Source organism: Mesoplodon mirus (genome assembly GCF_964341445.2).
Source record: "Mesoplodon mirus genome assembly, chromosome: 1".
Classification (NCBI taxonomy): domain Eukaryota; kingdom Metazoa; phylum Chordata; class Mammalia; order Artiodactyla; family Ziphiidae; genus Mesoplodon; species Mesoplodon mirus.
In genome coordinates this window covers 56,981,135-57,053,223 of record NC_138976.1, presented here as the reverse complement: position 1 = coordinate 57,053,223, position 72,089 = coordinate 56,981,135, and the positions used below count along the sequence as shown (strand labels likewise).

At 42.9% G+C, this 72,089-nt stretch overlaps 1 protein-coding gene and 2 long non-coding RNA genes across 6 annotated transcripts; all 3 read right to left on the bottom strand.

The window, feature by feature from the left end:
* Positions 1-22,743: 22,743 nt before the first annotated feature.
* LOC309804382 lies at positions 22,744-36,778 on the bottom strand. Of its 2 annotated transcripts, none has more exons than XR_014294119.1 (3): positions 36,542-36,778; positions 29,751-29,795; positions 22,744-28,338 (listed from the first exon to the last, which is right to left on the bottom strand). It is a non-coding gene; the product is annotated as an uncharacterized lncRNA (long non-coding RNA). The 2 variants fall into 2 exon arrangements; XR_014294120.1 differs by having other exon boundaries at positions 36,546-36,778.
* A 445-nt stretch (positions 36,779-37,223) lies between these two features.
* On the bottom strand, positions 37,224-44,487 carry KLHL9 (kelch like family member 9). The gene is made up of 3 exons (XM_082621725.1): positions 41,995-44,487; positions 38,834-38,937; positions 37,224-37,505 (listed from the first exon to the last, which is right to left on the bottom strand). Exon 1 carries the CDS (start codon positions 43,948-43,950, stop codon positions 42,097-42,099), a length of 1,854 nt encoding a protein of 617 aa, XP_082477851.1. The 5' UTR covers positions 43,951-44,487; the 3' UTR covers positions 37,224-37,505; positions 38,834-38,937; positions 41,995-42,096.
* A 549-nt stretch (positions 44,488-45,036) lies between these two features.
* Positions 45,037-62,852, bottom strand: LOC309802715. Of its 3 annotated transcripts, none has more exons than XR_014293858.1 (5): positions 62,666-62,852; positions 61,469-61,614; positions 53,678-53,754; positions 48,983-49,088; positions 45,037-46,112 (listed from the first exon to the last, which is right to left on the bottom strand). It is a non-coding gene; the product is annotated as an uncharacterized lncRNA (long non-coding RNA). The 3 variants fall into 3 exon arrangements; XR_014293859.1 differs by having other exon boundaries at positions 53,606-53,754; positions 61,529-61,614; XR_014293860.1 differs by lacking the exon at positions 45,037-46,112 and having other exon boundaries at positions 49,005-49,088; positions 61,529-61,614.
* Positions 62,853-72,089: the final 9,237 nt, after the last annotated feature.

Here is a 72,089-nt window from a genome sequence, read left to right as displayed (position 1 = left end):
GCTGCATGTGAAGACATAGGGACAGCTAATCCAGAGAACGTTGAAGAAGTTTGGGTGTGAAGAGAATAACAGAAGCAAAATAATACTAACAAGTGGTCATAGGGCTGAGGAATACTTATGTTTAGGATAAAATGAAAATTAAGCACATTTAATGTTGATCAAAACTAGCCAGTAGGGCTTCCCTGGTGGCGCAGTGGTTGAGAGTCCGCCTGCCAATGCAGGGGACACAGGTTCGTGCCCCGGTCTGGGAGGATCTCACGTGCCGCGGAGCGGCTGGGCCCATGAGCCATGGCCGCTGGGCCTGCGCGTCCGGAGCCTGTGCTCCGCAACGGGAGAGGCCGCAACGCTGAGAAGCCCGTGTACCGCAAAAACAAACAAACAAACAAAAAAAACTAGCCAGTAAAAAGAAAGATGTTGATACAGGAGAGAGAGGATGTAACTGATAAAGCATAAACATCTTATTAAAGTCCCCTCTGCTTTTCTATCAAAGGAATCATTCTGAAGAACGAAGCCTTCTGGAATTGTCCCTCTGGTGTCACAGAGGTTTTGCACCCTGAGGCAGTGCGCCAGGCTGAGGCTTGGAATGGGTAAGAAGGACTTTATCTTACAAAGTGATGTAAAGTCTAAATGTGAGAATGGCGATGGGCCAAACTTCCATCTCTCTTCTCTGGCTGATCAGTTTCATCAAGGATGTTTATCGATGCTGAGGATGTAAAAAATGTGTTCTTAAAATCTATGTGCTTGCATGCCCCTGGATGATAATCATGTACCCTCAGGGATACCAATATCTAGGTTTGGACACTGACATATATATATATGTATATATTTTAATATTTGTTTATTTCTTTTGGCTGCACTGGGTCTTAATTTTGGCATGTGGGATCTTTTAGTTGCTGCATGCAGACTTCTTAGTAATGGCATATGGATTCTTAGTTGTGGCATACATGCAGGATCTAGCTCCCCGACCAGGGATCAAACCCAAGCCCCCTGCATTGGGAGCACAGAGTCCTACCCACTGGACCACCAGGGAAGTCCCTGAACACTGATATATTAATGGATACCAGTATTCAGTGGCTTCACTGGTCTTTACTTACTTACCTGGAATCTCTTTCCTTTGGAGCACAAACAAATAGAATCAAATTTGTGCTATTGCAAGAAATTGAGACCTTGTTTCCCTTCTAGAGGTCAGTCCAAAATAGTTTGCTAAAACAATTTTTATTCTTTATTTTTTTAAATATTTATATATATATTTATTTATTTTGGCTGCACAGGGTCTTAGTTGTAGCATGTGGGATCTTTTAGTTGCTCCATGTGGACTTCTTAGTTGCAGCATGGCATGCGGGATCTAGTTCCCTTACCAGGGATCGAACCCCGGCCCCCTGCATTGGAGGTGTGGAGTCTTACCCACTGGACCACCAAGGAAGTCCCACTTATTCTTTATGTTTTAAAAAAAATTTGAAGGCCATTGAACCAGTGGTACCCTAAGCATGGACTGGTCTAAGTATTTGCATCAACAATTCCTTTAATCAATAACCAGTCTTAAGGAGGGCATTGAAAATAACCACTTGCTGAACTTTGTGACCAGTGAAAGTCTGTGAAGTTCTGTATCTCAAGAGCCAAAATATTTTTCCTTAATCCCTGAGTTTTCCTGTTAACCTGTTAATGAAGAAAAAGACCCCACTTGATTCAAAGGTCTAAGTTATATATTATTTATTTTCTGGTTATCCTTGAAAAGGTCAGAAGGAAGATATTTCTTTTAAATGTAATCTGCTCGGACTTCCCTGGTGGCGCAGTGGCTAAGAGTGATGCTCAGAGTGATAGCACTTCTCGTGTGATGGCTCGGTCAGCAAGGCAGAAGCAGCATTACCTTTTATGACCAAGCCTCAGAAATCACAGTATCATTTTTACATATTGTAGATGTCACAGACCCATTCAGATTCAAGGAGAGAGGAAGTAGACAATATATCTCTTATTGGAGGATTTTCAACATTCTAGAAAAATATGTGAAATGAGGGAAATGTTGTTGCTGCCGTCTTTTAAAAATACCATCTGCTACAGTCCACAAAACGTCACATCCTTTCACATGTAAAATACATTCATCACTTCTCAAAACCTTCCAAAGTCTCATGTTATTATGGCAAAAATCCAGGTCCAGAGTTTCACCATCTCCATCAGATCAAGGTGTGGATGGGGTTCCTCAGGCACAGTTCCTCCAGCACTGCTCCTTGAGTGCCATTCTTCTCCATGTGAAGCCCTGTAATCTAAATAGAAAGGTTATTTGTTCCTTTACTCCCAACATACAATGGTGAGGCAGGCATAAGATATTATAATAGTCCCATTCAAATGGGGTAAAGCAGAAAGCACATAGCAGTCACCGGCCTATTGCAACTCGGCTACGTATTAGGGCAGGTGGTGTGAATTTTCAGATTAGGGCTCAGTTCTAAGGCTCTGGGAGTTATTCTCCAAGGCTGATTTTTTCTCCTTTCTGGCTTCGTGGCTCTGCTTTTTAAGTTATCCTTCCTTTCCCACAAGAAGTGCTTATGTTTTACATCACGTAGACTTCTCATCCTGCTTCCTTTCTGGAAAAGTTTGGGGATCTGACGCCCTCTTTATTGTGTATGCTATTACTTTCAGTCTAAACTGATATAATTACTGTAAACATTTACTGGGTTTGCTGTATATCCGTTTATAATGAATGCCATTGGATAAGAGGCAGACCCACTAATCTCTTCAGATATATACCCTTTTTCACTTTGGGCTACCCATGAGTCTCCAGTGAGACAGCGAGTTGATGTTTTAGAGCCCTGTCACTTAATGGAGAGAATCTGTGAGGCATTCCCTAGGATCCTCAGAAGGCCTTTTGTTTGTTTGAAAGACTCTGAGACACCGCCTAGATCTTTCTGACCTCTTAAAGGATTTTACACTCATACGCAATCTGATGTGATAAATAGGGCTTGTTTGTTTATTGTTGTAGACCTCCACTCACAATACAAACAAACATAATGTCCCCAGGACTATAGCTTTGAAACAAATTACTCCAAAATCTGTCACCCAAAATAATAAATGTCTCATCTCACAGATTCTTTGAGCCAGGGATTCCCACAGGGCACAGACGGAATGGCTTGTCTCTGCTTCACCATCTCTATGGCCTCAGGAGCACACTACACTGGGTGGCTGGGATCGACCTGGCATGTGGTAGGCACTTTCATTTGCCTGTCTGATGCTAATAAGTCTCAGCTGGGACCTCAGCTGGTACTGGGTACAGAAGCACCTCACAACGACTCTCCTTGTGGTCTGGTTTTTCTGTGAGTGTGGTAGACTCAGTGTAGTTGAACTTTTTAAAAGGGGCCTTGGGCTCAAAAGTGAGTGGCCCAGTGAGCAAGCTATTATGACCTAAACCATTGGTTCTCAGTGAGGGCAGTTTTGTCCCTGAGGGGATGTTTGGCAATGTCTGGAGACATTTTCAGTTGTTACAATGGGTGATGAGGGCTGATACTGGCATCTAATGGATAGAGGCCAGGGATGCTGCTAAATACCCTACAGTACCCACAGGACAGCAGCCACAACAAAGAATGATCTGGCCTCAAATGTGTGCACTGCCAAGCTTGATAAACCCTAACCTACCTTTGGAAGTCATAGAATATTATTTCCAACAAATTTTTTTGAAAAAAATTAACACTTTGTATGATTAGTCAATTCAAGATGGCTGTTCTCTTGCTCTTTGTGCATCCCGTGCTAGACCAGTCCCTGCTTCACTCACACCCCACTCACACCAACATGCTTGCCCCCTGCCCCACCAAGTGATTGTTCTAAAGCTTAGGCCAAAACAGCTCGACCTGCTAGTTCATAAAAGGGAAATATCTGTGGTGGTGATGGTCATTAAGCTGAGGGTTTGTGAGAGACCTGCCCCAGCTGCTGGTGTCCTTGGTAACTGATGAGCGAACCTGAGGTCACGTTCTCTCTATAAATTGTAGTCTCCTGTGTCCCGGAGGAGTAGCAAACATGGCTATCAGATCCTGCTGGCAGATTGCTTTTCACGGCTGGGTGTTCTTTGAGGACCTTTTAATACAGACACATAAGACCCTGTCCAGTAAACCACTGATGTCTCTGCCACCGTCTCTGAGCTCTTTCTTGGGTCTGGAGATTGGGCAGCTATAAGGCTTGCAGGCCTGCAGGGTGCAGCTCAACATTTGGCGAGCCAGCCAAGAAACCCAGAGGCCGAGGATAGTCCGGTGAGTGCTGAGATGTCCAGAAATAATGATGGATAACGGGGTGGGCTGGGGTGGGGTGGGGTGGGGGGATAATCCTAAGGTGGCCATCCACTAGCAAGAGGGACCTGTGGCAGCTGTCTACTATGAGGCATGTCTTTCTCAACCCTTATACTGATGATATCCTGTTAACCTCAGAGGCTCTTTCCTGTTTCAGAGTAGCAGCCCTGTGCTTGTGGGCGATCTGACTGCCCGGGACTGGCTAGTGAAGGCAAAACGCGAGGACCTGGGTTTCCTATCAGATACTTTGGGAGTTACCTGTTTGGGTAATGGAGCGTACCCCCAACCCAAAACACCAAAACAGTTAAAACCCACAGGCTTAAGGGATATTAACTGAGGATAGGCTTGTGAATTGGGTGTGGCCACTTCCCTGGCAGGGTGTGGTTTGGGCCTGTGGTGATGGCAAGATACTAACACCTTGGCACTTGTGGGCCCAGCTGTGGCAGGGGGCAGAGCCACGATGCAGTGCGTTGGAACAACAGCTCTATGCAGTCTGCAGTGTCTTACAACATGTGGAAGCCGTTACAGAAGTCTTCCATGATGCGTAGAGCAACGCAAAAGACCACTCTTCAGGACCTAGAACAGCTGTGGGAGAGAAACAGGACTCCCATTGTTACCGGGCCCTTTCCAGATTCTTGGGCAGCAATACCATAGAAATGATACCACTTCCACAAGACTCTTAGGCAAGCAAAGATTTTTATTAAAACAGAGAGCTTGTGCACAAGGGAGAAGGCGGGGGTGAGGGGCGGAGGAGAAAAAGCAACTTCCTGAGTGGAAGGGACGAGTTGCTTTTACAACAAAAGGGAGGGTTTGTCTCATGATCACTGACCATTTCCAAAGATCCTCACACTTCTTTGTGCAGCAGCAGGAGGCTCCCTGGTGGCTCTCAGGCATAGGGAGCGCTTCTGGGAGGGTAAGGAGTGCGTGGGGAGTTTCTGCAAGACAGCCTCGGAACAGGTAACGTTGAAACCTGCAGTTGAGCTTCTTCCCTTGCGGCAACTAGGTATACTTGTTAATGTAACAGAGATAATCTTGTATTCCTGACAGGCTGTTACCCCCCTCTCTGATCCCACCCCCAGGACTCAGGACCCCTTGGCTTTGTTCTCTAGCTTGCAAGGCCTGTTTTGCCCAAGACCGTTGTCTGGTCTTTTTTTCAAAACGGCTGTACTCTTTCTTGTCTTCCTTTCTCACCATAGACATCCATAGCGACCAAGGAATCCCACTTTCTTGGCCACGCAGTTCAGGAATGGGCTGGTAAAGATAAGCGCTGGTATTTCCACCTGCTTTACAACCCTGCTGCTGCCTTGCTAATTGAAAGGCTCCAGTATTTGGCGCCGGCGGTGGGGACTGAGGGTGGACAGGCGGTATGGTACCGCAGGCCAGGACAGAAACCACAGGTAGGGGTGGTGTTATCTCAGAATGCTGTTAAGGCTTGTATTTTGCTTACTGGTCAGATCTCCCTGTATTGTATTGCTAGACTTCCTCGCTAGCCTGAGGGCAGGGAATCGGCTTGCGGACTGGGCCACCGTGGTGGCCAGGCTGCAAAATGAGTCTGATGGCTGCGTGTGCAGCGAGGTGCCATGGCAAATCCACCTGGCTCATGCCGCCATAAGGGGGGCAACTGAAGACTCTTACCTTCTTCCTGCCCTGTGTGCCAAGGGCCTAGCTTACTCTTGACACTTCTTAGCAGCTGTTGTGTGTACTGCATTTGTGGTATCTGGTTTTGGTTCATCTCTACGTACCGGACCCCGGGGGTGTCTCGGAAGAGGGGCGGACGGAGATTGTAAGGGTCGTGCAGGGTGTGTAGGGGTGGGGTGTGTGGTTAGGACACTCAGGACGGCTCTTCTCTTGCTCTTCGTGCACCCCCTGCTTTCCTCACACCCCACATCCACCAGCCCCCGCTTCCCTCACACTCCACGCCCACCAGGTTGCTCGCCCCCGGCCTGCCGAGTGATTGTTCTAATGCTTAGGCCGAAACGGCTGCACCTGCTAGCTCATAAAAGGGAAACATCATTATCTGCTCTGATGTTGCTCATTAACCTGAGGGGTTGTGATGGAAGGGCCCCTGCTACTGGTTTCCTTAGTAACTGATGAGCCAATCTGATGAAAATTCCCTGTATAATAGTAGCTTCCCTCAAATAGGTAAGATTGCTGCCACGTCTTGCTTGCTGTCTACGGGGTGTCGCTGCAGGACCTTTTTCTTAAGATTCCCTGTCCAGTAAGCCATCGATGTTTCAGCTGTCTCTGGGCTCTTTCTTAGGTCTTCATGCTGGGCAGCCACGGGGCTTGGAGGCCTTCGGGGTGCAGCCCAATAGAAGCCTTCCCATATGTAAAGAGGGATGAAGTAGATCAACCTCAAGTTGGTGAGAAATGGCATAGTTTTCAAGGCACGCATGGGGTGGGAGACAGCATTGTTGCTGTCCTTGGAAGATAAAATCTGTCAGAGTCTCGCTCTATTTCTCTTGCTGTGTGGTTTTAAGTTGTGTGTTCTGCTCTTAGAACGAAGAGTATGAAATATGTTTGTATCTTCCAGGAAGTCTTCAAAATCAGTGCTTTTGATAATCTTATTTCAAGGGACTTGGGTACAAGATGTGTTCACGTTGCTGAGTTTTCTATTTACTGTTTTTTTTATGCTTTGATGCCAGTATTTTTTTTTAACATCTTTATTGGAGTATAATTGCTGTACAATGTTGTTAGTTTCTGCTGTACAACGAAGTGAATATGTCTACATATATCCCCTCCCTCTTGGACCTCCCCCCACCCCTCCCCCATCTCACCCACCTTGGTCATCACAGAGCACCAAGCTGAGCTCCCTGTGCCAAAGAGCAGGTTCCCCCTAGCTATCTGTTTTACACATGGTAGTGTATATACATCAATTCTAATCTCCCAATTTATCTCACCCTTCCCTTCCTCCTCTGCCATGTCCACACATCTGTTCTCTATGTCTACGTCTCTATTCCTGCCCTGCAAATAGGTTCACCTGTACCATTTTTCTAGATTCCACATATATGCGTTAATATATGATATTTGTTTTCCTCTTTCTGGCTTACTTCACTCTTTTGCTTTTAAAGAGGTGCAATGTGCCCTTAAACCTTCGGTCACTCTTAAAATCCAGAAGGCACATAAATAGTTTCGTTAATTCTCTTTATGTTTTTGCCAATATTCCAGTAAGAACTGAAAGGAAATGCCATTTTTGATGCCATTTCTTTCCTGGAAACTTGAACTTGCCACCATGGGAAACCACTACTTCAGCCAGCAAACATGGAATCACCACACAGAGCCTATATCTTCTCATGTTTCACTTCTGGATCAAAATGTCACACAGGTGCTTCAGATTGGCAAAGTCTTATTCAAGTGCCTGCATTCTATCTGCAAAGGAGGCTAGACATTTGCATTGGGTCTCCTACATTGGTAAATTAGTGTTCTATTGATGCATAATTAATAACCTAAAAGTTTGGTGGCGTTAACCACTAGTCTATTACCTAGCAGTTTCTATGAATCAAGAATTGGAGAGCGCTTTCAGTGGGCTCAGGATCTCTCATGAGGTGGCGGTCAAGATGTCAGCTGGCCTGCGGTCACCTGAAGGCTTGACTTGGGTTGGAGGATCTGCTTCAAACATGGGTCATTCACGTGACCACTGGCAGGAAGCCTCAGTTCCTCATCACAGTCATCTGAGCCCCTCCACTAAGCTCTGTGATGTGTCCTCACAACATCTGGCTTCTACCAAACTGAGTGATGAAAACTAGAAGTGGAGAAGGCAGTAAGTTGTTTTATGACATAGTGTTATAAGTCACACACGATCACTTTAACCTGTGTTGTGTATTCATTAGAGGGAAGTTGCTACGTCAAGCACATAGTCAAGGGAAGGGACAGGAAAGAGTATGAGACAGTTTGTGAAAATATTTTAAAACAACTGCAATGAAAGAGATAGGATTCATAAGGTAGGCATATCCTTTCACGTAGAAAGGCTGTTGTACAGATGATGAGTGTCCATGAGTATGATGTCAAAAGAACAATCTGTGATGATTTATTGGCTATGGGCTTTGAGGAAGTGGGGAACACAATGATAATGTCCATGTCTCTGTCTTGGGCTTCAGAATGTTTGGGGCCCATTCACACAAGGAACATAGAAGGGCAAGAAAGTTTGAAAAATATGTATTCAATTTTGAACATGTTTAGTGGAGATATTCTAGATATTCTAGCATGTAGAAATATGGATCTAATGTTTGGAGATGTGACCCTGGGGAAAGACATGCATATGGAGGTCACAATCATAGAGATGACATTTGGAAGTATTTGGGAGGTTGAGACTATATGTGCCGAGAGGATGAAGTGTGGGCCTAGCACAGAATTTTGAGGAGCACCAGTTCCCTAAGATGAGAGGAAGCAGTCAACAAAGGAAGAAGAGGAGGAGGAGCAGAAAAGCAGAGGATGGTGGTGACACAGAGACCAGATGAGCCTCAGAATTTAAGATGGAGGGCGTGGTCAGAAGTGTCAGATGCTTCTGAGATGTCACCCATAGCTGACTGGCTGATCTCTGACCTCAGTAAGTTGTTCATTGTAAACCTTGGCTGAGTGGTTTCAAGAGAACAAGGGAAGCTGAAGCCACATTATAGTGAGTGGAGAAATTAGCTGCATGTGAAGACATAGGGACAGCTAATCCAGATAACGTTGAAGAAGTTTGGGTGTGAAGAGAATAACAGAAGCAAAATAATACTAACAAGTGGTCATAGGGCTGAGGAATACTTATGTTTAGGATAAAATGAAAATTAAGCACATTTAATGTTGATCAAAATTAGCCAGTAGGGCTTCCCTGGTGGCGCAGTGGTTGAGAGTCCGCCTGCCAATGCAGGGGACACAGGTTCGTGCCCCGGTCTGGGAGGATCTCACGTGCCGCGGAGCGGCTGGGCCCATGAGCCATGGCCGCTGGGCCTGCGCGTCCGGAGCCTGTGCTCCGCAACGGGAGAGGCCGCAATGCTGAGAAGCCCGCGTACCGCAAAAACAAACAAACAAACAAACAAAAACTAGCCAGTAAAAAGAAAGATGTTGATACAGGAGAGAGAGGATGTAACTGATAAAGCATAAACATCTTATTAAAGTCCCCTCTGCTTTTCTATCAAAGGAATCATTCTGAAGAACGAAGCCTTCTGGAATTGTCCCTCTGGTGTCACAGAGGTTTTGCACCCTGAGGCAGTGCGCCAGGCTGAGGCTTGGAATGGGTAAGAAGGACTTTATTTTACAAAGTGATGTAAAGTCTAAATGTGAGAATGGCGATGGGCCAAACTTCCATCTCTCTTCTCTGGCTGATCAGTTTCATCAAGGATGTTTATCGATGCTGAGGATGTAAAAAATGTGTTCTTAAAATCTATGTGCTTGCATGCCCCTGGATGATAATCATGTACCCTCAGGGATACCAATATCTAGGTTTGGACACTGACATATATATATATGTATATATTTTAATATTTGTTTATTTATTTTGGCTGCACTGGGTCTTAATTGTGGCATGTGGGATCTTTTAGTTGCTGCATGCAGACTTCTTAGTAATGGCATATGGATTCTTAGTTGTGGCATACATGCAGGATCTAGCTCCCCGACCAGGGATCAAACCCAAGCCCCCTGCATTGGGAGCACAGAGTCCTACCCACTGGACCACCAGGGAAGTCCCTGAACACTGATATATTAATGGATACCAGTATTCAGTGGCTTCACTGGTCTTTACTTACTTACCTGGAATCTCTTTCCTTTGGAGCACAAACAAATAGAATCAAATTTGTGCTATTGCAAGAAATTGAGACCTTGTTTCCCTTCTAGAGGTCAGTCCAAAATAGTTTGCTAAAACAATTTTTATTCTTTATTTTTTTAAATATTTATATATATATTTATTTATTTTGGCTGCACAGGGTCTTAGTTGTAGCATGTGGGATCTTTTAGTTGCTCCATGTGGACTTCTTAGTTGCAGCATGGCATGCGGGATCTAGTTCCCTTACCAGGGATCGAACCCCGGCCCCCTGCATTGGAGGTGTGGAGTCTTACCCACTGGACCACCAAGGAAGTCCCACTTATTCTTTATGTTTTAAAAAAAATTTGAAGGCCATTGAACCAGTGGTACCCTAAGCATGGACTGGTCTAAGTATTTGCATCAACAATTCCTTTAATCAATAACCAGTCTTAAGGAGGGCATTGAAAATAACCACTTGCTGAACTTTGTGACCAGTGAAAGTCTGTGAAGTTCTGTATCTCAAGAGCCAAAATATTTTTCCTTAATCCCTGAGTTTTCCTGTTAACCTGTTAATGAAGAAAAAGACCCCACTTGATTCGAAGGTCTAAGTTATATATTATTTATTTTCTGGTTATCCTTGAAAAGGTCAGAAGGAAGATATTTCTTTTAAATGTAATCTGCTCGGACTTCCCTGGTGGCGCAGTGGCTAAGAGTGATGCTCAGAGTGATAGCACTTCTCGTGTGATGGCTCGGTCAGCAAGGCAGAAGCAGCATTACCTTTTATGACCAAGCCTCAGAAATCACAGTATCATTTTTACATATTGTAGATGTCACAGACCCATTCAGATTCAAGGAGAGAGGAAGTAGACAATATATCTCTTATTGGAGGATTTGCAACATTCTAGAAAAATATGTGAAATGAGGGAAATGTTGTTGCTGCCATCTTTTAAAAATACCATCTGCTACAGTCCATAAAACGTCACATCCTTTCACATGTAAAATACATTCATCACTTCTCAAAACCTTCCAGAGTCTCATGTTATTATGGCAAAAATCCAGGTCCAGAGTTTCACCATCTCCATCAGATCAAGGTGTGGATGGGGTTCCTCAGGCACAGTTCCTCCAGCACTGCTCCTTGAGTGCCATTCTTCTCCATGTGAAGCCCTGTAATCTAAATAGAAAGGTTATTTGTTCCTTTACTCCCAACATACAGTGGTGAGGCAGGCATAAGATATTATAATAGTCCCATTCAAATGGGGTAAAGCAGAAAGCACATAGCAGTCACCGGCCTATTGCAACTCGGCTACGTATTAGGGCAGGTGGTGTGAATTTTCAGATTAGGGCTCAGTTCTAAGGCTCTGGGAGTTATTCTCCAAGGTTGATTTTTTCTCCTTTCTGGCTTCGTGGCTCTGCTTTTTAAGTTATCCTTCCTTTCCCACAAGAAGTGCTTATGTTTTACATCACGTAGACTTCTCGTCCTGCTTCCTTTCTGGAAAAGTTTGGGGATCTGACGCCCTCTTTATTGTGTATGCTATTACTTTCAGTCTAAACTGATATAATTACTGTAAACATTTACTGGGTTTGCTGTATATCCGTTTATAATGAATGCCATTGGATAAGAGGCAGACCCACTAATCTCTTCAGATATATACCCTTTTTCACTTTGGGCTACCCATGAGTCTCCAGTGAGACAGCGAGTTGATGTTTTAGAGCCCTGTCACTTAATGGAGAGAATCTGTGAGGCATTCCCTAGGATCCTCAGAAGGCCTTTTGTTTGTTTGAAAGACTCTGAGACACCGCCTAGATCTTTCTGACCTCTTAAAGGATTTTACACTCATACTCAATCTGATGTGATAAATAGGGCTTGTTTGTTTATTGTTGTAGACCTCCACTCACAATACAAACAAACATAATGTCCCCAGGACTATAGCTTTGAAACAAATTACTCCAAAATCTGTCACCCAAAATAATAAATGTCTCATCTCACAGATTCTTTGAGCCAGGGATTCCCACAGGGCACAGACGGAATGGCTTGTCTCTGCTTCACCATCTCTATGGCCTCAGGAGCACACTACACTGGGTGGCTGGGATCGACCTGGCATGTGGTAGGCACTTTCATTTGCCTGTCTGATGCTAATAAGTCTCAGCTGGGACCTCAGCTGGTACTGGGTACAGAAGCACCTCACAACGACTCTCCTTGTGGTCTGGTTTTTCTGTGAGTGTGGTAGACTCAGTGTAGTTGAACTTTTTAAAAGGGGCCTTGGGCTCAAAAGTGAGTGGCCCAGTGAGCAAGCTATTATGACCTAAACCATTGGTTCTCAGTGAGGGCAGTTTTGTCCCTGAGGGGATGTTTGGCAATGTCTGGAGACATTTTCAGTTGTTACAATGGGTGTGAGGGCTGATACTGGCATCTAATGGATAGAGGCCAGGGATGCTGCTAAATACCCTACAGTACCCACAGGACAGCAGCCACAACAAAGAATGATCTGGCCTCAAATGTGTGCACTGCCAAGCTTGATAAACCCTAACCTACCTTTGGAAGTCATAGAATATTATTTCCAACAAATTTTTTTGAAAAAAATTAACACTTTGTATGATTAGTCAATTCAAGATGGCTGTTCTCTTGCTCTTTGTGCATCCCGTGCTAGACCAGTCCCTGCTTCACTCACACCCCACTCACACCAACATGCTTGCCCCCTGCCCCACCAAGTGATTGTTCTAAAGCTTAGGCCAAAACAGCTCGACCTGCTAGTTCATAAAAGGGAAATATCTGTGGTGGTGATGGTCATTAAGCTGAGGGGTTGTGAGAGACCTGCCCCAGCTGCTGGTGTCCTTGGTAACTGATGAGCGAACCTGAGGTCACGTTCTCTCTATAAATTGTAGTCTCCTGTGTCCCGGAGGAGTAGCAAACATGGCTATCAGATCCTGCTGGCAGATTGCTTTTCACGGCTGGGTGTTCTTTGAGGACCTTTTAATACAGACACATAAGACCCTGTCCAGTAAACCACTGATGTCTCTGCCACCGTCTCTGAGCTCTTTCTTGGGTCTGGAGATTGGGCAGCTATAAGGCTTGCAGGCCTGCAGGGTGTAGCTCAACATTTGGCGAGCCAGCCAAGAAGCCCAGAGGCCGAGGATACTGCGGTGAGTGCTGAGATGTCCAGAAATAATGATGGATAACGGGGTGGGGTGGGGTGGGGGGATAATCCTAAGGTGGCCATCCACTAGCAAGAGGGACCTGTGGCAGCTGTCTACTATGAGGCATGTCTTTCTCGACCCTTATACTGATGATATCCTGTTAACCTCAGAGGCTCTTTCCCGTTTCAAAGTAGCAGCCCTGTGCTTGTGGGCGATCTGACTGCCCGGGACTGGCTAGTGAAGGCAAAACGCGAGGACCTGGGTTTCCTATCAGATACTTTGGGAGTTACCTGTTTGGGTAATGGAGCGTACCCCCAACCCAAAACACCAAAACAGTTAAAACCCACAGGCTTAAGGGATATTAACTGAGGATAGGCTTGTGAATTGGGTGTGGCCACTTCCCTGGCAGGGTGTGGTTTGGGCCTGTGGTGATGACAAGATACTAACACCTTGGCACTTGTGGGCCCAGCTGTGGCAGGGGGCAGAGCCACGATGCAGTGCGTTGGAACAACAGCTCTATGCAGTCTGCAGTGTTTTACAACATGTGGAAGCCATTACAGAAGTCTTCCATGATGCGTAGAGCAACGCAAAAGACCACTCTTCAGGACCTAGAACAGCTGTGGGAGAGAAACAGGACTCCCATTGTTACCGGGCCCTTTCCAGATTCTTGGGCAGCAATACCATAGAAATGATACCACTTCCACAAGACTCTTAGGCAAGCAAAGATTTTTATTAAAACAGAGAGCTTGTGCACAAGGGAGAAGGCGGGGGTGAGGGGCGGAGGAGAAGAAGCAACTTCCTAAGTGGAAGTGGCGAGTTGCTTTTATAACAAAAGGAAGGGTTTGTCTCATGATCACTGACCATTTCCAAAGATCCTCACACTTCTTTGTGCAGCAGCCGGAGGCTCCCTGGTGGCTCTCAGGCATAGGGAGCGCTTCTGGGAGGGGAAGGAGTGCGTGGGGAGTTTCTGCAAGACAGCCCCGGAACAGGTAAGGTTGAAACCTGCAGTTGAGCTTCTTCCCTTGCGGCAACTAGGTATACTCCTTAATGTAACAGAGATAATCTTGTATTCCTGGCAGGCTCTTTCCCCCCTCTCTGATCCCACCCCCAGGACTCAGGACCCCTTGGCTTTGTTCTCTAGCTTGCAAGGCCTGATTTGCCCAAGACCGTTGTCTGGTCTTTTTTTCAAAACGGCTGTACTCTTTCTTGTCTTCCTTTCTCACCATAGACATCCATAGCGACCAAGGAATCCCACTTTCTTGGCCACGCAGTTCAGGAATGGGCTGGTAAAGATAAGCGCTGGTATTTCCACCTGCTTTACAACCCTGCTGCTGCCTTGCTAATTGAAAGGCTCCAGTATTTGGCGCCGGCGGTGGGGACTGAGGGTGGACAGGCGGTATGGTACCGCAGGCCAGGACAGAAACCACAGGTAGGGGTGGTGTTATCTCAGAATGCTGTTAAGGCTTGTATTTTGCTTACTGGTCAGATCTCCCTGTATTGTATTGCTAGACTTCCTCGCTAGCCTGAGGGCAGGGAATCGGCTTGCGGACTGGGCCACCGTGGTGGCCAGGCTGCAAAATGAGTCTGATGGCTGCGTGTGCAGCGAGGTGCCATGGCAAATCCACCTGGCTCATGCCGCCATAAGGGGGGCAACTGAAGACTCTTGCCTTCTTCCTGCCCTGTGTGCCAAGGGCCTAGCTTACTCTTGACACTTCTTAGCAGCTGTTGTGTGTACTGCATTTGTGGTATCTGGTTGCAGTGCGCTGCTACGTACCGGACCCCAGGGGTGTCTCGGAAGAGGGGCGGACGGAGATTGTAAGGGTCGTGCAGGGTGTGTAGGGGTGGGGTGTGTTGTCAGGACACTCAGGACGGCTCTTCTCTTGCTCTTCTTGCACCCCCTGCTTTCCTCACACCCCACACCCACCAGCCCCCGCTTCCCTCACACTCCACGCCCACCAGGTTGCTCGCCCCCGGCCCGCCGAGTGATTGTTCTAATGCTTAGGCCAAAACGGCTGCACCTGCTAGCTCATAAAAGGGAAACATCATTATCTGCTCTGATGTTGGTCATTAACCTGAGGGGTTGTGATGGAAGGGCCCTGCTACTGGTTTCCTTGGTAACTGATGAGCCAATCTGATGAAAATTCCCTGTATAATAGTAGCTTCCCTCAAATAGGTAAGATTGCTGCCACGTCTTGCTTGCTGTCTACGGGGTGTCGCTGCAGGACCTTTTTCTTAAGATTCCCTGTCCAGTAAGCCATCGATGTTTCAGCTGTCTCTGGGCTCTTTCTTAGGTCTTCATGCTGGGCAGCCACGGGGCTTGGAGGCCTTCGGGGTGCAGCCCAATAGAAGCCTTCCCATATGTAAAGAGGGATGAAGTAGATCAACCTCAAGTTGGTGAGAAATGGCATAGTTTTCAAGGCACGCATGGGGTGGGAGACAGCATTGTTGCTGTCCTTGGAAGACAAAATCTGTCAGAGTCTCGCTCTATTTCTCTTGCTGTGTGGTTTTAAGTTGTGTGTTCTGCTCTTAGAACGAAGAGTATGAAATATGTTTGTATCTTCCAGGAAGTCTTCAAAATCAGTGCTTTTGATAATCTTATTTCAAGGGACTTGGGTACAAGATATGTTAACGTTGCTGAGGTTTTTTTTTTTATTTACTTTTTTTTATGCTTTGATGCCAGTATTTCTTTTTTTTTTAAACATCTTTATGGGAGTATAATTGCTGTACAATGTTGTGTTAGTTTCTGCTGTACAACGAAGTGAATATGTCTACATATATCCCCTCCCTCTTGGACCTCCCCCCACCCCTCCCCCATCTCACCCACCTTGGTCATCACAGAGCACCAAGCTGAGCTCCCTGTGCCAAAGAGCAGGTTCCCCCTAGCTATCTGTTTTACACATGGTAGTGTATATACATCAATTCTAATCTCCCAATTTATCTCACCCTTCCCTTCCTCCTCTGCCATGTCCACACATCTGTTCTCTATGTCTACGTCTCTATTCCTGCCCTGCAAATAGGTTCACCTGTACCATTTTTCTAGTTACCACATATATGCGTTAATATACGATATTTGTTTTCCTCTTTCTGGCTTACTTCACTCTTTTGCTTTTAAAGAGGTGCAATGTGCCCTTAAACCTTCGGTCACTCTTAAAATCCAGAAGGCACATAAATAGTTTCGTTAATTCTCTTTATGTTTTTGCCAATATTCCAGTAAGAACTGAAAGGAAATGCCATTTTTGATGCCATTTCTTTCCTGGAAACTTGAACTTGCCACCATGGGAAACCACTACTTCAGCCAGCAAACATGGAATCACCACACAGAGCCTATATCTTCTCATGTTTCACTTCTGGATCAAAATGTCACACAGGTGCTTCAGATTGGCAAAGTCTTATTCAAGTGCCTGCATTCTATCTGCAAAGGAGGCTAGACATTTGCATTGGGTCTCCTACATTGGTAAATTAGTGTTCTATTGATGCATAATTAATAACCTAAAAGTTTAGTGGCGTTAACCACTAGTCTATTACCTAGAAGTTTCTATGAATCAAGAATTGGAGAGCGCTTTCAGTGGGCTCAGGATCTCTCATGAGGTGACGGTCAAGATGTCAGCTGGCCTGCAGTCACCTGGAGGCTTGACTTGGGTTGGAGGATCTGCTTCAAACATGGGTCATTCACGTGACCACTGGCAGGAAGCCTCAGTTCCTCATCACAGTCATCTGAGCCCCTCCACTAAGCTCTGTGATGTGTCCTCACAACATCTGGCTTCTACCAAACTGAGTGATGAAAACTAGAAGTGGAGAAGGCAGTAAGTTGTTTTATGACATAGTCTTATAAGTAACACAGCATCACTTCAACCTGTGTTGTGTATTCATTAGAGGGAAGTTGCTACGTCAAGCACATAGTCAAGGGAAGGGACAGGAAAGAGTATGAGACAGTTTGTGAAAATATTTTAAAACAACTGCAATGAAAGAGATAGGATTCATAAGGTAGGCATATCCTTTCACGTAGAAAGGCTGTTGTACAGATGATGAGTGTCCATGAGTATGATGTCAAAAGAACAATCGGATGATTTTTTGGCTATGGGCTTTGAGGAAGTGGGGAACACAATGATAATGTCCATGTCTCTGTCTTGGGCTTCAGAATGTTTGGGGCCCATTCACACAAGGAACATAGAAGGGCAAGAAAGTTTGAAAAATATGTATTCAATTTTGCACATGTTTAGTGGAGATATTCTAGATATTCTAGCATGTAGAAATATGGATCTAATGTTTGGAGATGTGACCCTGGGGAAAGACATGCATATGGAGGTCACAATCATAGAGATGACATTTGGAAGTATTTGGGAGGTTGAGACTATATGTGCCGAGAGGATGAAGTGTGGGCCTAGCACAGAATTTTGAGGAGCACCAGTTCCCTAAGATGAGAGGAAGCAGTCAACAAAGGAAGGAGAGGAGGAGGAGCAGAAAAGCAGAGGATGGTGGTGACACAGAGACCAGATGAGCCTCAGAATTTAAGATGGAGGGCGTGGTCAGAAGTGTCAGATGCTTCTGAGATGTCACCCATAGCTGACTGGCTGATCTCTGACCTCAGTAAGTTGTTCATTGTAAACCTTGGCTGAGTGGTTTCAAGAGAACAAGGGAAGCTGAAGCCACATTATAGTGAGTGGAGAAATTAGCTGCATGTGAAGACATAGGGACAGCTAATCCAGATAACGTTGAAGAAGTTTGGGTGTGAAGAGAATAACAGAAGCAAAATAATACTAACAAGTGGTCATAGGGCTGAGGAATACTTATGTTTAGGATAAAATGAAAATTAAGCACATTTAATGTTGATCAAAATTAGCCAGTAGGGCTTCCCTGGTGGCGCAGTGGTTGAGAGTCCGCCTGCCAATGCAGGGGACACAGGTTCGTACCCCGGTCTGGGAGGATCCCACGTGCCGCGGAGCGGCTGGGCCCGTGAGCAATGGCCGCTGGGCCTGCGCGTCCGGAGCCTGTGCTCCGCAACGGGAGAGGCCGCAACGCTGAGAAGCCCGCGTACCGCAAAAACAAACAAACAAACAAACAAAAACTAGCCAGTAAAAAGAAAGATGTTGATACAGGAGAGAGAGGATGTAACTGATAAAGCATAAACATCTTATTAAAGTCCCCTCTGCTTTTCTATCAAAGGAATCATTCTGAAGAACGAAGCCTTCTGGAATTGTCCCTCTGGTGTCACAGAGGTTTTGCACCCTGAGGCAGTGCGCCAGGCTGAGGCTTGGAATGGGTAAGAAGGACTTTATTTTACAAAGTGATGTAAAGTCTAAATGTGAGAATGGCGATGGGCCAAACTTCCATCTCTCTTCTCTGGCTGATCAGTTTCATCAAGGATGTTTATCGATGCTGAGGATGTAAAAAATGTGTTCTTAAAATCTATGTGCTTGCATGCCCCTGGATGATAATCATGTACCCTCAGGGATACCAATATCTAGGTTTGGACACTGATATATATATATATATATATATGTATATATTTTAATATTTGTTTATTTATTTTGGCTGCACTGGGTCTTAATTGTGGCATGTGGGATCTTTTAGTTGCTGCATGCGGACTTCTTAGTAATGGCATATGGATTCTTAGTTGTGGCATACATGCAGGATCTAGCTCCCCGACCAGGGATCAAACCCAAGCCCCCTGCATTGGGAGCACAGAGTCCTACCCACTGGACCACCAGGGAAGTCCCTGAACACTGATATATTAATGGATACCGGTATTCAGTGGCTTCACTGGTCTTTACTTACTTACCTGGAATCTCGTTCCTTTGGAGCACAAACAAATAGAATCAAATTTGTGCTATTGCAAGAAATTGAGACCTTGTTTCCCTTCTAGAGGTCAGTCCAAAATAGTTTGCTAAAACAATTTTTATTCTTTATTTTTTAAAATATTTATATATTTATTTATTTATTTTGGCTGCACAGGGTCTTAGTTGTAGCATGTGGGATCTTTTAGTTGCTGCATGTGGACTTCTTAGTTGCGGCATGGCATGCGAGATCTAGTTCCCTTACCAGGGATCGAACCCCGGCCCCCTGCATTGGAGGTGTGGAGTCTTACCCACTGGACCACCAAGGAAGTCCCACTTATTCTTTATGTTTTAAAAAAAAATTTGAAGGCCATTGAACCAGTGGTACCCTAAGCATGGACTGGTCTAAGTATTTGCATCAACAATTCCTTTAATCAATAAACAGTCTTAAGGAGGGCATTGAAAATAACCACTTGCTGAACTTTGTGACCAGTGAAAGTCTGTGAAGTTCTGTATCTCAAGAGCCAAAATATTTTTCCTTAATCCCTGAGTTTTCCTGTTAACCTGTTAATGAAGAAAAAGACCCCACTTGATTCGAAGGTCTAAGTTATATATTATTTATTTTCCTGTTATCCTTGAAAAGGTCAGAAGGAAGATATTTCTTTTAAATGTAATCTGCTCGGACTTCCCTGGTGGCGCAGTGGCTAAGGGTGATGCTCAGAGTGATAGCACTTCTCGTGTGATGGCTCGGTCAGCAAGGCAGAAGCAGCATTACCTTTTATGACCAAGCCTCAGAAATCACAGTATCATTTTTACATATTGTAGATGTCACAGACCCATTCAGATTCAAGGAGAGAGGAAGTAGACAATATATCTCTTATTGGAGGATTTTCAACATTCTAGAAAAATATGTGAAATGAGGGAAATGTTGCTGCTATCTTATAAAAATACCATCTGCTACAGTCCATAAAACGTCACATCCTTTCACATGTAAAATACATTCATCACTTCTCAAAACCTTCCAGAGTCTCATGTTATTATGGCAAAAATCCAGGTCCAGAGTTTCACCATCTCCATCAGATCAAGGTGTGGATGGGGTTCCTCAGGCACAGTTCCTCCAGCACTGCTCCTTGAGTGCCATTCTTCTCCATGTGAAGCCCTGTAATCTAAATAGAAAGGTTATTTGTTCCTTTACTCCCAACATACAGTGGTGAGGCAGGCATAAGATATTATAATAGTCCCATTCAAAATGGGGTAAAGCAGAAAGCACATAGCAGTCACCGGCCTATTGCAACTCGGCTACCTATTAGGGCAGGTGGTGTGAATTTTCAGATTAGGGCTCAGTTCTAAGGCTCTGGGAGTTATTCTCCAAGGCTGATTTTTTCTCCTTTCTGGCTTCGTGGCTCTGCTTTTTAAGTTATCCTTCCTTTCCCACAAGAAGTGCTTATGTTTTACATCACGTAGACTTCTCGTCCTGCTTCCTTTCTGGAAAAGTTTGGGGATCTGACGCCCTCTTTATTGTGTATGCTATTACTTTCAGTCTAAACTGATATAATTACTGTAAACATTTACTGGGTTTGCTGTATATCCGTTTATAATGAATGCCATTGGATAAGAGGCAGACCCACTAATCTCTTCAGATATATACCCTTTTTCACTTTGGGCTACCCATGAGTCTCCAGTGAGACAGCGAGTTGATGTTTTAGAGCCCTGTCACTTAATGGAGAGAATCTGTGAGGCATTCCCTAGGATCCTCAGAAGGCCTTTTGTTTGTTTGAAAGACTCTGAGACACCGCCTAGATCTTTCTGACCTCTTAAAGGATTTTACACTCATACTCAATCTGATGTGATAAATAGGGCTTGTTTGTTTATTGTTGTAGACCTCCACTCACAATACAAACAAACATAATGTCCCCAGGACTATAGCTTTGAAACAAATTACTCCAAAATCTGTCACCCAAAATAATAAATGTCTCATCTCACAGATTCTTTGAGCCAGGGATTCCCACAGGGCACAGACGGAATGGCTTGTCTCTGCTTCACCATCTCTGTGGCCTCAGGAGCACACTACACTGGGTGGCTGGGATCGACCTGGCATGTGGTAGGCACTTTCATTTGCCTGTCTGATGCTAATAAGTCTCAACTGGGACCTCAGCTGGTACTGGGTACAGAAGCACCTCACAACGACTCTCCTTGTGGTCTGGTTTTTCTGTGAGCGTGGTAGACTCAGTGTAGTTGAACTTTTTAAAAGGGGCCTTGGGCTCAAAAGTGAGTGGCCCAGTGAGCAAGCTATTATGACCTAAACCATTGGTTCTCAGTGAGGGCAGTTTTGTCCCTGAGGGGATGTTTGGCAATGTCTGGAGACATTTTCAGTTGTTACAATGGGTGATGAGGGCTGATACTGGCATCTAATGGATAGAGGCCAGGGATGCTGCTAAATACCCTACAGTACCCACAGGACAGCAGCCACAACAAAGAATGATCTGGCCTCAAATGTGTGCACTGCCAAGCTTGATAAACCCTAACCTACCTTTGGAAGTCATAGAATATTATTTCCAACAAATTTTTTGAAAAAAATTAACACTTTGTATGGTTAGTCAATTCAAGATGGCTGTTCTCTTGCTCTTTGTGCATCCCCTGCTAGACCAGTCCCTGCTTCACTCACACCCCGCTCACACCAACATGCTTGCCCCCTGCCCCACCAAGTGATTGTTCTAAAGCTTAGGCCAAAACAGCTCGACCTGCTAGTTCATAAAAGGGAAATATCTGTGGTGGTGATGGTCATTAAGCTGAGGGGTTGTGAGAGACCTGCCCCAGCTGCTGGTGTCCTTGTAAGTGATGAGCGAACCTGAGGTCAGTTCTCTCTATAAATTGTAGTCTCCTGTGTCCCGGAGGAGTAGCAAACATGGCTATCAGATCCTGCCGGCAGATTGCTTTTCACGGCTGGGTGTTCTTTGAGGACCTTTTAATACAGACACATAAGACCCTGTCCAGTAAACCACTGATGTCTCTGCCACCGTCTCTGGGCTCTTTCTTGGGTCTGGAGATTGGGCGGCTATAAGGCTTGAAGGCCTGCAGGGTGTAGCTCAACATTTGGCGAGCCAGCCAAGAAGCCCAGAGGCCGAGGATAGTCCGGTGAGTGCTGAGATGTCCAGAAATAATGATGGATAACGGGGTGGGGTGGGGGGATAATCCTAAGGTGGCCATCCACTAGCAAGAGGGACCTGTGGCAGCTGTCTACTATGAGGCATGTCTTTCTCAACCCTTATACTGATAATATCCTGTTAACCTCAGAGGCTCTTTCCTGTTTCAGAGTAGCAGCCCTGTGCTTGTGGGCGATCTGACTGCCCGGGACTGGCTGGTGAAGGCAAAACGCGAGGACCTGGGTTTCCTATCAGATACTTTGGGAGTTACCTGTTTGGGTAATGGAGCGTACCCCCAACCCAAAACCCCTAAACAGTTAAAAGCCACAGGCCTTAGGGATATTAACCGAGGACAGGCTTGTGAACTGGGTGTGGCCACTTCCCCAGCAGGGTGTGGTTTGGGCCTGTGGTGATGGCAAGATAGTAACACCTTGGCACTTGTGGGCCCAGCTGTGGCAGGGGGCAGAGCCACGAGGCAGTGCGTTGGAACAACAGCTCTATGCAGTCTGCAATGTCTTACAACAGGTGGTAGCCGTTACAGAAGGCTTCCATGATGCGTAGAGCAACGCAAAAGACCACTCTTCAGGACCTAGAACAGCTGTGGGAGAGGAACAGGACTCCCATTGTTACCGGGCCCTTTCCAGATTCTTGGGCAGCAATACCATAGAAATGATACCACTTCCACAAGACTCTTAGGCAAGCAAAGATTTTTATTAAAACAGAGAGCTTGTGCACAAGGGAGAAGGCTGGGGTGAGGGGTGGAGGAGAAAAAGCAACTTCCTGAGTGGAAGGGGCGAGTTGCTTTTATAACAAAAGGGAGGGTTTGTCTCATGATCACTGACCATTTCCAGAGATCCTCACACTTCTTCGTTCAGCAGCAGGAGGCTCTCTGGTGGCTCTCAGGCATAGGGAGCGCTTCTGGGAGGGGAAGGAGTGCGTGGGCAGTTTCTGCAAGACAGCCCTGGAACAGGTAAGGTTGAAACCTGCAGTTGAGCTTCTTCCCTTGCGGCAACTAGGTATACTCATTAATGTAACAGAGATAATCTTGTAATCCTGGCAGGCTGTTACCCCCCTCTCTGATCCCACCCCCAGGACTTAGGACCCCTTGGCTTTGTTCTCTAGCTTGCAAGGCCTGTTTTGCCCAAGACTGTTGTCTGGTCTTTTTTTCAAAACGGCTGTACTCTTTCTTGTCTTCCTTTCTCACCATAGACATCCATAGCGACCAAGGAATCCCACTTTCTTGGCCACGCAGTTCAGGAATGGGCTGGTAAAGATAAGTGCTGGTATTTCCACCTGCTTTACAACCCTGCTGCTGCCTTGCTAATTGAAAGGCTCCAGTATTTGGCGCCGGCGGTGGGGACTGAGGGTGGACAGGCGGTATGGTACCGCAGGCCAGGACAGAAACCACAGGTAGGGGTGGTGTTATCTCAGAATGCTGTTAAGGCTTGTATTTTGCTTACTGGTCAGATCTCCCTGTATTGTATTGCTAGACTTCCTCGCTAGCCTGAGGGTAGGGAATCGGCTTGCGGACTGGGCCACCGTGGTGGCCAGGCTGCAAAATGAGTCTGATGGCTGCGTGTGCAGCGAGGTGCCATGGCAAATCCACCTGGCTCATGCCGCCATAAGGGGGGCAACTGAAGACTCTTGCCTTCTTCCTGCCCTGTGTGCCAAGGGCCTAGCTTACTCTTGACACTTCTTAGCAGCTGTTGTGTGTACTGCATTTGTGGTATCTGGTTTTGGTTCACCTCTACGTACCTGACCCCGGGGGTGTCTCGGAAGAGGGGCGGACGGAGATTTTAAGGGTCGTGCAGGGTGTGTAGGGATGGGGTGTGTGGTCAGGACACTCAGGACGGCTCTTCTCTTGCTCTTCGTGCACCCCCTGCTTTCCTCACACCCCACAGCCACCAGCCCCCGCTTCCCTCACACTCCACGCCCACCAGGTTGCTCGCCCCCGGCCCGCCGAGTGATTGTTCTAATGCTTAGGCCAAAGCGGCTGCACCTGCTTGCTCATAAAAGGGAAACATCATTATCTGCTCTGATGTTGGTCATTAACCTGAGGGGTTGTGATGGAAGGGCCCTGCTACTGGTTTCCTTGGTAACTGATGAGCCAATCTGATGAAAATTCCCTGTATAATAGTAGCTTCCCTCAAATAGGTAAGATTGCTGCCACGTCTTGCTTGCTGTCCACAGGGTGTCGCTGCAGGACCTTTTTCTTAAGATTCCCTGTCCAGTAAGCCATCGATGTTTCAGCTGTCTCTGGGCTCTTTCTTAGGTCTTCATGCTGGGCAGCCACGGGGCTTGGAGGCCTTCGGGGTGCAGCCCAATAGAAGCCTTCCCATATGTAAAGAGGGATGAAGTAGATCAACCTCAAGTTGGTGAGAAATGGCATAGTTTTCAAGGCACGCATGGGGTGGGAGACAGCATTGTTGCTGTCCTTGGAAGACAAAATCTGTCAGAGTCTCGCTCTATTTCTCTTGCTGTGTGGTTTTAAGTTGTGTGTTCTGCTCTTAGAACGAAGAGTATGAAATATGTTTGTATCTTCCAGGAAGTCTTCAAAATCAGTGCTTTTGATAATCTTTCAAGGGACTTGGGTACAAGATGTGTTCACAGTGCTGAGTTTTTTTTTATTTACTTTTTTTTTAATGCTTTGATGCCAGTATTTCTTTTTTTTTAAACACCTTTATTGGAGTATAATTGCTTTACAATGTTGTGTTCGTTTCTGCTGTACAACGAAGTGAATCAGCTACACATATACATATATCCCCATATCTCCTCCCTCTTGAGTCTCCCTCCTACCCCTCTAGGTGGTCACAACACTGCTGAGTTTTTAATGTACAGTGTCTGCACTCTAGCTATGAGAATATTATGGACAGACCTAAATCTCTGGACCTTTTTCTTGTCACATTAGTTGAAGGAAACAGAGCTTTTCTCAAATCTTTCAGATATTTTTTGAACAGTTAAAAAGATTACTTGTATGCATAAAGTAAAAGGGTGCATGTTCCACCCTCACCCTCCAAAAAAATTAACAGCAAATGCTCTTCTCTCTGACCACTAACAGCACAGATGGAAGACTGTGCTAGTTCTCTCTGGATGCTCTCACGTGACTTTCTTTCCTGGAGTTGTAATGAAGCCCAGCTAGACACCCCAGGAACAGCTGTATAGTTAAACCAAGTCAGGTTTCCTAACTTCTGCAGCAAGTGAGAGTACTCACCATGAAGAACCATGATGAGGCTCGGTAGGAAGGAGGGGTAAGGGGATTTGTACACGGTTTGAGCTTGGGTTACCTGATTCTAAGGAACTCAGGGAAGAGGGTATCAGCTCAGGATTAAAATGTTTGAGCTCACGTGAAGTAGTGTTTTTTCTAGAGGTTCTGGGAACACAGAGTGGAGCTTGGGTAGTCCTTGCTGCCTTTTTCTTTTTTGGCTGTGTTGGGTTTTCATTTCTGTGCGAGGGCTTTCTCTAGTTGCGGCGAGTGGGGGCCACTCTTCATCACGGTGCACGGGCCTCTCGTTGCAGAGCACAGGCTACAGACGCACAGGCTCAGTAGTTGTGGCTCACAGGCCTAGTTGCTCTGCGGCATGTGGGATCTTCCCAGACCAGGGCTCGAACCCATGTCCCCTGCATTGGCAGGCAGATTCTCAACCACTGCGCCACCAGGGAAGCCCCTTGCTGCTTTCTTACAGTCACTTTAAAGCTGAGAGGGTTGTGTTGTTGGGCACGTTTCTTTAGAAATGTTAGGAAGATCACCTTGTGTTCCCCCATGCAAGGGAACTAAGGAGAATCCCATTCCTGTTTTTCTTTGGAAAATATAATGCCAGGATAAATGAGGAATGCAGTGTATGAAAACCCACTGTATGAAGCTTTGCGTCTGGTTTGGGAATCAGGTGGCTGGCTGCTCTGTTGTATCAAAGTGACTATATGGCTGAGATCCTTTAAGATGATGATTAGATATGTATCAGAAAGTAGATAATAGTCTATGATGTGAGCGAACAGTGTTTCTCAGCATTATATTCTGGGTATTAATAAAAGCTGTTTTTTATAGGTCAACTTGGGTAGGAGAAGAGAACTGTTGAGACTGTGGTAGAGGTAAGGTCTGGGGTGTAAAGTCATTCCTATGGGATGGACAAAGGCTATTAAGAGTTAAATTGTAGTAGTGTTGAGATTTTTCTTTTGACCATGCTCTTCTGAAAGCCAGCAGTGGGATGGTGAGACAGTAAAGGATACTAGAGAAAAATTAACCACTCTTTCTATGAAGGGATAGAGCGTTGGCGTGGCAGGTTATGCATTTTTCTTGTGCCTGATACCACCATCTGCAGTCATGTGCACATCTCTCCAAATAGAATGGTGTTGGTCCAGCAACATCACTGATGTAATAACTACCCCAGGGAAGTGAGATTATGGACAGGAGAATAATCAGTTTTAATGATTTTTTAACAAAACATCCAGCTAGTGACTTGACTGTAGTTCGAGACTGGTTAGTAGCAGTAACGAGATGACCCCAGTTCTACCATTGTCCTGAACGAAGTCCCCTTGCAGCTCCTGCCTCTGCACACAACCAATGCTTCAGCAGACTTAGGTCATTCTCAAAGTTATAATCCTGATCGCTACCTAGATCTTGATAGGGCTTCTTTACTGTGCCCCAACAGATACTCCACATAGGCAGGTTGTCCGCTGGGAGCTTTGACCAGCTGCAAGTGACCAGCAGGGTATGTAAAAACCCATTTCTGGACACTGAGTTTGGGGGCTAAGTAGAGGCATCTCCTTGAGCTTGGTCTACACACAGAAGCATTCCCAAATGATAGCCAGGAACGTGTTGCACATGGCTGGTAAGTGCACTATGAGGTAAGTGGTGAGGGTGAACGAGAAATGCAGATACGGAAACTGGAGAAGTAAACTAAGTGGACAATGTAAGTGGAATCCATAACCCACTCCTCTTACAGGATGAAGCAGGAAAAGTTCAGGGCACGGGTTAGCTCATTAATGGAGAGTCAGCCTGGAAAGTTAGAAAACCCTCTTTCCCCATTCTCTGAGCTTAAGTGATGCCTTTGAGTGTGTCTGTATACATAGGATACATAGAAGGTTTGTGAAATCTGTGTTATCTGGAGAAGGATGGAGGGATTAATAACCAAACACTTTGCCTAGTATGAAGAAATGAGTTGTTTTTATGGATCACTAATTCCTGGCTGGAATGTGTTGGCTTCTAAGTGATAAGGTATCCTTCCCAACTAAGATAAAAGTTCAGTCAGTAGAAATTAGACTTGCCCTCCATTCACACATATAGACTCTGCTGACGGGCTCTTAGGTGAAACGAGGCAAAGAATGATAAACCTCTACCTCTATAGTCACAGCCTTCTGGAAGATGGACCAATAAAGAGCTAGAATACTGCATGAACTTAAAATTGGGAAAGGGCTGTATACACAATGAAACATCTGAGCTCAGGTAACAGACCTTAACTGCCGTCAGCAGCTTTATATTCATCTTGTTCTAATACTGTATTAAATAGAACAGAAAGAACAAGGAAGGTTATATCTAGAAAAGAACTATTGGCATAAGTGCATTCTTGACAGGCTTCAGGAGGCACAATTAAGAGGTCACCTGTTTTCAATCATATCCATCCTGGGAGAAAGAATACTCAGTATGAGAATATTCTGCTCTGAGACAATGTTTTGGAGATAGAGGAAATGGGTAGTTCCCTAGCCAAGAAATAGACTTTCTTGGAGCCCAGGGATGGTACTAAAAAGAATTTGGATCAGCTGGTCCAGAAGCCACTCTGTATCACACATGTGTGCTTATGTATGTGTTGTTTGGGGTGGATGAAAGCTTTGTGGGTAGAGCAGTGATCTGATCCTAGCATCTGCATGGGCAAACCAATATATAAAAGGTCTTAGAATATTATAAGTTAATCAAGTTTACTTATACCTGGATATTTGCACATTAAATTCTTTCTGCCACTGAAAAGATTTACTCTGTTAGTGTGATACTTTGTAAGCTGAAGCTCTTTAGTTTACAATCCATTAAAAAAAACCACATAGTAGTGGGTGTGAATGCTTAGAATCCAGATGAAATGTTGCAGATTTTTAATAAAACTCATTATATGAATTTATCAATAAGATAAAGGTCAAAGATATTTAAATCTGTGTTTTTGTGTTGTACCAAAGATACTCTCTTTGGCCAAGATGGTGGAGTAGAAAGACCCTGAGCTTACCTCCTCTCATGAGCACACCAAAATCACAAGTACTTGCAGAACAACCATCAATGAAAAAGACCAGAACCAACCAGAAGAGATCTTCTACAACTAAAGACATAAAAAAGGAACCACGATGAGAACGGGTTGGAGGGGCAGACTTAGATATAACCATGTCCCATACCCCCCGGGATGGGAGACCCACAAACTGGAGAAGAGTTGTGTTACGGAGGTTCTCTCCTAGGAGTAACTTCTGAGCCCCACGTTGGGCTCCCCAGCCAGGGGGTCCTGCGCCAAGAAGTCGAGCCCCCAGAGCATTTGGCTTTGAAGGTCAGTGGGGCTATATTTCCCCCAGTCCTTTGGGACTCACAACACTGACTCCCCTTTTAAAGGGCACAGAATCTCCCTGCAATGGGATCCAGGGAAAAGGCAGTAAATTGACAGAAGCCTGGGCCAGACCTACCTGCTGGTCCTGGAGAGTCTCTCTCAGAGAGGTGGCAGTGGGGGGGCGGGGGGCTGCAGCTCACCCTGGGTACATGGGCACTGGCAGCAGCCATACTTGGGAGCTCTCTCTACCACGTGGACACTGGTGTGGGCAAGCACTGTTGTGGGATCCTCTCTCTAGCTCGTCAGTGCCAAGACCTGACCCAACCCAACAGCTTGTAGGTGCCAGTGCTGGGACACCTCAGGCCAAGCAACTTACTGGGTGGGAACACAGAAGACAGGCTGTATAAGGACTTCCTAAGCCCACAGCAGCCTCTAGACATGGCTCCACCCACCACTGGGCAAGCACTGGCACTCTAGACCAGCCTTACCCATTAGGGAGGCAGACACCAGATTCAAAACCACAGTCCTGCAGCCAATGGACCCAGCCTACCCACAGCTAGCTACACCCTGCCCTGGGACAAGCTGGTCCCCAGCCTTGCCCACTAGCAGGCCAAAACAAGCTTGGGGACACCCTGGACCCTGTACCCAACTGTGTCAGGAACCACCTCCCCCAATGCCCACTAGTGATCTGACACCAGCTGTGGGATCCCTAGGCCCTGAAGCCAGACTCCAGGACCTGGCTTTGCCTGCCAGTAGTCCAGGACTAACCTTGGGACATGGGCAGGCAACAGCCCCAGAGTCTTCTGGACTTTGGCTCCACCTACCAGTGAGCTAGCACTAGCCCTGTGGCCTCCTGGGGTCTTGCAGTCAGCTGCCCAGTGACAAGGCCCCACTAACAAGCAGCTGGCAGCCTCTGCACCAGGCAGGGCCTGGCAACCAACCACACTGGGGACTAACCAAGCCTACCAGACCTCCCACATAGTCAGCCCACTACAACAGAAACACCCACACAATCCTCATTGGGGGGAATGCCTAGAGCATATAGCATGGGAAATGAGATGGGAGTGCACCGCTGGGACGCATAAGACATCTCCTACAGAAGGCCCCTTCTTCAAGGTCAGGAAACACGACAAAATGAGGTTGCCGAGGATCATGTTCCAGACGAAGGAAGAATGAAGTGGAGATACACAACTTACCTGAGGAAGAATTCAGGGTAATGATGGTACAGATGATCAAAGAACCTGGGAGAAGAATGGAGGCACAGAGAGAGAGGTTAGAAGTTTTTAACAGAGTTAGAAAATATACAGAACAACCAAACAGATATGAAGAATACAATTACTGAAATGAAAAATATATATGAAGGAATCAACAGCAGACTAAATGATACAGAGAAACGAATCAGTGAGCTGGAAGATGGAGTCATGTAAATCACTGCTGCTGAACAGAAAGAATGAAAAGAAATAAGGACAGTTATAGATACCTCTGGGACTACAATAAGCACACTAATATTTGCATTATAGGGGTCCTAGAATGAGAAGAGAGAGGGGAAAAGGAGCTGAGGACATATTTGAAGACATAATACTTGAAAACTTCCCTAACCTGGGAAAGGAAACAGTCACCCAAGTCCAGGAAGCACAGAGTCCCATAGAGGATTAACCCCAAGAGGAACACACCAAGACACATTGTAATTAAAATGAGAAAAATTAGAATATTAAAAGCAGCAAGAGAAAAGCAACAAACATACAAGGAAAGCCCCATAAGACTATCAAGTGATTTTTCGGCAGAAACTCTGCAAGCCAGAAGGGAGTGGCACAATATATTTAAAATTATGAAAGGGAAAAACCTCCAGTCAAGAATACTCTGTCTACCAAGGCTCTCCTTCAGATTTGGTGGCAAAATCAAAAGCTTCATGGACAGGCAAAAGCTAAAAGAGTACAGCACCACCAAACCAGCTTTACAAATGATAAACGAACTTTTCTAGGCAAAAAAAAAAAAAAAAGGCCACAATTAGAAACAAAATTATGAAATGAAAAGCTCATCAGTAAAGGCAAACATACAGTAAAGGTAGGAAATCATCCAAGCACAAAGCTAGTAGGAAGGTTAAAAGACAAAAGTAATCAAATCATCTATATACACAATAAGCAATTAGAAGATACAAAAAACAATTATATGTAAAACATATCAAAATCAGTAATTGTGAGGGGAGGAAAGTACAACGCATTTGAAATTAAGAGACCAGCAACTTAATCACGTGTGTGTGTGTGTGTGTGTGTGATATACAGATTGCTATATAAAAACCTCATGGGAACCAAAAATCTATAATGCACACACAAAGGAAAACCAAACAACATTAAAGATAGATAGCCATCAAATCATGAGAACAAAAGAAAAGGGGAAAAAAGACCTACAAAAAGAACCCCTAAACAATTAACAAAATGGCAATAAGATTATGTTGATAATTACCTTAAATGCAAATGGACTAAATGTTCCAATCAGAAGACAAAGAGTGGCTGAAGGGACACAAGAATAAGGCAGGTGTATGTGTATGTATATGTATGTATGTATGTATGTATGTATATGTGTATATATATATATATATATATATATATATATATATACACACACACACACATACACACTGCCTAAAAGAGACTACAGATTTAGAGACACAGAGTGAAGGTGAGAGGATGGATAAAGGCGTTCCACACAAATGGAAGTCAAAAGAAAGCCATAGTAGCAATACTTATCAGACAAAATAGACTTTAAAACAAAGACTGTCACAAGGTACAAAGAAAGACACTACATAATGATCAAGGGATCAATCCAAGAATAAGATATAATTGTAAATATATATGCACCCAACACAGGAGCACCTATATACATGTAAGACAGATATTAACAGACATAAAAGAAGTTGATGGTAACACAGTAATAGTAGGGGACTTTAAAACCCCATTTACATAAATGGACAGATCATCCACACAGAAAATCAATAAGGAAACACTGGTCTTAAGTGACACATTAGAGCAGATGGGCTTAATTGATATATATAGGGACCATTCCATTCAAAAGCAGCAGAATACACATTCAAGTGCACATGGAACATTCTCCAGTATAGATCACATGCTAGGCCACAAAACCTCAGTAAATTTAAAACTGAAAGCATACCAAGCATCTTTTCTGACCACAACACTATGAGAGTAGACGTCAACTACAAAGTTGTGTTTTGTGCAAAAAAACACAAACACATGGAGGCCAAACAATATGCTGCTAAACAACCAATGGATCACTGCAGAAATCAAAGAGGAAATCAAAAAATACCTAAAGGCAATTGAAAATGAAAACAATGCAATACAAAATCTACAAGATGTAGCAAAAGCAGTTCTAAGAGGGAAGTTTATAGTGATACAAACTTACCTCAGGAAACTGGAAAAATCTCAAATAATCTTTCCTTACGCCTAAAGGAACTAGAGAAAGAACAAACAAAACCCAAAGTTAGTAGAAGAAAAGAAAGATCAGAGTAGAAATACAGACTAAAAAACAAAGATCAATGAAACTGAGTTGGTTCTTTGAAAAGATAAATAAAATTGAAAAACTTCAGCTAGGCTCATCAAGAAAAAAGGGGAGAGGGCCCAAATCAATAAACTGAGAAATGAAAAAGGGAACGTTACAACCCAGATCACAGAAATACCAAGGATCCTAAAAGACTACTACAAGACTGTATGCCAGTAAAATGGACAACCTAGAAGAAATGGACAAATCTTAGAAAGGTCCCATCTCCCAAGACCAAATCAGGAAGGAATACAAAGTATGAACAGACCAATTACCAGTAGTGAAACTGAATCAATAATTTTCAAAACTCCCAACAAAGAAAAGTCCAGGACCAGATGGCTTCACAGGTGAACTGTACCAAACATTTAAAGAAGGGTTAACACCTGTCCTTCTCAAATTAGTCCCAAAAATTGCAGAGGAAGGAACACTTCCATACTCATTTTATGAGGCCAGCATCACCCTGAAACCGAAACCAAAGATACCACACACACACAATTACAGGCCAGTATCACTGATGAAGATACTTCCAAAAATACTCAAAAAAATATTAGCAAACTGAATCCAACAATACAGTAAAAGGATCATACACCGTGATCAAGTAGGATTTATCCCAGGGATGCAAGGACTTTTCAATATCCACAAATCAATCAATGTGATACAGCACATTAAAAAACTGAAGAATAAAAACCATGTGATCATCTCAGTAGATGCAGAAAAAGCTTTTGACAAAATTCAACATCCATTTATGATAAAACTCTAGAAAGTGGACATAAAGGGAACATAAGGTAATAGAGGCCATATATGACAAGCCCACAGCTAACATATTCAGTGAGAAGTTGAACGCATTTCCTCTAAGATCAGGAACAAGACAAGGATGCCCACTCTTGCCACTCTTTTATTCAACATAGTCTTGGAAGTCCTAGAAAAGTCCAGAAAAGAAAAAAGAAATAAAAGAAATCTGAATTGGAAAAGAAGAAAAACTGTCACTGTTGGCAGATGACATGATACTATTCACAGAAAATCCTAAAGATGCCATCAGAAAACTACTAGAGCTAGTCAGTGAATTCGGTAAAGCTGCAGGATACAAAATTAATATACAGAAATCTCTTGCATTTCTGTATACTAACAACAAACTATCAGAACAATAAATTAAGGAAACAATCCCATTTACCATCATACCAAAATGAATAAAATACCTAGGAATAAACCTAGCTAAGGAGGTAAAAGACCTGTACTCAGAAACTATAAGACACTTATGAAAGAAATTGAAGACGTCACAGATGGCAAGATATACCGTGTTCTTGGACTGGAAGAATTAATATTGTTAGAATGACCAAACTACCAAAGGCAATCTACAATTCAAAGCAATCTCTATCAAAATACCGAGAGCATTTTTCACAGACCTAGAACAAATAATTTTAAAATTCGTACGGAAATACAAAAGACCCCAAATAGCCAAAACAATCTTGAGAAAGAAGAACAGAGCTAGAAGAATCATGTTCCCTGGCTTCAGAGTATATTAAAAAGCTACAATAATCAAAGCAGTATGTACTGGCACAAAAACAGACACATAGATCAATGGAAAAATATAGAGAGCCCAGAAATAAACTGATGTATTTATGGTCAGTAATCTATAACAAAGGAGGCAAGAATATACGATACAGAAAAGACAGTCTCTTCAATAAGTGGTGCTGGGAAAACTGGACAGCTACATGTAAAAGAGTGAAATTAGAACATTCTCTAACACCGTATACAAAAATAAACTCAAAGTGGATTAAAGACCTAAATGTAAGATTGGATACCATAGAACTCCTAGAGGAAAACATAGGCAGAACACCCTTTGACATAAATTGTAGCAATATTTTTTTGATCTGTCTCCTAAAACAAAGTAAATAAAAGCAAAAATAAACAAATGTGACCTAATTGAGAAGATTTTGCACAGCAAAGGAAACCATCAACAAAATGAAAAGATAATTTACTGATTGGGAGAAGATATTTGCAAATGATACGACCTATAAGGAGTTAATATCTAATATATATAAACAGCTCATACAACTTAACATCAAAAAAACTTAACAGCCTGATTAAAAAATGGGAAGAACTGAACAGATATTTTCCCAAAGAGGCAATGCAGATGGCTAAGAGGCACATGAAAAGATGTTCAACATCGCTAATTATCAGGGAAATGCAAATCAAAGCCACAGTGAAATGTCACCTCACCCCTGTCAGAATGGCTATCATCAAAAAGAACACAAATAACAAATGTTGGTGAGGATGTGGAGAAAATGGAACCCTTGTATACTGTTGGTGGGAATGTAGATTGGTGCAGCCACAGGAGCAAACAGTACGGAGGTTTCTCAAAAAACTACAAATAGAACTACCACGTGACCCAGCAATACATATCGGAAAAAACAAAAACACCAATTCAAAAAGATACGTGTGGGACTTCGCTGGTGGTCCGGTAGTAAAGAATCCACCTTCCAACGCAGGGGACATGGGTTTGATCCCTGGTCGGGGAACTAAGATCCCACATGACACAGAGCAACTAAGCCTGCACACACCAACTACTGAGCCCACACACTCTAGAGCCCACGTGCCACAACTACCGCGCCCGCATGCTCTGGAGCCTGCGTGCCGCAATGAAGAGCCCACGCGCTGCAATGAAAGATTCCACGCGCTGCAATGAAAGATCCCACGTGCTGCAATGAAAGATCCCACATGCCGCAACAAAGATCCCACATGCCGCAACTAAGATGCAGCCAAATTAATTAATTAATTAAAAAAGTAAAGATACATTCACCCCAATGTTCATAGCAGCATTATTTACAATTGCCAACATACGGAAATAAATGGATAAAGATGTGATATCTATATACAATGGAATACCTCTCAGCCAAAAAAAAGAATGAAATTTTGCCATTGGTAGCAACATGGATGGACTTGGATGGTATTATGCTAAGTGAAGTAAGTCAGACAAAGACAAACACTGTATCGCTTACATGTGGAATCTAAAAACCACAACAAACTAGAGAATATAACACAAGCAGACTCACAGATATAGAAAACAAACGAATGGTTACCAGTGGGGAGAGGGAAGGGGGGAGGGGCAATACAAGGGATAGGAGATTAAGAAGTATAAACTATTATGTATAAAGTAAGCTACAAGGATATATTGTACAATACAGGGAATATAGCCAATATTTTATAATAACTAAATTGAGTATAACATTTAAAACTATGAATCACTATACTGTACACCTTATATAATATTACACATCAACTATATTTCAATTAAAAAAATTTCTTTAATGGAACCACAGGAAAAAATATATATATATTTCTTTTTCTCTGATTATCTGACCCTCTCTATACACTAAGAGTTACCATAGGGATTTTGTATTCATTTATTTGAGTATCACCTGAAGACTGAACTTTCACATACACAATAAAAACTTCTACTGGTTTTTGTCATTACTGTTTTTTTAAAAAGCCTACATTTTCTGTAATCCATCTAAATAAGGATTTTGACTTTCCACCAGTAGGTGGCAGAATAACATCAACCCCTAGAAAGTAGTTGTTCAGAGACTGTTACCAAGAAAATAGAGGAACTATCTATTATTAGTGCATTTGGTTAAGGACCACAACTGTAACAGTTCTGTAGTGTATGCAATCAACTTTAGTGAATATCTAAGTCTTCTTTTTTCAACCATCACTCTGCCATTCAAATATATGCTTAAAAGTGGATACTAGCAACACAGATAAGGTATCAAAATCGGGGGAGAAACTCCAAAAAATTCATTTTTAAAAGTATGGGGACTTCCCTGGTGGCGCAGTGTTTAAGAATCTGCCTGCCAATGCAGGGGACACGGGTTCGATCCCCGGTCCGGTAAGATCCCGCATCCCGCGGAGCAACTAAGCCCGTGCACCACAACTACCAAGCCTACGCTCTAGAGCCCACGCGCTGCAACTACTGAGCCCACAATAAAGAGTAGCCCCTGCTCGCCGCAACTAGAGAAAGCCCATGCACAGCAACAAAGACACAAAACAGCCAAACATTATTAACACACTCATGTGGAATCTAGAAAAATGGTACAGATGAATTGGTTTGCAAGGCAGAAATAGAGACAGATACAGAGAACAAACGTATGGACACCAAGAGGGGAAAGCGGGGTGTGGGGGTGGGAGGGGATGAATTGGGAGATTGGGATTGACATATATACACTAATATGTATAAAATAGGTAAATAATAAGAACCTGCTATATATATAGCACAGGGAACTCCACTTCACTGTATGGTGGAAACTTAACACAACATTGTAAAGCAACTATACCCCAATTTAAAAAAAATTGTTTTTAATTAAAACAAATAAAGAATACCTCTCTTTAAAAAAGGAATTTTAAATTCTAATTCTAGAATTATCCCTATTAAAATTACCTACAAGGGGCTTCCCTGGTGGCGCAGTGGTTGAGAGTCCACCTGCCGATGCAGGGGACACGGGTTCGTGCCCCGGTCCGGGAAGATCCCACATGTCGTGGAGTGGCTGGGCCCGTGAGCCATGGCCACTGAGCCTGTGCGTCCAGATCCTGTACTCTGCAACGGGAGAGGCCACAACAGTGAGAGGCCCACGTACCGAAAAAAAAAAAAAAATTACCCACAAGGCACAATGCCTTGTGTTACAACTATAATCTGCTGGAAGTATTAACCAATGCTTTAAATTATGATACAAATAATATGAAACAAGGTTTTTATACCATGCAGATAACATGACTCTCTAGGGTAAAAAAAGAGAATCCCCCCAAATCCCCCTAAAATGTTAAGAATCAATGAGTAATAACAAAAACATGGTAAAACCATGTATTTCCTATTACTGCAATAGAGTTTGAAATATAATGTGAAAACAAAACCCCATTCAAAACAGCAATCTACATGCCAAGGACAACTTGAATAAAATATCACTATAACTGAAGAAAAAGACCCTAGTTTGCTCATATTATAAATAAGACCTTTATTACTTGATTTTTACAAAGCATAAAAATTCAGTGAGAAAGTAAAGATTATTCAAAAAGTTGTGATGGAACAAGTGGATAATAACTTGGAAACAGAAAACTAGTAGAAAGCTGTATCCATAACAATAACATAAAATACCAGGGTAATTACACCTTCACACGATGGGGGGAAATTGTGCAAGACAGCATTTAAAAAATGACAAAGGAAAAACTAATTTTACTACATTACAAAAAATACCTTGGGGGCTTCCCTGGTGGCACAGTGGTTGGGAGTCCGCCTGCCGATGCAGGGGACACGGGTTCGTGCCCTGGTCCAGGAGGATCCCACGTGCCGCGGAGTGGCTAGGCCCGTGAGCCATGGCCGCTGAGCCTGTGCGTCCGGAGCCTGTGCTCTGCAATGGGAGAGGCCACAGCAGTGAGAGGCCCGCATATCGCAAAAAAAAAAAACCAAAAAAAACCTTGTATGTTAAGACATGCACTCAAAGAAAGATGGGAAAATACTTGCTGTAAATAAAGATTAATAGTCTTAATATAAAAGGAATTTTCATAAATTTATTTTAAAAATTCATCTTCATTTCAACCAGAAAAAAGAAAAGCTAGTTGAACAAGAGACAAGCAGTAAATGCTACCTTAGCACGTTAAGAATAAGCACTGACAAAGCAATAAAGGACAAGGAATGTGACATCAGTACTCTGTAAAAAAACAAAATTATCACCAAAAGGTCAAAATGCAAAAAAAGATATATTTGACTATTAAACTGAATGTGTAAAGGTGGTCAAAAGGTACAAATAAGTCCTGGGGATATAATGTTCAGCATGGTGACTATCAATAATACTGTATTGTATATTTGAAAGTTGCTGAGATCTTAGAAGTTCTCATCACAAGAAAAAAATTGTATTAACTATGTGTGGTAATGGAAGTTAACTAGACTTGTTATCATTTCATAATATATACATATATAGAATCACTGTATGCCTGAAACAAATATCATTATATCTGAATTTTAAAAAATTGAATAGCCCAGCCCCCATAAAAATGACATAAATTGAGGAAAAAAGTCTTTGTAGCTAATAGGATACTTAAAATAATAGACAGGAACAAATGATTCACATACGAAAAAATGCACATGCTCAATAAACGAAAAATTCAGTGTTTCCAATAATTAAAGAAATATAAATCCAAACAGTAAAATAACTGGAACTGCCAAGATTGCCTTTGAAATAGTCACTAAACACATTCTGGTGGAAATGCATAGTCACACAATCCTGGAAATATTTTTCAAAAGTCTAAAAAAGCCTACACTATTTGACTCAGATTTTACTTAGAATTTATCACAGGGTAATAAGAGATAAACAAAATGTTATGAAAGAATATTAAATCTTGCTTAATTTATGATAAAAAATTGGGGGTAGATATTTAAATATATAACCATAGCGAAATGGAAAAAAAATATGAATGCACATTCATGGGTGAAATACTATATAGACATTTAACACTTTCAAATAAAAGAACTTGTGAAAATCATTAAGACAAAACTAAAGTAAAAAATTATGCAATACAATGACAGTAAAAAGTATCTTACTAAATGCTTCTCTGTGTATGTTTTATGCTAATCACTTTATAATATTGTCTCCTTCCAATTCTGACATAGATAACAATTAATGCCCACCACCGATCCCATAGACAAATGAGAAAATGAAGCTTAGAGAGGTTAACTTACCCTAAGGTCTTTCAGTCGTTGAGCTGCGGATAGAACGTTGGTTTTACTTCTGATAGTATGCTTCTGTAGTTTTGAATGAAATTTTCTGTAGGAGTATATTTTGTCTTTATAATCAGAACAAGATAATTTTAATTACAAACCAGAAAAATTTGAATATGATTAAATACGTTTGCTTTGCAGGTAATCTACAGAAATACTACTCTTGGCAAGTGGGGAAAAAATTAAATATGGATTTTTATCTGGTTTAAAAATGGCATGTTTTTCTTAATGCACATGCATTTGATAATTAGGAAAAAAGCTCCTTACATATTATTTTCTAATACATACAGATTTTAGAAAACTTGGAGAAAGCCATAATGAAAGCAGTGTGTGCCTTTGGAAGTTGAACTTACTTCCTTTTATCATCCAGATTTTAGCTTAAGTTCTGACATATTTGCAAAGTATTTGACAAATGTCTGTACATATATAAATTCATAATATACCTAGTATTAACATGTTACTTTTGACATGTGGAATCACTGATAATTTACACCCTCTGTTCCCTTTTATTTTCCTGTACTTACTGTAATAGACAGGAATTATTTTTATAATCAGGAAACTTAACAAAAGTTTATTTTTGAACCTATCAGAAAAACTAAAACAAGAAATAAAATCTTAACAGAATGCTTTACATGCTTGCAGCTTTTCTCTTTTAAATATTTTTCTAAATGTTCTGTAAAAAAAACCTACCAGCTTGTAAAATAAAGATATCTTTCCAATCATTTTAGTCACCTCAAATTTCTTTATCTGTAAGGAAGGAATTCCAGATTTAATTAGCATAGCACCAGTCAGCTGTTTTATGATTATCAAGAGTCCTGTCAATTGCAGAAAGTTATACAGTAAAAGAATGAGAGGTGGGATGTGTGAGGCTGGAGGCAGGGGGTAAAGGTGGAGCAGTTAACTTACCTGGCTGAACAATATTTAGTTAATTACAAAGCAACAGAGTCAAATGTAATAGAAGGCAGAAACCTCTTCTCAACAAGGGAAAGAGAAAAGCTTATGCAGAGCAGACATGGGGCAATACCATCTCAGCATGTCAGAATTAGCACCAAAAAAGTAATACATCAAAATGATGTAAAAAATAAAGGAACCATAGCAAAATTATACCCAAAAGGTCAAAATGCAAAAAGATGGACAAATTTGATCTCAAAAATTAACTAAACGGCCCTGCCTCTGTAAACCTCTAACAGATTGAGAAAAAAAGTCAATGCAAGCAAATGCCAGTTAAATTATATTTATTATATAAAGAGATCCTGTAACTGGATATGAAAAAGGAAGCAACTCCAATAGGTATTACAAGGGCAAAGGATATTAACATTCGATTAAAAAGGAACACAGCTACTCAAAAAACACAAATATTTAACTTCTTTAATAATTAAGGAAATAATTGGGGTGCTATTTCTTGCTTATTCAATGTACAAAGTTATTAGCAATTTCTCCTTTTCTATTTCCTAAATGTTCTCAAATGTGCTATTTTTAGTAATAAAAAATTGAATCATTAAAAAAAATAGGAAGTATGAAATTTTCTGCCAATGCAGAAATCATAAAAGCATTAAAACGAATCAACACCTGTATGGGCAGTGAGGTTCAGATCCCTTGAAGCCAATTCCTTTTGTCTTGGTTCCTGAGTTTTATTATGAGGTTGTCAATAAAGAGAAGGTTGTTCCTGATTTACACTATGACAATCTCCCAAGTATAGGGAAATAAATATAAACATATGTATGTAAATGTATATATGTAAATTTTTTCTTCAGGTAGACAATTATTCCAGGGAAGTAACTCTTCAGATTCTTCAGAATCACTCACTTTGGAGGACTCCTATGATTCCATTTGCGGTTAAGGTCCCATTAAGATCTCGCCATGTGGTTCTGAACCAGTAGCGATGCCCTTGGTATTGAAGAGGCTGAAGATCTACTTTAGTACTGCCTGCAAGACAGCCGTGTCCTAGGCTTTCCACAGCTGGCTTCTTAGGGGATCTGAAGTTGGTCCTGTCCTTTAGACATAGCCAAAAGGACATTTTTCTGATCTGATGCCAAACAGTATATCTTCTGCTTGCTCAGATTACAGCCTTGAGGCAGATCACACAAAGCTCAGGATGCACACGGGGTGGAGCAGTGCCAGGGCAACCACCTCAAATCAAACAGTCGTGTTAGAATGATTGAGTTGGGAGACTGAACTTAAAAACCTATAGCTTTGTTCAGAATGTTTTTCTTTGTCTTGTTCATAAGTTTTACTGAACAAAAAGGTGGAATGTAGCAGAGCCTAAAGTTATTGAGCAAAAGCAATTCTCTGAGACTTGAACTTTGCTAAATAACCTGTATAAAGGCAACTCTACAGAAAACAACATACAAGCAGAAAAAGTGACAAGTTTCATCTGTAGTAACAATTCAGTCAAATGACAAATTTGGTTGTCAATTTAATGTTGTAGTTCTTATCTACATCAATTCAGTAAGACAACATAGACATTTATTCTCTAGTACTAAATTCCCGTTTGATTAGAAATAGCTGCTAGGGGGAAGAAAAGAATTTAAATTTAAAAACAATTTCACTATAGCTAAAGTGCCAATTGATTTAAAAATTATATATGTGTATGCATGCATATACATATGTGTGTGTGTGTGTGTGTGTGTGTGTATTTTCTCTCTCCCTCTCCCCAGAAAGATATGAAATCCTGACTTAGGGTTATACTACTTTTTGAGTTAATATTTTTGAATTTATTATTTCTCTGGTCTGCCTAAGAATCGTCACATATTCTGAATGTATCCACACAATCTGGTGAGTTGGCAGCTGTGTCAAAAACTCTATGAGAAAAGGGAGGCAGCTAATAAGGCTTGGAGTCCTTTTTTGTTTATTATTTTAGGTTAGAGCAGGCAGCCTCCCTTTGATGTTTTGCAGTCAAAGATGAAAACTTTCAACTTTGAAGCATAATGAATATAATTATACATTTACTACAATCACCTACACTTTGACTTACACACCACCACAAAAAGACATCTAACAAACATTTTTCTACTTATCTTTTTACATTTGTTAAAATGGCTATGTTGAATACATTTTCAGAATGCATTTGTTAACCATTTGATAAACATACTAAGCCAAGCAATACAAATAACATCAATTACCTTTTTATCTAATAACTGTACCAATCAATGTAAGAAGATACAACTGAAGGGGAAGTATGGGATCATCCATGATGCACTGCAAAGGTATTTTACACCTTGGTCCTAAGAATGATCTGAAGGTGCTGAAAGAGGTGATTCTCTGGAAGGTGACCCAGGGTTTTCTTCAGGTGGAAAAACTGTGAGAGTACAAGCTCGAATGCCACCAAGGGACTCTGGAAGGTCAAAAACTTTATGCCACTCATCCTTTTCTGGGTCATATTTCTGGACAATTTCTACCATACAACGATTATTCCAAGAATATCCACCTACGACATAGATTTTATTTTCAAAGACGGCAACTCCGACATCACTCTGACCTCTTAACATGGCAGCAATTGGTGTCCACTGGTCAAGGGTTGGTGAATAGTATTCACAGCTTAGAACATCATCATAATCACTTGTTCCTCTGAAGTGATTGCCACCAATGACATAGAGCTTGTCTCCAACTGTACACATGCAATGCAGACCTCTGACTGTAGTCATTGGAGCCTTCTGAGTCCATTTGTCTGTATCAGGGTCAAAACACATGAGCTCGTTTTGGAAAGTATCATGAGTAATTCCTCCTGAAATATACATTAAGCCTCCATACACTGTTCCAGCATGGCCATAGTGGGGTTCACTCATTTTTGCAACATAGCTCCACTCATTCATTCTTGGATTGTAACACTCTACTGTGGCCAGCTCACCAGCTGCACTTCGCCCACCAACGGCATACAAATGTCCTTTGAGAGCACTCAAGTGGAAAAACGTGCGCTTTTCATTTAATGAAGCAACCTGCATCCATTTATTATACCGAGGGTCAAATCTGAAAACTGTATCAACGGCAGTTTTTCCTTTTGTATCATAATTACTTTGACCACCCACTACATAAAGAAAGTTTCCAATGACAGCAATGCCATGCTGGTAACGAGGAGCATCCATGGGGGCTAAAGATCTCCACTCTTGCGCCCTTTCATCATACATCCGTAATTCTTTACTGACAACCAGCTGCTGCCTCAAAACTCCTCCTAATGTAACCAGGTGGGTTGAGTCAGATCTAATGGCAGTTCTATCTGACTGCATCACTGGCTGCATATATGGCATCATTTGGTAATTGCTAGCTTCCAAAAGCAAATTCACACAGGTATTGTCTGTTCTCATGAAATCTACTGTCTGCACATAATTGATGAGATCCTGTGGTGTCATCAGTGGAAATCGAATATTCTTCATTAATTTTGCAGCATAATCCATCCGAGGATCTTCCAACCTTAGCCAGCGACAGGCAGCCTTGAAAAGCTCAAGTTCAGTACAGTGCTTAAGACTATTGCTGGAAAGCACAAAGGCAAGCCGTTCAAAAGGGAGTTTTAGAAACTCCCCAGTACTCAATAATGCAGGAAAATTCTTCAGGATGAAATTATTGACATATTTATCTACTTCTATAAGATTGTAGGTGTTAGCAATTCGTCCAACTTCAACACAGTTATCTAAAGAGACTCCTGAGATAAGAAACACTTTACAGAAGTCTAAAACAGGTAAAATTTGTAAAAAGCTGGCAGCTTCAAGTGTGTCCTGAAGATTGTCCATATTAAGAGAAAGTTTTGCAGTATAAATAAAATCAATTATTTTCTTCAGACCAACTTTGTTCACCCCATGAAGCTTAATGCACATTAAATCTTGTTCTTTCATTCCACCTGTGAACATAGCCTTGAAATAATCACTAGCAGACGCCATCATAGCTCTATGAACAGGGAAGATTTCATCTCCATCACCTGGTACCAGGGTCACGTCACAAAGCAATCCTTCTATTCTAAGCTGATCAAAGCCTTGCAAAACCACCGAACTGTGAGTATTGCTGGTAAAAAAACGTGTGGTTCCTGCCTTGCAAGGCTGTAAATGGGCGGAGACGCCCATTTCACCGTTACCAAGAGACACTTTCATGTGAAAGCCTTCCTCTTGCACAAAGATGTATGCCGGCCAAAGAGGTTATGACCTGAAAGCTTTAAAGGAAACGAGGATGTCCCAAGAGCAAGAGAGCTTGCTTTCCTTATCAAGGGCAAACAGTCACTGTGGCACACCTCAGAACACACCAGTCACTCTCTGAAAATTGTTCTATAGCAGGACCACAGAGGGATGTGGACCCCAAATCTGATTATTATGTAGATGATTCATCACCTGAAGGCAGTTTAGTGACCCGGTTCACCTCGTCCGGCCTGCGTTGCCGCTCCTCCCGCAGTTCCGCTCCGGGCCAAGGGGGAGGTGCGCCACGTCCTGCGGCCCCGCGGCTCGCTCGGCGGCGAAGCCGGGCACCTCAGCGAACGGCCCGCCGCGCCCTCCGCTGTCCTTAGAGCGTCGCCGCGGCTACGGGCCCGTCCTGGAGCAAGGGCCTGGAACACGGGTCTGCAACACGGGCCGAGGCCCCGACGCCGAACCGGTCCTTCCGGAAAGGCCTGCTCCCACGATCCCCCGGGCTAGGAGCGGCCGTGGCAGCTACTGCGGCTGCGCGGCCGCCTGACCTCGCCAGTGGGCGGTCGTGTGGGGGATGGGAGGAAGTGGGCGGGGGACTGGAAGGGCGGGGTTTGGGCAAGGCGGGGCTGTGCAGGATGGGCCCGCGGGGCCTCTTGGGATACTCTGTATGTGGCATTAAATGGGCTGGAATGGGTGTATGTATATTATGCTTGACGTAAACCTTTCACGGCAGCTGAGCTGTCCCCCTAAATGCATACTTTGAGATTTACACTTCCTGGCTTCTTCCTTTTGTTACTTCTGAGTGACAATGAAATGCGGCTTTTGTAGAAATTGAAAGGCAGCATGGGGGAAAATGCTTAAAGTTTTTCCTCTATAAAAAAAATTTTAAAATTCTTATCCCATAGGGGAATGCCCTGGTGGTCCAGTGGTTAGGACTCGGCGCTTTCACTGCTGTGACCCGGGTTCAATCCCTGATCCGGGAACCAAGATCCCACGAGCCACGCAGCACCCCCCCCCCCAAAAAAAAACTTATCTCACACAATTTAATAGACACTTCAGTTATAACTTTGGTTAATAGTTTCAAATTTTAATCATTTAAAACATGTCATTTGCCTCTTTTAAAATACCAAATTGTGACTATGCTATGTAAGTAATTTAGCCTGAATTTTTGCCACGCAATGGAATTCCATCATCAGTAAATTTTTCGTGCTTTTGTTTTCTACTCACAAATTTTTAAATGGATACACAATTGTCTAATAACTACACATACTATGTAGTTTCCTTGCCCATCATTTGTTCCTGAATATATACTTTCTTGTTCTCCACTCTTCTATAGAATCTGAGCACAAAACTTTACCTGTTTTTGGATAAATCCTAAGGGCAGAATGCTGATTGAAGACAAATTTTTTTTTCCAAAATATTGTCACCAGCAATGTTTGAGTGTGTATTTCCCTGCTACTGATCTTTCCCTTTATGGATATTTTGCTAACTTACATTTTTAAAATTACTAGTAAATTGGAATTTGGGCATATGAATAAATGTATACTTTGACACAACTGCTTCCAACATTTTCCACAGTTTGAAGTTATTACTGTCTTTTAAATCCTTCCAGTTTCCTTATGCATATGCCAACTGATGAGAATATAGGTACATTCTTTTATTACACTCTCCCCCTTTTTTAATATAAAAGTAGCATACTATACTCACTGTTCTGCACCTATCTTTTTTAACTTGGAGATCTTCTCATTCATATATAGATAACTGCTTTATCTTTTTAAATAGTTGTACTGTTTCCCATTGAATGGGTGTGTCCTACATTATTAGATTAGTCCCCTACCAATGGACATTTAGCTGGTTCCAATGGTCTTCTGTTGTTTCTGGTAGATGGCAGCAAGGTCCAGAAGGCTCAAATCACTGCTGTCCTCCATCAGATGCTTCAGCAAATCTTCAAACTGTTCAGCATAAGAGGTTGGTTGGAATGAGACTGGCCTGGAGAAGTTCTTCACTGGACTTCATCAGCATTGGCAAGTCCTGGAGACCGGCTTGTTGCAGTAGATGGGGATGGAAGGACTCCCCTGAGCTGTGAAGACTCCACAATGGCTGTGAAAAAGCACTTCCAAGGAAACAGTTTTTCTCTGGAAAAGAAAGAACAGAGCTGCTACCCCTGGGTAGTTGTCAGAGCAAGAAATCATGAAATCCTTCTCTTTATTATCAAGCTTGCAAGAAAGATTAAGAGCTAAGGAACTAGAGGTATGCTCTTAAAGAAACAATTATGGACAGATACAACTCGTACTCCCACGTGTTTAGTAACTTCAAAAGACTCTTTTTTTCTGCCTTCATCATAAAATAAACAGATTAAATTTGTCAAAACATTTATTGGTAGTATTAAGCAACTATAAGTAAAAGCATCTAGTTCATAGGGGGCACCAGACCATCACAGATAACCTTATTAATGTACTTATGTACTTAAATATCTATTTTACTATATTTATTATATTTCAGTATTTTTGCTTGTATTTGTGCTAATTACACAAGTGTTCATCTTTATATTTTTAAGTTATTTAAAGTTTTACTTTCAAATCTTTTTGCATTTGTTTATTTTTAAGAAAGTAATACCAAGACTGATTTTGCAACCTCAATTAAAGGATGCGGGCTTCCCTGGTGGTGCGATGGTTGAGAGTCCGCCTGCCTGATGCAGGGGACACGGGTTCGTGCCCCGGTCGGGGAAGATCCCACATGCCGCGGAGCAGCTAGGCCCGTGAGCCATGGCCGCTAAGCCTGCGCGTCCGGAGCCTGTGCTCCGCAACGGGAGAGGCCACAACAGTGAGAGGCCTGCGTACCGCAACAAAAAAAAAAAAAAAAAAAAAAAGATGGAACTGCAGTTCATTCATTCATTTAATTAAAGTTATGTATCTAAATCACAGGTTCTATGACTGCCTTCATAGGATTAAAAAAGTGAAGAAAGAAAATGAAGTGCCAGCCCTCTTGAAACTTCCCTTTTTGCCGAAGGAAACATAAAAGTATTAATCAATCAATTAATTCATTTCAACTACATTATATACTAACACCATAGGCAAAAGAAAAGCGGCTTCTATCACCAGAAACTGGAGGATGCAGAGATTCTAAGACTTCACACTGGATGTACAGTTCTAGAACTTTCAGAGTGCTATGGCTAGAAGTGTTAACCTAGAAGCTGGGTTATCCTGGTCTCTGAAGGCCCAGGAAGGAGTGAGGTCTTTTAGAAATACAGAATAGGAGGACCAAAAACTAAACATTAGGGACCTTCATATTTTAATGAAGAGAAGAGAATAAGGAGGCTGCAAAGGACACTGGAATGGTATGCAACACAATAGCAGGACAACCGGGAGACAGTGGTGATAAGAGGATGTTTCAAGGAAGAAATACATTTAAAACATGATATCTTATATTCAGGGAAAATGAGGGCTGGTTTGGCAGAGTTAATTCCACAGAATCCGGACTGGAATATACTGACTAAGGTTAAATAAGAGAAAAGGTTTGGGAGATAGAATGAATAGAAACTTCTTTTGAGAAGTTTTCTGTGAAACGAAGAGAACTAGGGTAGCGCCTGGAGAATAAAAGTGTGTGTTTATATTACTGGATATAATTTAAAAAAATTTTTACAAACATTTTTGGGGGACAGATTTCAAGAAATGTATGTAGTAGCACAAAGCACATAAAAATCAATATTTTATTTTTTTTAAATAACTGCTTACATAACAGCCTAAAATGTCAAGCATCATTGTTAAATCATTTCTAAATACTAGTAGGCTAGAATGCCTTTTCATATGCTTTGTTTGCTATTTCTAGTTCTTTTATTTGTGTTTCAGTTTACGACATTAACTAGTTTCGTACTGCCCTTGTGAATTGTTTTTATGTATCCTTAAGTCTTAAAAGTACATATAAACCATTTATGCAGATGGTAGCTACATTCCTATGATGCAACTATTTGTCAATTTTATGTTTACAAATAATAGCTCATTTTCTTTATACTTTCTCCTAATGCCAGAATGTTGAACATGTAGAACCAATCCTCTCCCATTTTCATTCCTCTATTGATCTTATGGATTATCAATTCCCTTTTATGTTTTAAATCTTTCACATTTATTTTTTATAGTACATTAGGATTTTCTTTTTCATCTATAATATGAGATGAGAATCTAAATTGATTTCTGTCTAGGTTGCCAAGCATTTATCCTGTTACCATTTAATGAAACTTTTTTTCTTCCATATTAACGTCTAAGATAGCCTTTACTTAATTACTACAGATTATATAACAATTTCTGGGATTTCTTTTCTTTTTTTTTTGTTGCACCAATGTGGCTTGCAGGATCTTAGTTTCCTGACCAGGGACTGAACCTGGGCCACAGAAGTGGAAGCTTCAAGTCCTAACCACTGGACCACCAGGTAACTCTCCTGGGATTTATTTTCTTTATTACTCTGATCACCTAACTCCTTACTGTCACTGTATTTATACTGTTGCTGCTTTATAATACAGTTCATTTTCTGGTAAAGCTATATATGTAAGAATTTTTCCTCTTCTAAACTTTGATATTTTTGCTTGGTGACCTCTCTTAATTAACTTTTGAATTGTTCTACAGAAGTCAGCACTGGGTTTATAAAAATCACGAAAATTTGTGCACTCAAAAATAACCATACTTAAGAATCTGCCTGCCAATGCAAGGGACACAGGTTCAATCCCTGGTCCAGGAAGATCCCACATGCCGTGGACCAACTAAGCCCATCCGTGCGCCACAACTACTGAGCCTGCGCTCTAGAGCCCGTGTGCCACAACTACTGAGCCCACGTACCACAACTACTGAAGCCCATGTGCCTAGAACCTGTGCTCGGCAATAAGAGAAGCCACCGCAAGGAGAAGCCCGCACACTGCAACAAAGAGTAGTCCCCGCTCGCCGCAACTAGAGAAACCCCACACGTAGCAACGAAGACCCAACGCAGCCAAAAATAAATAAATAAATAAATTTACTTTAAAAAAATAATAACCATACTGCAGTGGATATAAACTTCTGAGGAATTTTCTTCATCAGATGGAAAAATGAAACTGGATAGGAGAATTTCTCTTCCACAAAAATCTAAGGTAAAGAACAAAAAATAGATTAAAATCATCAGAAAGTAAAAATGTAGCCACCAAAAAGAGAAGCTCAGGGAAAAAGAAAAAGAATAATTCTGCAAGTAAAAATAATTAGATTTTAAAAACCCCACAGAAATCCAACATATTGCTTAAAGAATCACTCATAACTCACTATGTACTATGTGAGGTTCTGCATGGAACCCTTATTCTGCTTGGAGGCAACTCAACTTCCCTGAGTCTCAGTTTTCTCAAATGGAAAATGGAATGAAAAATATTTGTAGAGCTGATGTAAATACATTTTAAAGCTCTCGGAGGGACTTCCCTGGCGGTCCAGTGGCTAAGACTCTGAGCTTCCTCTGTAGCGGGTGCAGGTTGGATCCCAAGATCCCACATGCCAAGGCAGCGCAGCCGAAAACAACAAACTCTTTAGAATGGCTCCTTCCTTGGGGTTAACCATAAGTGGTAACTCTTTTCTTCATTTTCTCCATATAAACCTATATGAGAATATTACGTGTCTTTTTCTATAAACTGGTTTGAAACTGTACCATCTCACTCTTGATAGCTGACTGGCAAAGTCAACTGAATTGGTGAGAACCTAGAGGAGCGAAAGATAGGTATGATCATATCAAAGACATGTTTGATTTATATTCAGTCAGCACAATGGCTTAAATCAATATCTGAAATTGAAGGGAACCTCCTAGGCTGGAATGGGAAAAATATACTGTATTCTTTTGCTGATTCTGGTGCCTGGCACCTCTCCCTGCTTTCCTGGATCTATTCTTTGGCTTCCATTTCACAGTACTTTCCTTCTCCTTCAGGGCTGAAATTTCCAGGGAGCCCTCCTCCTTCACTCCCTTTCCTTGCACTGCCCTCTCCTACTTGCACAGCTACCTCCTGTTCTGTTGTGATTTCTGGTTTAAGTTTTCCCAGATGGACACAAATAGAAAGTAAAAGTTGAATGATATTTTCAGATTTTGTAGAAACACATATAAGAGAAGTCTTCCTTTTTTATGTTGAATACTTTTGAAACATGAGGACCCACATAGTTCAAAGGAAGCAGAAAGCAGGGTCCAGTAACTGGGTGGGCTACAAAGCCCTCCTAGGAAAAGAAGCCCCTGATGGTCAAGTGTGACAGGGCCAGAGACCAAGTCTGGCAGTCTTCTGGTCTGTGCAGATGTGCTCCTTTTAGGGAATTTTCCTCCAGAGCTGATCAGAGGTTCTTTCCTGGCAGGAACTGACCCTAATATTGGAATAAGCCTCTTGCCATAGTCTTTGTTAAGAAGAGAACAAGTCTTCAACTTCAGACAGAGCGTGGCTCCTTTGATCTAGGAGCAGGTATGGTGAGAGAAAAAGGAGCCAAAAGTTCCTTCCTCCAACCTGCTGGGCAGACCCAGGGCTCCTGATTAATGGTCTGATCCACATACTGACACTGGGAGGTGGGGAGGCCCTGAAAATCTCAGGGTAAAAACCACAACAGTGTATCTGAGTACAATCTCATATTTGAGGGTGCACTAAATTTCTCTATTAACAGTAAATTCCCAGTTTCACAAATTCATTTTTTATAATGGATCTTTTAACTTTATCATTAGAAGAATACGTTCATTGTAACTTTGCATAAGGACTGCAACAGCCCCTTCTACCCCTGACACAGTAGTAAAAGGTCGCAGTCCTGCTCCATGCCAGCCTCCAAATCCCTTTTTATCACTGGATGCCACAATACTCAAGGATCATTTTTTCCTCACCACTTGCCTTTTACTTTCAACCCACAGAGCATGCAAAGATACTGGAACCTATTCCCCACTTTTTCTTTCAACACCGCCTCCTCACTTGGCCTACACTTCCCAAGTCCATCTTTCCCTCTTCTGTCACCCATGTTTCAAAGACTAACTCCATGGCCAAGGTTGCAAAGCTCCTTGGAAGAAACCCTCAAGCAGATTAGGGAAAAGAAATTCAGTCCCCAGCCTGGATAGCTCTTTCCCTTCACCCTCACCTGTGGCAAAGGAAGGCCAGATGACCATGAGAGGGGCCTGCTCTAATTCTTCTCATAGGCTTGCAGAATTAGTCCCTCAGAGTGGGAAGGATCGCAAACAGGACAAGAATCTATAATCTACTCAGGATGGAGAATACCCTAGGAGACTCTCAGAAGGAGAGTATTAAAGAGGGGATGCAGGAATTTGGGTCCTTCAACATAACAGATTAGTTACCTTGCCCAGGACAGGGAATTAGCAGAGATCCCTGCGAGCAAGTCTCCCCAGTTCGTGCTACAGGCTCCATGAAAGAATAACTTTAAAAACTGGATGCAATGTTTGTGTCAGATGCTTCCTCCACAGAAAACTGGGAAGGCACAGGAAGATCCACAGCACAAATCCATAGTGATGTCAGCCTCTGGTGAGAGCCTAAACCTACTAGAAATGAGAGCAGTGTTTATGGATAAAGTGGGTAGTGAAACTCAGAAGAACAAGTCAGATACTGGTCAGATCCTAGAGAAGAAACTGAGGCTTATGCAATGAATTAAGGAAAGAAAAGACAGTCCACCCATGGAGGAACTCAAGGACCAACAGAGTCCAAAGATAGAAATTCCTGTGATGGCAGGGCCCCTCCTCCCCCAAAGAAAGGTAAGGGCTGAGTGTCACATCCTGCAGCCTTCAAGCAGGTGTGAGGGCCCAAGTGCACCGACCATCCATGCCATTTGTTCTACCCAAACTTCACTACATGCTTTCCAAGAGGTACACACTTTTACCTTTGCTGCCTAAAAACTTCCACATGTCTAAGAAACTGGATTCTTCTTGTACTGAAGGTAGACTCATGAACTGTTTTTGCCTTTTGGCTGATTCCCTGTATACTGGTTATATTTAACTTTAAATACACTTGCTACATGCTGGCTGTCTTCTGACAACCTGCAATGTTTCAAGTACACAATACAAAAAAATGAGGAAAACTGCCACAAAAATTTAATACTGTTCATCATAGAAAGACTAGTCCAGTGAGCTTCCATGCTACCCAATGAAAAGACAAGTGATCTTGGATTAGACCAGTGGAAAGAGTGCTACACTTTATAAGACCATAAATTGAATCACATACACCTAATACATGTATTTCTTTTGTATACTTTTCAAAAGATTCTGTTTTTAATAAGTTAAAATGTGTCCCATTGTAGCCACTTAAGGTAGTGCCAGTGGTGTCTATATTATCCATCAGCTGAAGACACAAGCAACCCCACAAACTTGACTGGGACCAAAGGCAAAAAAAAAAGGGTGTATTCAGAAATGGTTGTCTAAGTAGACCAGAACAATCAATCAGAAAAGAAACCCCACCTGGTCTTCTGCCCTATGTATCTGATCATTATGTTATTGTGCCCTTACTGTCTAATGTTATAAACTAACTTTTCATCAGAGAAAGAGAAATACTTCATTTTTTACTCCAAGAAGTAGCTGATCCAAATGGTCCATCTGGGAAGAGTGGAAAGGCTAAAAAATAAAAAAAATAGCTTAATCTCTTAGCAGAGCCTTATGGCAGGGTTCATTCATTATTTTTAATGTCTGGGGGGTTAAAATAGAAGATCTCATATATTATGCTATTGTAGGTCAGATACCTGGGAAAGCAGACTCTGAGACAGAGATAAGCATGCAAGGAGTTTACTGGAGAATGCGTGGATCAGTCATTGTGGCAAAGAGAATTTGAGCAGAAGTTGAGCTGCAGTGCAGTCACAGCAGGGCTTTAGCCAATCCCAAGGGAGCTCTGACTCTGGGATGACCCTGTGGAGGTAGACAGAAGGGCCAGGCCTTTATATCCCCACATTGACAGGTAATTGGATGCAGGATGACCCAGGAGGGGGAAATAACTTTGGGCTAAATGAGTCACTTTAGCCAAGAGCAGTTTCCAGAGAAGACCTGCATGCTGTCAGCATGAAGCTCTATCAGCAGCTAAAGGGAGTAAGTTCTCAGGTCTTAAAGGGAGCTGTGAATGGTGCATCAGATATCTATTATAAATGTCTTTTTTAAAAAGAAGTTTTGGGGTTTTTTTGTTTGTTTGCTTTGTTGTTTTCTCTCTTCCTTTTTCTTATTTTGTATGGTCATACTCAAACTTTCAGCTGGGTCCATAATTTGCAAGAATGTCTAACAAGATTGTGATGGACAAAGTATACTCTGAAAACAGTGGCCCTCTGGTGTTTATTATAAGCAGTTTATGGATGTGATATTTGTCTCTACCTGAGGGCATAATAGTAGCAGATGGGGTAACTGGATTGGGTACCTTCCCTGTGAATGGGAAAGATGTAGATACTGGGAAACCAAGGATGGAATGTAGGAGGACACGTTATCTGTCTTCACAGCCCTTCCCTAAGAACTGCCCTCCAGCCCTGATATCCAGACCTGGAAGCTATGAATGATAAAACCAGTGTGAGCCAATCAGAAAGCTAATCTTAAGAATCTGACTCAAGAAAGCCAGAACCTGAGACTCAGGAGCTGAGTCACATGAATGAGAATGTTCTAAGGTTGCTGGAGTTTATACAGTTCTTACCTCTTCTCAGGCTTTATTGTTTAACTTCTACTTGAATTCTGTGAGCTATCACAGTATTCCTGGAATAATTACCTTGCAGCTCATATCAGTGCAGATTGTCACATCTTCTTAGAAGTGTGTGTATATTTTTTGAGGACGTCATGATGTCCCTTTAATAAAAAAAAAGATACAATTTTAAAATGTTTTATCATAGATTATCCATTAAAAAATTTCTATTACAAATGTATACTGTATAATATGCACAGTATTTTATAACTGTAGTACCTAGGTATATTATCAATAAAATAAATACATTGGAGGTGTGTGCTCAACATTTTTTCCAAGCTGGGTGGAAGGTGAAATACCGAGGGCCTATATCTCCATAATCCTGGGGACTCCACTTAAAAACATGGGTGGACAGTCTCTGGGATTCCACATATTTGTTGAAAGTTGAGTTTTGTTTGGGTCACAGGAACAGCAAGTCACCCCTTCTAGAGCCTGGGTTCACAGACAGCCCCTGCCCTGATCACCCTATGTCTCACTCCTAATTCTCCTCTCATCCTATTACATTATCTGCCTGGGTAAGTAGCTAATCTATCACCAGCAATGAGTACAGTAAGATCTCAGGTTCCCTTGAGGAGTCTCAGGGTTCAAGTAGCCTCTAAATATTCAGTGCCAAGTCAAGGCCAGTCTAGGACTTCATACAGGTTTAGTGCCAACCACCTGCAAAGGGGTAAGCAGGACCCACTGGAGGGAAGGGACTCTAACTTATACGACCCACCCGGCCTCAGTTATCTCCTGCCATCTATGAAATGGAGAAGAAAATAATGGTCCCAAATCTGTCTTGTGCTCAAATCTGACTTTGCTCCTTACCAGCTGTGGCCCTTGAGCAAGTCCCCTCCCTTCTTGACCCTCATGCCTCTCCACACCTTTCTGAGCTACAAGAAAGTGGATAAAACTCAAATACTGTGAAACCATCTGCAAAGCGCTATGTGGAAGTGAGTACTATGCTTCACCCCCTCTAACTGATCTGCATTTGAATGCTTCCCAGGGAGTCTGTATCCCCTGGCCTGGGCCAGGGTGCCAGGTTCCTGGATGTCCTTAACTCTGCCCTAGGCTTTGTCTATGGGGGGAGGGGGGGTGACACTTCCAATTAGCCCGATATTGCTCTTCAATAATCTCCTTAGAGGGAATTTTCCCTCCCAAAGATGTTTTATTACATTTAGAGAACATCAATTAGCTCCTATATCACATCCTCTGGTAAGGACGGTCTCTATTTCTCGTCAGCAAGGATAATTATTATTCCCCCATATATGCTTGTTTTTTTCCTAAAGGAGAATGGTGCCATCTGTCTCTGTTGTGTTTAGGGGGAAATAGAATATCCTATGAGTTTGGATTTAGGGAAAGGAAGGGGTCCCTTCAGCTTTTATTGAGAGTGGACTTTGGCTTATAAAATGAGACAAAGGTTAGGGAGAGAAGTTGATGATGGCGTTGCTGACACACCACCATCCTGGTTTCCTTCATTTGTATTTGTGAAGATAGCCCACTTTAAAAATTCATTACTTTTTCCATAATACTCTTATTAGAAAAACAAGTAACTACTCAGCAATCATTCGATGCTTAGAAAAGTGAGAAATTGTACCAAAGACTACAGCACAGTATCTGGAGCCATCAGTCCTCTCCTTTGCTTCCTCATTACCCTGAGCATTACATAGTAATGGCATGGAGTGAATCAGGTTATACATGCCTCATGGGGCCAAAGATTCCTCACTGAGCATCTAGGAATAGTAAGAGAAAATAAACTTCACAAATCCCCAAAGTGGAACTCAAGATTTTGGAGCAGTGAGCCCCTGAGCTCAGAAGTGTGAGGAAAAAAAAAAAATCTACGACCATGAATCTATGGTGGGCCATAGCTTCCATCTGCACCAAAGACCCTACACCCTTCCTGATGAAAGTTGCAGTGCTGGGCGCTCTTACTCCCTTCTCAACCTTAAGGAAAACATACAGCTGATCACACCACATCTCCTCTCCTCTCCCCATGGAATGTAGGACGTGCCAGTAGGGGACATAGAACCCCTGGCTCTGTGTTTTGGGAAGTGGTGTTGGCAGGGATTGGAGCTCTCAGCAAGGCTGCCGTGGGTGCTGGCTCACCTCCCTGCTCCTGTGAAAAGTGTTCACAGATTACCTGCCTTTCTTTCTTACCTCCACCCCAGAGGGGTGGTAGGAAGCCCTGAGTGGGTGGTACAAGGGCACGGGTGTGTGTAGTCACCACAACTCTCTGACTGTGGGGCGCTGTGGCCCCAGGGTCTGGTGGTGCTGCTAAAGCTAGAGGAGTCCTCTGCACTTGCCCCTCCCGACAGGAGGTGGCTAAAGGGAAGGGAGAGCCGTGAAAGGCCTCAGCAGAGCTGGAGGGGAAGGAGAATACACTGTGTCCAGGCTTGGGGAGGAAATCTCCACGTACATTCAAGTAACACTCCCATCACTCTCTAGCCACTGGAGGGGAACCGGATTCAAAGCTAGGGACCTGAAAATGGACCCGTGAGCTGGGTCACCCCACCTTCTGCCCTCCAGGCAGTCCAGCTCTGAAGGGGTTCAGAAACAGGATAAGTTCCCTCTTAAAAGTGGATTTTTTAGGGCTTCCCTGGTGGTGCAGTGGTTGAGAGTCCGCCTGCCGATGCAGGGGGACATGGGTTCGTGCCCCGGTCCGGGAAGATCCCATATGCCGCGGAGCGGCTGGGCCCGTGAGCCATGGCCACTGAGCCTGCGCGTCCAGAGCCTGTGCTCCGCAACGGGAGAGGCCACAACAGTGAGAGGCCCACGTACCGCAAAAAAAAAAAAAAAGTGGCTTTTTTAGATATGAGAAAAAGTATCCATTGTACAGTGGATGCAGAGCTGGGTGGAGGACAGGGATGCTGCTGTGCTTGGATACTGAGATGGACATGCTAAGGCCTAATACTACGGTAGGTGCTACTTAAACATCTGCTATAGCTGTGATATTCATCTGTTTTGAAACAAACGTTGAACTCAAAATAAATAAATTCTCCCTGCTGGCTGGTCACCCTGCACAGGGATTCAACTCCTCACTGAGACGGCATGTTGCCTGACTCAATGACATCAGTGCAAGGCATGTGGGTCAAATGGCCCTCAGTGATGGGAATGTTCACAGTGCGGCCACACAGGGCTTGCAGAAGAATGAGGAGACAATGAGGAAAAGGTCAGGATTGAATGTGTGGAAAGGAGGGAAACTAACAGAGGGGAAAGAATGACCCAGTGGGTGAGAAGGAACAGGAGTGTCTATCACTAATCACTAACCAAACTACTCCCACTCCCTGCCTCACTCCCCAGCTACCTGACTCGGGCGCCACCTGCTGGTGACTGACTAGAATACTGACAAAGTAAGATGGACTTGGTGCCATCCTGGCAAGAGTGTGTGTATGTGTGTCCTTGGGACAAGTAGTGGAGAGGGAGAGCTTGTCTTTGAGCACAAAAACAATGATGCCTTCAGGGATGTTCTGAGGCCTGCCAAACTCCTTTTTGGCCTTCCTTACAGCCATTCTTTCTGACATTGTGCAGGATCTTGTACTCAATGCAAACAGGTGGCCTATCAGGGTTGAGGTGTCCTCTGTGGTCGTTAGTTATATGCTTGTTACAGTCATGGGATATCTTCCTCAGGATACACAAAGCGCATGCACCACAGGTGGTTCTGCAATTTATGACAAGGGTGCAGTTTTTCTGGGCTCACTTTGGACCACTACTCAGCCCACTGAAGCCAAGGTGGCCAAACATTCTAAAGACTTTCCGTATCCCTCCACATCCAAATGACTTTGGTTAACGCCATTAAAGGGCAGAGTGGGGCTTCCCTCGTGGCGCTTCCCTCGTGGCGCAGTGGTTAAGAATCTGCCTGCTGATGCAGGGAACATGGGTTCGAGTCCTGGTTCAGGAAGACCCCACGTGCTGCAGAGCAACTAATCCCGTATGCCACAACTACTGAGCCTGTGCTCTAGAGCCCGCGAGCCACAATTACTGAGCCCGCATGCCACAACTACTGAAGCACACGTAACTAGAGCCTGTGCTCCGCAACAAGAGAAGCCACCACAATGAGAAGCCCGCACACCGCAACGAAGAGTAGCCCCAGCTCTCCACAACTAGAGAAAGCCCACGCGCAGCAACAAAGACCCAACACAGCCAAAAATAAATAAAGTAAATAAATTAAAAAATAAAATAAATAAAGGGCAGAGTGGAGTGATGGCTGAAAAAGAAGAGCCACTAAGAAGTGGAGTCACGCAAAAGGAGTCGTCCCCATGAAATAGAGAAAGGAGCCACTGAGCCACCTGTTGTGCCATTTGCACCTGGAGGAGAGAGGAGGTTGGGGTCAATGTAGCCACACCAGTTTTTCAGCTGCCTTGGCTCCCATATCCAGGCCCTGAGAATCAACCTTTATCTCCTACAGATAAGTCCACACTTACAGAGCAAGTAAAGCCTGGGGGAAATTACTATCTGCTTTTTATTATATAATTAATAACACTGCTCACTCATTTAAAAAATGTGATTCTCCTAACTTGAAGTTCAGATAGGATGAGTAACCACACAAGTAGAAAATCCAGGACTAGAGAACTCTATTTCTCCAGAGTTAGAAGGTGACTCTAAAGACAGTGACCTTCCTTATGCTCCCATGAACAAAGACTACTCATCCAGAGAGGTAGTGGCTTAGAAGTGCCAATGACTGGCCATGGGCCATATGACAAGTTACACCTGATTCACAGATCTTCGCTTTTCACTAGGAGCTGCTCTGCACTCTGAAGTAATAAAGCAATATAGTCTAGCATTCCACCCTCTGACCTCCACCTTCAGTTTCTAAATTGTCCTTCATTGGCCAATTAGTCAAGGAATTACAGTTCATTGGTCCTGACCGTTTCCCCTTCTCCATCAACAGCCTCTGGTCTGTTCCCTCTCTCTCTCTCTCCACAGATGTTATGGGCTGAATTGTGTCCTCCGCACAAATTCATATATGAAAGTCCTGACCCCCAGTACCTAAGAATGTAATGGTATTTGGAGGTAAGGTCTTTAAAGAGGTGATTAAGTTAAAATGAGGCCCTTAGGGTGGGGTCCTAATCCAGTATGACTGGTGTCTTTTTTGGTTTTTGCCGTGCCACGGCATGGGGAATCTTAGTTCCCTGACCAGGGATCGAACCCATGTCCCCTGCAGTGGAAGCATGGAGTCTTAACCACTGGATCACCAGGGAAGTCCCACTGGCGTCCTTATAAAAGGAAGAGATACCAGGATGGGCACACATGGAGAAAGGCCATGTGAGGACATGGCAAGAAGGCAGCCATCTGCAAGGCAAGAAGACAGGCCTCAGGAGAAACCAAATTTGCCTACACCTTGATCTTGGACTTTTAGCCTCCAGAACTATGAGAAAATAAATTTCTGTTGTTTAAGCCACCCAATCTGCAGCATTTTGTTAGGGCAGTTCTAGCAAACTAACAGAGTGGTCTTCATGGTTCATCAGCTAAGCAACATTCTAAACACCGTCACGTCATTCTTGTTTCATCATTCCTGTCTGGCAAAAGTCCAAACTCTCTGCCTCTTCCATGCCTCACCTCTGGTAAGTGGTGGAGACCCACTAGATAAAATCACACAAAAGAGTATATTGTGCTACCGTAGTTCTATGGCCTACAACTAATGGGCATCTCCAATACTGCATGGAATTCATACTTTCATTCATCCTATGTATTTGGTAAGTTCCTTCTATGTGCACTTAGGATACATAAGTGAACAAAAGTGACAAAGCTCCCTGTTTTTTGGAGCTTGTATCACTGGTTCCACTGTCAACTCTCTTATGCTTAACAAAACGATTTTAAACATTCTCCACTTTGACAAACTTCTGTCCCCGAACCTCAGCAGATGTGCTGGATGCCACTTCACAGAGGAGGTAAAAGCCATTAGAAGAGAACTTTTTGTTACCAAACTCAAAGACATTTACCACCCTTCCTCCTTCCTTCCTGTTATAGTGAAAAAAGTTTCCCAGGGGGTAATCCTTCTTTGACTTTTACAGCTGGGAAAGGTGCCTTTACTTCCCAGGCATACATTTTAGTCCATGTTGTGACTTTTGGCTTAATTATCTATTTTCTTCCAGAACAGGTATTCACTGCTCTATCACTAGCCTTAGGGGCTTAGGATTTAGTTGGTACTCAAGAGCCATTTGGGAAATGAAGGAGAAATGAGAGAGCTAGCTGGAGAGAGGGCACCCACAGCATGCCCTAGGACAGAGCCAACAGAAAAAACAGGAGTCTGAGGGATGCCCCCCTCAGGCTGTCTATTGGGAACCAACATAGGTTTCCCCTCAGGAAACTTGCTCTGCCCCTGTGGCTTCTGGAAGACAAGAGCTGGAGATTTGGCCTCACATGTGAGGTTCTAGCACAGCTTTCTGGACATGTTGGGAACCGCGCAGTGCCCCTGCCAAAGGGACTCTTCTGCCAGCTCCTCTATCAGTGTTCAGCGGGCAGGGCTCAGCTCTGGGGGCCTCTGAGGCTGCTCCAGCCAGGAGAAGCTTGGAACCTCAGATCCCCTAGGCACAGCCTTGGCCTCAGAATGTCTTCCAAGGGCTGCTCATGGTCTGGGCCTCCCTTCTCTGCTGCAGCTCCATGAAGATAACAGTGGTATTAACAAGTATGATATTTAATACAGAAAACTGCACATTTAATCCCCAAATCTCATCTACTAACTGGAGAATATTCATATATTTTAATAACATAGTCATGGAGAACAGAACAAACAGGTAAGCACTTTATACAAATTTAAGGCCTGGCCTTGTTAGAGTTGCCACATGGACTTGGCAAATAACACTGTCCAGAGCCCCCCAGAGTCCCAGTGCCTTAGAAATATCAAGACTGCCTCAGTGAGACCTCAAAGTGGCCCCTTTCCACTAAAGTTGAGGGGTTGGCATCTCAAACTCTCTACAGGACCAATGTTCTTTTTGGATATGCTTTTATATAATTATACCAAACACATCACTGTACAGTTTATTTCTATATAATATTTATTATGGAAATCTTTCCAGGGCAGTTCACATAGACTGACCTAATTTTGTATTTGGGGTGTGACACAGTTTAACTGACTACTTGACAATTTTTTCAGGTGTTTTTAAACTTAAGGATCAGAGAAGTTAGCACCTCCCAAATGGGAACTCCTGGACAAAGGGTTGTCTGCAGAAATGCGAAGGAGCACAGCCCAGGCTACGTTGCTAAGGCTGTGCCTAGCACAGAGGAGAAATCACACAGCACACCTGAAGCTCTCTCTGGAGCACCTGAATCTTAGCAAGTTGTTTGGCAGATCATAGCTACTCTGTGAAATGTATAAATAAATGATATAAATAATCGTGACTCTCATTTCACTTAGTTTCAGACTACCTCTGGTGATAGTGTTTAAGGTATAGGTAAAACAATGTTATAAAGACAAAGATAACTTGTAAAAAAAACAATAAAGTGAGGGATGGGGAAGGGGATGTTCCCTGATTTTCAGACATAATTTTCACCCAAGGAAAATCACAACACTTCATATCAAAAACTCTTTCCAGTGTAGGGATTAGATTTAGGCAAGCTAGAAACTTGCCTCAGATACAAATAGAGAAGGGGTGCCAAGTGACTTAATAATATGGAAAAGTAATATATTATTGCAATGTTTTAAAAAATTAGAATTAATGATAAAAAACCCTTGATGAACATATAAAAATTATAAATGAAGACAAAATCTGGCACCACAATTACAAAAGCCTAAGAGTTGTATAAGTGGGGGAGGGAGGAGGGCTTCTAGCACAAAGTTAAAGTTTGACAAATTCCATGCATTCTATCCATTTCTCACCAAAGAAGCCTAAATGTACTTACTTGCTAAATATCTGGACACCTTTCACACAACACTGCTAAAACGGGGTGTGATGTGTTTACCTGTGATACTGAAGCTTTTATAGTGAAAAGTTTTGGTCACTTTTCAGTCTCAATACATACAGAAGCACTTGATGAAAATTTTGACTCTGTCAAGAGAAAGAGATAGCCCCATAAAAATGTGCCAACAAGGTGGTTATCATTGTTGTCAATCCAAGAAGAAATATCAAAATACTGGCCTGCCACAGAATCATATTTTCAAACTGTGGGACAGGAAGAATATCCCCTATAATTTGGAAATGCATTAGGGATGAGATGGAGAAAAGAATTAATATAAATCAGAAATTTATATGCTGTTTCTCAAAAACTGTTTCAGTAAGCTAAAATTAAATTAAGATGGTAAGAGCTTCCCTAGTGGCACATTGGTTGAGAGTCCGTCTGCTAATGCAGAGGACACGGGTTCGTGCCTCGCTCGGGGAAAATCCCACATGCCGCGAAGCGGCTGGGCCCGTGAGCCATGGCCGCTGGGCCTGTGAGTCCGGAGCCTGTGCTCCGCAACGGGAGAGGCCACAACAGTGAGAGGCCTGCGTACCGCAAAAAAAAAAAAAAAAAAAAAAGTAATTCTCTCAATTGAAAATGAGATAAGAAGTAATTCTGATAAAGTTATTGTTGAATATGCTTTCAAAAGCCCAGTACATTTTAACAAATTGTGGCTTTGGTATAAGTAAAATGTTTACAGCTACAATAATCTGAATTTTAATACACCCACTCTTCAATACTTTTTTTTTTCCCGTTGCGGAGCACAGGCTCCGGACGCGCAGGCTTAGCGGCCATGGCTCACGGGCCCACACGCTCCGCGGCATGTGGGATCTTCCCGGACCGGGGCACGAACTCGTGTCTCCTGCATCAGGCAGGCGGACTCTCAACCACTAGCGCCACCAGGGAAGCCCCCACTTTTCAATCCTTTTAAACTACTATAACGTTGTATAAGAAATGAACCATTAAAATTTAATAAAATCATTGTAGTAAAATTCGTGTCCAGAATTGTAGATGCGTTTCTCCTTTCCCTGAATTCGACTTTCTTCCCAGAAACAGCCCTGAAATCTGAACACGTACCACGACATGCTCTGATTTCGAGCCGTCAATCCCTGCATAAATAAATGGGCAACCGCGTCAACCGGTCTGGCTAAAAGCTCCTACCAGGAAGGGAAGGATGGACGCAGAGGCAGGTGCAGAAATGAAAGGCTCTGTGCGAAGCCGCGGCAAAGCTCCCCTCCGCAGTCATGCCCGAAAAGGAAGTTTCCTCTCTGCTCTCGCGGCCCCACGCGCTCCCTGGGCCCCGGCGGCGCCTTTCCTGGGCCAGGGCTCCTGCCGACGGCGACGCCCGGGTTCTTCCCGTGGGCGCTACGCCCGAGTTCGCGGAGCTGGACCCGGAAGCGGGTCCCGCTGGGTGGGCGGTGCCCGTCGGTCCGTTGAGGCGAGTTCGGGCGCCCCCTCCCGGCCGCTGGGGCGCAGCGAAGGTAGCTTTGAGGGCTTTGCCTAGCGGAGGACCTGAGCTCCCTTTCACGGTGGTCCAGGTGAAGTGCTGAATTTCTGGACTCCTGATCTCACTGCTGATGGCCGTGGGGATGCTCTGCTCCATCTCTCACATTTTACCCGTTAGTATACATCGTCTTATATTCTTCCAATCATTTCCCATATTCATGTAAGTTGGTAGCGTTAAGTATTTGTTGCCTGAATCCACCAGAGCTTTGGTGGTGTCTACAGAGGACTCCTTGAAATGTTTGTAATCCAATCTGGTGCAGGCGTCAAAACTCTCAAGTGTCTTGTCTAGCACGCAGCTCATAAACTTATGGTGAGAATTAACTGAACAATATATATGAATCATCTTGGACAATTAAATATGATTATTTTATAATTATTCGAATTATTAATTTTCTTGATCACATTTAGGCTCTCAGAAATAATTACCAGTTGATAATTTTACTTTGCTTATTATGTAAAATAATCAGGATACTTTGTAATTTGTTCAACTCATCTAGAAATTTGTAGGTGGACAAAAATTAATGAAAATATAGAGAATTTGTAACAGTGAGGTATGAGACAACAAAGGAATATCAATATGTTACGAGAAAAGTATAGGGCTTTCCAGAAAATAAGGGATGGTTCAACACATGCAGTTTGCACAGGTGTCTATGTAGTGGATAGGGAAGTGGAGTTTGGAATCTGACATATTAGGTTTTGAAACCTGGGTTTGCCATTTACTTATCAGATTGTTTTATTCACATAAAGCCTTGGCAGGTGGCTCTTTGGAAATGAGAATATTAACACTCATCAACTATGTTGGAAAGATTAAGTGAGTCCCTTATAAGGGCTACGGAATTTGTAGTTGCCGTCATCATCATTTTTGATAAAGACTAAAAGTCTGTGAAATTTGTCTGGTAGGCCCTTGGTAATCATGTTCACAGGAGCATTGTAACATTTAATTAGTAATCAATTCAGGATTAATGTGTCGTAAAGAGTGAGGGCAGCATCGAGGAAAGTTTACTCACTGCTCTCGCGGCCCCACTCGCTCCCTGGGCCCCGGCGGCGCCTCGCCCGGGCCTGGGCTCCTGCCCACGGCAACGGCCGGGTTCTCCCCGTGTATGCAGCGCCCAAGTCTGCGGTACTGGACACGGAGGCGGGTCCTACTGGGTGGGCGCTGTCGGTCGGTCCCTTATGGCGAGTTCGGGCGCCGCTCCTGGCTGCTGCGGCGCAGGGAAAGGAGCTTTGCGCGTTATTGAGCTGTAGCCCTGGCGTTGTTTCACTGAAACGCTGAATTTGCGGATTCCTGGTCTCTCAGAGGATGGCAATGGCGATGATCAGCTCCATCCATCACATTTTACAGGGCTGGAGAACATCATCCTCGGAGTCATCAGTGAAGAGGTTGGCAGGCCTCTGGTGAGCTTGGTGATGCTGCAGATGTCTGGCGGTGACGGCCTTTATCCAGCTGTGCTGAAAATCTTCCCGCAAATTAGATTCTTAATTAGGCCAGAATTGTCATTTTCTGTACTTATCTCAATTTTGTTTCCTCACTTAAAAAAATTATCTTCTATTTTGGGCATCAGAGAATGTCACATCTTCAATGCATTTTTTTGTATTATTACACTGGAAATTAAATATATTCATGGAAAATGACAGAAGACTCAATCCAACAGAATGTAGTCATCTAAGTGTGTCAACTCAGGTTGAAATAAAAACCTGAGGCTCAGTCTAACTCCGTTTTTTAAGTCTAATAAGAGAACTTAGAGGTTTGACCCTGTACTCTATTTTGACACTTCTTAAATTGCACCAAAATATATCTAGCCACACCTCTCTGCATTTCTTTTTTAAGGGTCTAATACATAAGATTTGAATTCTTCCACAATTATTTACAGAACTATAGCTCTCATTTTCTGACATAGTCTGCAGATAATGGTGGCATAATACTGAACAACAAGGGTGAATTCATGCAGTTCTCTTCATTCTGTCACCAAAAATGTTCTGACTGCACATATATGTGACAATGCGCTTGGCAATGTGGATTCCAGGAAAGTAAGGCAGGGATGGTGACTGCCCTCCAGGGAGCAGGGAGGACAGACACTAGAGGCAGCATTAGGATGAAGGAAGCACCACGTGCTCAGTGCAGCTGAGGGCCAGTGCTCAGAGCTGATGAACAGGAGGGCCTGGGAGCAGCAGAAAGCTCCACTCTGACAAAGGTCTGTGGCTTCCGAATTTAAAAGACATCAGACTTTCACTTCCTCTTTTAAAAAATTGAGTCAACACAGGACATTGTCTAGATCAAATAAAATAAAGTCTGCAAGTTACAGGCTAAGAATCCAAACAGAGTGAATGATAGCAGGCTTTTGTATTAATATAACAAATGGTAACCTGTATAGTCCACCCTCAGCCCAGCCAAGAGAAGCTCTGACTGCAGGTCCCTTAGCACTGTCAGGGGTCTGCACGTTGAGGCCCCAAGTGGACACTCTAGAAGGATTGCCTGCAGGACCGTGAAGGAGCAGAGCCCAAGTCTCCACCCTTAGAGCAGTGCCTGGTACATTATGGAGAGAAATCCTACGGCAATTGAAGCTCTTTGCAGAGAACCAGCATCTAGGAAAGTCTGATAAAACATAGCTGCTCTGTGAATACTGTAAATGAGATAAGCAGTCCCTTTCCTCATCCTGAGTTAGTTTCAGACCACCTCTGATGCTGATTTTTAAGACAGATTAAATTATACTTCAAAAACAAATTCATAGAAAAAGAAATCAGATTTGTGGTTACCAAAGGGCAGGGAGTGGGGAGATAGGAAATCAGATGAAGGCAGTCTGAGGTATTTTTTTTCTTAAAAAATAAAGAGACACAGATTTTTAAAAAGAAGATTTAGAGAGAAGGAAAATGGTTAAAATGTATATATATGGTCTGCATGCTGAGTCCCCCAAATGCAAACTCTAGGAGAGGGATTGCCCACAGGACTGTGAGGCAGTCTTAGACAGGTGCCTGGTACATTATGGAAAGAAATCTTAACAACCCTTGAATAATTTTGCAGAGAACCAGCATCTAGGAAAATTGTCTCACACACACAAAAAATGACTGCTTATGAATAGTATAAATGAATAGTACCTCATCCTTAGTTAGTCTCAGACCACCTCTGGTGATATTATTTTAAGACAAAGATTGTTTTAAAAGTTAAAGAGACCAGGAAATTGGTTATAAAATGTAGATGGGTGAGAGGGTGACAGGACTTTCACCTATACTTTCATCCAGGGAAGTACATTCTCAACGGTACTTCAAAAGCTATTTCCTAGGTTAGTTTTAGGGTTAAGTGAAAAGGACTTTCTTTGAGCATGGAATGCAAGAAGGCACCAAATCTAAGATGTCAAGATAAATAATATTTTAATTCAATATTGAAAAATGAAAATGACAAAACATGCCTGCTGAACAAAACATCAAAATTTTAAATAAAGACAAGAAATGACCCTGCATTTGCATGACTGTGAGTGTCTTACAAAGGAAGGTTTCACGTTGCCAATGAAATCTGGGCAATTTTCCTTTAATCTACGAAATTCTTACCAAAGAAAATGAAAAGATCAGACCTGGTAAATGTCCTCAACGCTTTGTACAGCACACTAATTCTTCTTTGTTCGTTCCTTCGTTCCTTCGTTCCTTCCTCTTTCTTTCCTTTTTCTCTCTCTCTTTCTTTCTTCTTTTTTGGGTGCACCACACTCCATGCGGGATCTTAGTTCCCCCACCAGGGATCGAACCCACACCCCTTGCATGAGAAGTACAGAGTCTCAACCACTGCCCTCTTCTTTCTACAATGCAATCAAGATGGGGTCCTGGGAGAGGTGTTTCAGAAACCCGGGTTAAATAAAAATTATTTAAGACTGTCACGAGAGTCACGAGAAATTGTCAAGTATAGAAGTGACCTTGAATATATTGAGTTTGCTTCCATTTGCTAAGAGAGTAAAATTATATTCTTGTTTTAGTATAAAGAAACTATAGTTTAAATAGAGTTTAATAAAATGCTGTTTTTTTGATACTCATATATATTTTAATAGCCTATATCTAATATTTAAAATATTTTCATAAAAGTATTTCAAAATATAAAAAAATTAAAAATATTTAAGTTACACATAATATAAATTAAATTAAATTAAATTTAATTTAAAATTTTCAAAATAAAATACCGTGGGTTTTTAAATATTCCCACTTCTCAGTTATTCAGTACTTCCTCCCCCACGTTAACGCTGTAACCTTGAAAGACACCATGAAGTCCCAGAGCATCTACAGGGGCGCTCAGCTCCCGCGTCCTCGGCCCCGGCGGTGGCCGCGCTCCGACTCACCCCCAGGGCGTCCCCACCCCGTCCGGGCGTCCCATCGCCGCCGCCGCGTTCCCGTTTCTCTGGGCCGTCGCAGCACAGCGCCAGAAACGAGCCCGAATCTGTAAAATTGGCCCCAACTCGCTCTGATTCCCAGCTTCAAACCCCTCAGAAAACGGTTTCTTTCTCCAAAACGGACTCGCTCAAGGTTCTGTGCGAAAATAAAGCACAAAACTCAGGGGCAGCCCCGAAAATGCAAGGTTCCAGCTTCCAACCAGACAAACATGTTGCTGGCGCGGCCGCGACAAAGTTCCTTCCTCAGTCCTCTGGGCTTCCGAAATGAATGTTTTTCTCGCACTATTAAAGCAGCACAAAGTTGGTCTCTGAGGCTTCAACGCCTTTTCTCTCGAGCTGCCAGACCCGCTGAAAACTGTAGACTCTCAGAAATCGGCGTTTCCCTAACAAAATCGATTAAAAAAAAAAAAAAAAAAAAGGCATCCTGCGCCCTCTTGCGGCCGCCTAGAGAAGCGCGCTGTCCCAGGACTCAGGGAAGGAACCTTTCGCTGATTGTTTAGCAGTGCCCACAGTGCCCTGTGGCTCACTGAAATTCTCAATGGCCCAGATCTATTTGCTAGTGGCAGGAGTGATGCTCTGCTCCATCCCTGCTTGCTCTCTTGGCAACAAAGAAATCTTCATACATTTAAGACAGATGAAGAGTATCCCCTTTCAGTCGTGCCTAGAGGACAGAACCGACTTCAATCTTCCTTGGAAAAGAGAGAATATCACCCAAATCCAGACGACTCAAGGCACCCGTTTATTGTCAACTGATGCTCCAACAGAACTTCAACCTCTTCACCACGGAGGACAGCCATGCTGCTTGGAACAACACCCTCCTCGATAAACTTCTCTCTAGCCTTGATCAGAGGCTGGACCGACTGGAGCAGCTGAAAAAAGGCAATCTAGATTGTCGAGATTTGGGACTTGCTGCCCGGGAGTATTTCCACGGAATCCATCTCTACCTGAAGGCAAAGGAAACCTCCCTGTGCCTGGGAGGTTGTCAGAGTGGAAACTGAAAGGTCCTTTCCTTCATGTAAGAATCCTCAAACAAATGTCAACAAATAAAATGAAAATTATATTTGTGACACTCTCTAATCAGATTAGTGTTTGCTTAGTGTTCCAAAGCAATCTCGACTCATATTTCCTCACAAGCTGATAAATGTCTGAAATGAAAATCATACTTTTACAAAAATATATTTAGACAGAAGAACACAATCTCTTTTCTTAAATAAACAATTTCATAATAATAAAAGATCTGTTTAGGTTTTTTTGGGGGTATTGCTATTTCCAACCTATGAAGTTTATTTTCTTTTTGTGGAAAAGTTTTTAGGATAGTATGTTGTTAAAGGTATTTGTCAGTTAACTTAATGCTGGCTGCTGTAACAGGTAAACAGCAAACTGTCAGGAATTTGATCATAATAGAAATTTATCTTTTCTTCTTTTAAGGGCACAATGCAGGCCTTCCTGATCAGGTGAATATTCTGGTTGGCTCTGCTCCAAAGAGTGATTCGAGGACATGGGTACCCCTTGTTGTGTGGATTTTTCCATCATCAACAGGTGACTCCAAATTTGTCTGTAGTACTTGAATCTATTCTACTCAGTGGTAAAGGGAAAAAGTCTGGCAGACCACATGGATGTTTTCAAGGGCCAGCACTATACAGGGTAAGAGCACTTCTGCTCATATTACATGGCCTGGATTTATCTTCATGGTAATCTAATTGCAAAGAAGTTGGGAAATTATTGGATGACTAATGGATGAGGAGACAAGTTCAGGGCATGAGACCACTTTTCATTTTTACACTATTTGTCCTAGTGAAGTTCTGGGTGGGGTAGAGAGGAACAACTAATGTTCTTGCTTGCACACACTTCATTAAAAATAATCTGACACAAATTCTTATTCCACAGTTTCAGCTTGGGGAAGATGATATGGATGTGACTCAGAGTTCACAGCATCATAGACTATTAGAAAGAAACATTCAAGTTGATGCCCAAAGGCATAGCCTATGAGGAAAATATCCACAAGTGTAGACACATTACAAGTTGTTTCCTTACTTCCTGAGGGAGACAAGAAAAGAATGATCAGTCAGCTCCTTGCAAGTACTTGAGAATCACTGAGTGGAGAGTGAGTCTTCCACTCACCAGATCTTCCAAACATTAGAAATGCAAACTTGAAGAAAATATTCCTGCAAACAATCTTTAAAAAAAATACCTCACACGGGCTTTCCTGGTGGCACAGTGGTTAAGAATCCATCTGCCAATGCAGGGGACATGGGTTCAAGCCCAGGTCCGGGAAGATCCCACATGCCATGGAGCAACTAAGCCCGTGTGCCACAACTACTGAGCCTGTGCTCTAGAGCCCACGAGCCACAACTACTGAGCCCACATGCCACAACTACTGAAGCCCGCGCACCTAGAGCCCATGCTCTGCAACAAGAGAAGCCACCGCAATGAGAAGCCTGCGCACTGCAATGAGTAGCTCCCACTCGCTGCAACTAGAGAAAGCCCGCGCGCAGCAATGAAGACCCAATGCAGCCAAAAAAACCCACAAAAGAACAAAAAAACTCACACAATATTCCAGTATCACTTCCCCTGTAGAACCATGAAGAATCTTTAAAGTATCTTTAGATTATTGTCTTCTCACATCATATCTATCTAATATATGTTGGTATAATTCTTTCTCCTATCATTACCATCATTGTGGATTGATGTTACATGAATATTGATTGAGTTCCTGAAATGACAGGGACTGGACTAGCTGTCTAGGAAATGGGGTTGTGTAAGATGGTGTCTCTCCCTTTAGGTATTTTACAGACTTCTGGGAGGTATTCTGAGGATACAGTAGGTCAGGTCAGGTCTTACTATTTGGACTTCTTCAACAAACGAGCATAGACTAGGTAGTTTGTAAAGAGCAGAAATGTATTGCTCACAGTTCTAGAGTCTGGAAATCCAAGATCTGGGTGTCAGCGTGGTCCAGTTCTGGTGAGAGGCTGCTTCAGGTCTCACACTGCAGAGTTCTCCTTGTATCAGCACAGGGCAGAAGAGGGAGGGATTTATCTTGACCTGTTTTATAATGGCCCTAATTCCATTTGTGAGGTCTCCATCTTCACAGCATAATCATGTCCCAAAGGGTTCGCCACCTGATATCACCACTTTGGTGGTTAGGACATCAATATATGGTCTTTAAAGATCTTTAAAGGTTACACGCATCTAGAAGTAAGAATATAGTCATACTGAGTAAAAAAGAATGAGTAGGTTAGCAGGCAAAAAGAGTAGACCAAGGACTCAGAATCCAAACTCTCGATTTACAAACTGCCATAATGCTTTAATTATTATATGTCAAATATTGGAAATCAAACTGAAAAGGAGCCCACTGTCTCATGGGATGGAATGAAAATACAGGATGAAAATGATATTCATCATTTTTTGTAAGGAGTCTCCAAAAAATCTCAGGATAAAGGTAATAATGATCACATTAGTAAAGATCCACGAAAGAGTAATGTGGTAAATGTCTGGTTGCTGTGAGCTATGAGGATCAGAGAGAGTTTGAGTTTAGATCCTTGGCTCTGTATATGACACCAGTCTAGTTATTTTCTATTGTGACATACTAGTGGACAAATTAGAGACAAGGCCATCCTTGTGTGTTTAATATAGTTCCAGGCACAGGCTGAAAATTGTGCTGCTCTTGCAACTTGAATCCCCAGCCATATGCACCTTAAAGGAAAGAGAATCCAAGTGATTTTAGCAATAAACTCAGTAGGAATTATTGATATCAGCAGGAGTAGAGTGGAAATGTTAGCCATTGTCTGTTATAATCCCAGTAAATATGGCTGTGAAGAAGCAAAATAGATTGGTCATTCGTAAATGTCTGCCAGTAGGAGGAGAAAATCTCAGAAAGTGCTTTAGTAAAATTACCTGTTGAGTCAAAAACTACTAGAACTTATGAATTAATTAAGCAAGGTAACAGAATACAAGATTAACATACAGAAATCTGTTGCATTTCTTTACACTAATGATGAGATATCAAAGGAAAAAGTAAAAAAGCAATCACTTTTAAAATCTCAACAAAAAAATAATAAAATACTTAAGAATAAACCTGACCAAGGAGGTGAAAGACTTATAACTAAGAACTATACAACATTGATAAAGGAAACTGAAGATGATTCAAAGGAATGGATAGTTATCTTATGGGCCTGGATGGGAAGAATTAATGGCCATACTACACAAAGCAATCTACAGATTCAGTGCAATCCCTATCAAATTACCCATGACATCTTTCACAGAACTAGAACAAATAATCCTAAAATCTATATGGAACCACAAAAGACCCAGAATTGCCAAAGCAATCCTTAGGAGAAAGAACAAAGCTGGAGATACAGCCCTTCCAGACTTCAGACAATGCTACAAAGCTAGAGAAATCAAAACAGCATGGCGGGCTTCCCTGGTGGCGCAGTGGTTGAGAGTCTGCCTGCCGATGCAGGGGACGTGGGCCCGTGCCCCGGTCCGGGAGGATCCCACATGCCGCGGAGCGGCTGGGCCCGTGAGCCATGGCCGCTGGGCCTGCGCGTCTGGAGCCTGTGCTCCACAGCGGGAGAGGTGACAGCAGTGAGAGGCCCGCATACCGCAAAAAAACCAGCATGGAATTGGCACAAAACCAGACATATGGATCAGTGGAACAGAATACAGAGCCCAGAAATAAACCCACACACCTACAGTCAATGAATCTTTGACAA

Coding starts and splice junctions, on each gene's coding strand:
- KLHL9 (XM_082621725.1), bottom strand. CDS start 43,950: ATGAAAGTGTCTCTTGGTAACGGTGAAATGGGCGTCTCCGCCCATTTA.